Raw genomic sequence first — 60948 nt, forward strand, 5'->3', positions numbered from 1 at the left:
CTTGTCAGATACTATGTGATGATGTCACTGATATACAAATTAGTTCATGATGTCATCTGGCTACATTTATCTACTTTAGGCTTTAGCTACTTTACATTGGAAATAGTTGGCAACACTGGTGTGTATGGTGCTTCCCAGTACTAGGTTGCGGCTGGAAGGGCATCCGCTGCGCAAAACATATGCTGGAATAATTGGCAGTTCAAGTGTGGCAGCCTCTGAAATAGAGACTGAGCCAAAGGAAAATAAATGAATAATAAATTAATAATCCAATTGTGTTAAAGCCCTGTACTATGGAGACCCTAAAGTGATATGTGCAAAAAAATTATGATAATGAAAAATTTGTGTGCGCACATGATACTGTTATATCGCATGCTCACTACTTAACCATTGCATGCACACGACATAAGTGATGCGTGGGTATAACATAGACATACATTTCATGCGCTCATCACAAAAGTATTGTATGCACACAACATAGACATAAATATCGTATGCGCACAACATATCTATCATGTGTGTACGACATAGACATACATATCTTGTGTGCACCACATACACTGTTAGGCGTTTTATTGTATGTTTGCGGTAATTCACTGGCACTAGCTCGGGATACATAACACATGTGCACGACATAAGCATTGCATGTGCACAACATAAGTATTGCGTGCGCACAACAGACATACATATTGTTTGCGCACGACATAAGTATCACATGACACAGACATACAAGCTTTATCAGGTTGGATGGTAAGTGATGGTGTACAGCCATTTTCAGATCTCTCCAGAGATGTTCAATAGGATTTAGGTCTGGGCTCTGGCTGGGCCACTCTAAGACATTCACTGAGTTGTTGTGAAACCACTCCATTGATATTTTGGCTGTGTGCTTTGGGTCATTGTCCAGCTGGAGATGAACCGTCGCCCCAGTCTGAGGTCAAGAGCACTCTGAAGCAGGTTTTGATTCAGGATGTCTCTGTACATTGCTGCATTCATCTTTCCCTCTATCCTGACTAGTCTTACAGTTCCTGCTGCTGAAAAACATCTCCACAGCATGATGCTGCCACCACCATGCTTCACTGTAGGGATGGTATTAGCCTAGTGATAAGCATTGCCTGGTTTTCCTAAATGTATTGCCTGGCATTCACTCCAAAGAGTTCAGAATGAACCGCCAACTTATCCAGCATATGTTTTACACAGCGGATGCCCTTCCAGCTGCAACCCATTACTGGGAAATTCCCATACACTTCTATTCACACACACACTAAGGACAATTTAGCTTACCCAACTCGCATTATTATATTATATTATATTATATTATATTATATTATATTATATTATATTATATTATATTATATTATATTATAAAAATGACATGAACAAAATGAAAACTGAAAATATAAAAATAAAAACTAATTAAATTGTTAATAAAATAAGCATATGAAAGTATATACATTTGCAGTTTCGCTATTTTGGTCTTGGCCTTTGTAAGAAAGAAAATAAATCTTTTTAAAGACCTGGACACATTTCCATTGTGGTCTGCCCTATTTGCAGAATGTTTTTGATTAGACTATGTCTTCACAATTTGTTATCATTTTTCTATTCGCACATGTTTTCTTAACTTGCATTGTGTTTGAGCCCTCTCAGCAACCATAGTTATGAGATTATTTATGACGAAACCAGTCTGCAGTGAAAGGCCACAACAGCACCGCAGCTGTTACCTGACAGATCTCACGCTGGATTCCTGGCCTGTCAAACCTCTATCTCCCTCAAGAGCTTTCCTCTACCAATTGTTTGGGAGAACTATTTTTGGTACCTTGATCTCCAAGTTTGATCTCTTTCACACACACACACACAAAAAGCTTCGGCTCTTTCCTCGCACTCATAAATGCATGCAGCCCAGCGATGAGTCCCCATAGTTATCTGAAGCATTGTTCAGATAAGCCAGGTCTGATGAAGCCAGAGCAAGTGCTTGCATATCGTGGGAAAAAGAACAAATGGCACAAACATCCGAGAGACAGGCATGAGAAACTATTGTGAAACAATGCACAGGGATGAGAAGTGCTGACACATAAGAGTCAAAAAGCCAAGTGCCATAACAAAGCCTGACACCACTTAATATGAATCTAAATTTATGTAGAACTTGTCATAAACAAGTCGTTGGCTGACTATACAATAATAATAACTTCATTTAATCTGTAAATATACATACTTTGCTGTCATTCAGACCTGCAACACATTACAAAAAAAGCTGGGACCCCAGGTAGCAAAGAGTTCTGGCCCAGATTTGGCAAAATGCTGGTTCAGCAGGCATTCATCAGGCACTGGCATACAGCATGTGGGCCAAACATGGCCCGGTTTTGACAGAGGTGGCACTGTGTTAAAGGCGGCGCACAAGACTTGGGCCAGATGCCAAATTTAGTATTTGGCACAGATGTTAAAAACTGATATGTGGGCCAGATACGTTTGGCGTACTGTATCTTGACCCACATTTAAAATAAATGTTAATTATTTTTGAGTAAAGAAAAAAAATTCTACCAATCAGGTCACTTCGAGAAAAAACACACCTATAGCACACCTAAACTGCAATGCTTCATGAATTTATCATTGCAGTCGTGACACACCAACATATCTGGCCCAGTTCAGGCCCAGTTATGGTTTATTAACTTGGCTGAGACTTGGCCCAGAAATGATCCATGTTTGGTCCGCCAGACTTGGTCCAGTCATGTACCGTAATTCACTGCAGCATCTGGGCCAAGCAAAAGCTGATTTTGTGGGCCAGACCTGGGCCAGATAAATTTTGCTATGTGGGACAGGAGCAGGACTAGTAATCTGGTAAATTGGTTAAATAATGATGTGATTTGAAGCAGGTGATGTCAACAGGGGATTGTAATTATGACTTGGTACAAAAGCAGCACCGAAAAAGGTCTATGAGGATCACCAGTTTAACAACAAATATGTGAGAAAATTAAAAATGTTTAAAAACAATGTTCCTCAAAAAAAGATTTCCACCTTCAAAAGTACATAACATAATTAAAAATTCAAGAAATCAGGAGGAATTTCAGTGCGTAAAGGACAAGGGCGCAAGCCTAAGCTGAATTACCATGATCTCCGATCCCTCAGAAGGTACTACTTCAAGAATCATTCATCTATAAGGCATATCACCACATGGGCACAAGACTACCTTGGCAAATCTTTATCAAGTACCACAATACATAGTTTCATCCACAAATGCCAGTGAAAACTAATGTGCCAAAAGGAAGCCCTATGTTAACAGTGTCCAGAAGCAATGTTGACTTCTCAGGGCCGGGAGACATCAAAGATGGACCAATCTGCAGTGCAAACGTGTACTGGGGTTAGATGAATCAGTATTTCAGGCATTTTTTGAGAGAAATGGATGCTGTATGTTCCAAATCAAAAATGAAAAGGATCATCCAGACTGTTAACAGCAACAAGTTCAAAAGCCAGGGTCTGTCATGGTATGGAGTTGTGTTAGTGCCTTTGATGGCAAAGATGATGGAACCATTAATGCTGAAAAGTACATAGAGAATTTGGAGCACAATATGCTGCTATCTTTTCAAGGGCGGCCCATGCATATTTCAACAAGACAATGCAAAACCAAATTCTGCACACATTATAAAGTCCTGGCTGTAGAGGAAGAGGATACAGGTAATTGACTGGCCTGGCTGCAGTTCCGACCTGTCTCCAATAGAGAATGTGTGGTCCATTTTGAAGTGTAAAATGCGACAAAAAAGACCCCGTAGTATTGCCCACCTTAAGACTTGTTTGCAGGAAGAATGGGACCAAATGACACCTGAAACATTTCATCAGTTGGTATCATCACTCCCTAAATGTCTTTTAAGTGTTGTGAAAAGGAATGGCAACATTACAAAGTGGTAAATGCTTAACTGTTCCAACTCTTTTTTTAAATGTGTTGCAAGACCCAAAATTGTACTATGTTTACAAAAAATCCTGAGGAACACATTAAATAATGTTTGTTGTATTGTTTGCCATGAAATACAAGTCAAAGTAAACTAAGAAATCACTTCTTTCTTTTATATTTTCCGTTTCCTCACTGTCCCAACTTTTTCTGATTTGGGGTTTTATAATCTCACAGTCATCAGTTTTGCCTGGAGCTTTTAAAAACATTCTTGGAGTGCTTATGTTGATGTATTTTTAATTAATCTTATTTAATTTAAATCAGTTTTTTTTTTCAATGTTTGTGTCACGGATTGGCCAGGCTCTTCCACCAGCATCACTCAACGATCACCGTCACCTGAGTATTAACCACACACAGCTGCACCCAATCACTCATAGTCACTATATAAGCACACACCTCACTTCACTCAGTGTCCGGTCTCGTTCCTACGAAGCGGACTCTGAGTGAACACCTCCTGGTAATCACTAGCATTTCAACCTCAGTATATTGTACTTATCTGCTCTCTGTCTCTCCTAGTTTGTCCAGTGTTCCCGGTGTCCTGTCTGCCTTGTGTTTGTCATCAGTCTGTCTTCCCCGCAAGCCCTCTGGTGTGTGCATTCGGTCTCCCTCTGTATCAGTCATCCAGCCTGCCACCAAGGATCACCCAAACAACCAGACTCCACTCACTTCTCCTTCGTTCTCCTTGTGTGCTCAGTTGTTATTAAATAAACATCGTTGATAATTCACTCACCTCCTTTGTCCGTCTGCTTCCCATAACAGAAGACCGGACCAACTACAATCAACAGCATGAGCACTCACGATCCCATTCAGGAGTTGGTGGACTCGCTGAAGAGAGTCTTGTCACCATCTGTTCCACTTCCCGAAGCACCACCAGCACCGAGCACTTCTTCACCGTCCACCCACTCATCCAGTCCCATGGCTCGACCAGCGCCCTACTCTGGCGGGGCGGAGGAGTGCAATGGTTTTCTGTTACAATGTTCTCTAATATTCACCATGCAACCTGAATTATATCCCACAGATCGGTCCAAAATCGCTTTCATCATCTCCCTTCTCTCTGGATCGGCTCTTCGGTGGGCAGAAACCATCTGGCAACAGTCTGGGCCGGTAACCAGCTCCATTCAAGCATTCGTCAAGTACTTTAAGGAGGTTTTCGGTCGCGCAGATGCAGAAGTAGCAGCTGGAGAACAGTTATACCATCTCAAACAGGGAGCCATGTCCACTCAGGATTATGCGCTCCGGTTCCGTACTCTGGCTGCTGCTAGCGGATGGAATGAGCGATCTCTCCTCACCACCTACCGGCTCGGACTGGAGCCCAGCCTCCGACTACAGCTAGCAGCCCTCGACGATACCATGGGGTTGGAGAAATTCATCCAACTATCCCTCCGCTGTTCAGATCGTCTGAGGGTCTACCAGCACGATCTTCCATCTGCACCCCAAGCACTCCTCCGTTCGCCAGAGCCAGCAGTCCCTCCAGAACCAGAACCAATGATCGTGGAATCTGGTAGACTCACTATCACTGAGCGACAGAGGAGGCTGACCCGGGGTTTATGTATGTACTGTGGTGCCGAAGGACATGTCAGGCTGGACTGTCCCATTCGTCCAGCACGTCCTTTGGTGAGTGTATTCAGTTCTCCCATTGAAAAAATGCATCCTCTCACCACCAATGTCCAGTTAACTACCCCTTCTGTATCTGTTTCAGTCACGGCCCTCATCGACTCCGGGTCAGCTGGAAATTTCATCTCGTACGCCCTCTGTCGCCAGCTCCATCTTAACACCGAAGCCTCGACGCACGTCTACCAGATCCAACCCATAACCAACGCAATCCATTCCCAGGCACGTATCCATCGCAAATGTGAGCCTATCTATCTCCAAGTGGGATTGCTCCACAAGGAGGAGATCCAATTTCTGGTTCTGGAGGGTGCATCCATGGACATCATTTTAGGGCGTCCGTGGCTGGTGAAGCATGATCCCATCCTCTCTTGGGGCACAGGAGAGATAAGAAAATGGGGTGAAGACTGCAAAACCAGATGTTTTCCCGACCTACCTGTTCAACTTCAGAAACCCCTTACTATCTATGTCACGTCAGTTGAAAGTCCAGTAGATAAACGATCCATTCAAATCCCGAAGATATACTCCGCATATGAAGACGTTTTTTGCCCCAAGAGAGCTTCCCAGCTACCTCCACATCGGCCATGGGACTGCGCCATAGACCTGCTGCCAGACGCTCCTATGCCCAAAGGTAGGATCTACCCGTTGTCCCTTCCGGAAACTAAGGCCATGGAGGAGTATATTCAGGAAGCACTGAGTCAGGGGTATATCCGCCAGTCCACGTCACCCGCTGCCTCAAGCTTTTTCTTTGTGGCCAAGAAGGATGGAGGGCTGCGTCCTTGCATCGACTATCGAGTTCTGAATCAAGGAACAATAAAGTTCCGGTATCCCCTTCCTCTCGTCCCTGCGGCCTTGGAACAACTCCGATCAGCCAAGGTATTCACGAAGTTGGACCTCCGCAGCGCATACAATCTGGTTAGAATACGTGAGGGGGACGAGTGGAAGACGGCGTTTGTGACCCCTACAGGGCACTACGAATACCTGGTCATGCCCTATGGTCTGGTCAACGCCCCCTCCGTATTCCAGAACTTCATTCACGAAGTCCTCCGGGAGTTCCTCCATATCTCCGTCATAGTCTACATTGATGACATCCTGATTTACTCCCGGAGTGAGGCCGAACATCGCCACCACGTTGCGGAGGTCCTACAAACCCTCAGAGACCATCAATTGTACCTCAAGGCTGAAAAATGCTCCTTCCACCTACCGTCTGTTCAGTTCTTGGGGTACATCATTGATCATGAAGGGGTTCGCATGGACGAGGGGAAGGTCACTGCCGTTGTCTCCTGGCCAAAACCAACAACTATTAAAGAACTCCAACGATTTCTAGGGTTTGCCAATTTCTATAGACGTTTCATCCACAACTACAGTCTCATTACCGCTCCGCTTACCAACCTACTCAAAAACCAACCCAAGAAACTCTCCTGGCCTCCCGAAGCCGACGCAGCCTTCCAAGCCCTCAAACAAGCCTTCACTCAAGCTCCACTCCTGACTCACCCAGATCCTGAAATCCCGTTCGTGGTCGAGGTAGATGCCTCGACAACTGGAGTAGGAGCCATCCTATCACAACATCATGGTACACCAGCATTACTCCATCCATGCGCCTATTTCTCCAGGAAGCTCAGCCCGGCGGAGAGAAACTATGACATCGGAAATCGGGAGCTATTGGCTATAAAGCTTGCCCTGGAAGAATGGCGACACTGGCTGGAGGGAGCCAAACATCCTTTCCAGGTGATTACAGACCATAAAAATCTCCAGTACCTCAAAGAAGCCAAAAGACTCTGTCCTCGTCAGGCCCGATGGTCCCTGTTCTTCTCCCGATTCCAATTCTCCATATCTTACCGACCTGGGTCAAAGAACATCCGAGCGGACGCACTGTCCCGAATTTATGATCAGCCAGAAATCATGGAGACCCCAGCCAGAATCCTTCCAGAACAGATCACGGTCTGTCCCATCACCTGGTCCGCTCCTACAGTCGTCGCCACTCCCGAATCCAGGACTCCGCCGGGCTGTCCCCCCAATCGTCGCTTCATTCCTGAAAATCAACGGGTAGATCTGATCCATTCCACCCATACATCTTTGGGCACAGGACATCCCGGGACCAACAACACCCTCTCGCTGCTATCCCAACGCTTTTGGTGGCCGCACATGGCGAGGGATGTGAGGAGATACGTTCAAGGCTGTAGAGAGTGCGCTATGTCGAAGAGTCCTCGCCATCTACCTGCAGGTAAACTCCATCCCTTGCCCATCCCAAACCGCCCCTGGTCACACCTAGGAGTTGACTTCATGACAGATCTCCCATCATCTGAAGGTAATACCTGCATTTTAGTCATTGTCGATCGATTTTCCAAATTCTGCCGTCTGATTCCCTTGAAGGGTCTGCCCACAGCCCTGGAAACCGCCGAAACCCTATTCAACCATGTCTTCCGATGCTTTGGATTACCTGAGGACATAGTCTCGGACAGAGGACCCCAGTTCATCTCCAGACTATGGAAAGCCTTCTTCAGACTCCTAGGTGTGACCGTCAGCCTCTCGTCTGGCTATCATCCACAGACCAACGGCCAGACAGAGAGGAAAATCCAAGAAGTGGGGCGGTTCCTCAGAACATTCTGTCACGGTCATCAAAACTCCTGGAGCCAGTTTCTGGGCTGGGCGGAATACGCCCAGAATTCCCTGCGGCAACCTACCACCGGACTTACGCCATTCCAGTGTATTCTGGGCTTCCAACCTCCACTCTTTCCCTGGGATGGCGAACCTTCTGATGTCCCCGCAGTGGATTACTGGTTCCGGGAGAGCGAGAGGGTCTGGGACGATGCTCATCACCATCTCCAGAGGGCAGTTCGCAGAGCCAAGGAGGTCTCCGACAAGAGGAGGATCCCAGGTCCAAGCTATGCGCCGGGGCAGAAAGTTTGGCTCTCCACCAGAGACATCCGCTTGCGACTGCCCTCCCGAAAACTTAGTCCCAGATTTGTTGGTCCCTTCACCATCCTGGAGCAGGTCAACCCCGTCACATTTAAGTTACAGTTACCACCACAATATAGGATCCACCCCACATTCCATGTTTCACTCCTCAAACCCTTTCACGACCCTCTGATTCCTTCCACAGAGCCTGGCCATGAAGAGGAACCTCCTCCCCCACTGATGTCGGAAGTCGGATCCATTTACAAGATCAAGGACCTTCTACGGTCCCGACGTCGTGGTGGTCAGCTGGAATATCTTGTCGACTGGGAGGGATACGGTCCGGAGGAGAGATCTTGGGTCCCCAGATCAGATATATTAGATCCTGCACTTATGGAAGAGTTCCACTCCAATCACCCCGAGTTTCCAGCACCTCGTGGACGTGGTAGACCACCACGGCGTCGGAGGTATAGGCCCTCAGGAGCGGGCCCTGGGGAGGGGGGTAATGTCACGGATTGGCCAGGCTCTTCCACCAGCATCACTCAACGATCACCGTCACCTGAGTATTAACCACACACAGCTGCACCCAATCACTCATAGTCACTATATAAGCACACACCTCACTTCACTCAGTGTCCGGTCTCGTTCCTACGAAGCGGACTCTGAGTGAACACCTCCTGGTAATCACTAGCATTTCAACCTCAGTATATTGTACTTATCTGCTCTCTGTCTCTCCTAGTTTGTCCAGTGTTCCCGGTGTCCTGTCTGCCTTGTGTTTGTCATCAGTCTGTCTTCCCCGCAAGCCCTCTGGTGTGTGCATTCGGTCTCCCTCTGTATCAGTCATCCAGCCTGCCACCAAGGATCACCCAAACAACCAGACTCCACTCACTTCTCCTTCGTTCTCCTTGTGTGCTCAGTTGTTATTAAATAAACATCGTTGATAATTCACTCACCTCCTTTGTCCGTCTGCTTCCCATAACAGTTTGTTTGTAAAAGTATTTTAACTATTTTATGCATTGCATTGTTATGGCATGAACAGTTCAACAGGAAAAAAAAATTCTATAGACTTGAAGGCGTTGTAGAATGAAAAACTCTATATACTTAGGCATAGCTGAAACTTAAGAGTTTCCTTGTTCTCATGCAAATCCAGTGAGTGTAAAATCCCTGGGAAAAACAGGCCAATACAAACTAAGCACTGACTCTGGCATTACTCAGGAAATCATTAATATGCACGCCCACAGCAGCTTTTGATTGGCCACAACGTTTCCTATTGAGAATATTAAATTTTTTATTAGATTACAATTATATATATATTCCACAATTTTTTTACATTTAACAAAGCTTTGTATGTCGGACTCTTTTTAAAAAACAAACAAACAAACAAACAAACAAACAAAACTGGATAGACATTAGGTTTGGGGTAGGGCAGGGCAATATGGCAAAAGATAATGATCAAAATTTTATTCCAAAAGTTTAATTTATTCCTAATTAATTATTTTTTTCATGTCTACCTAGTCAATAAAAAAATGACAACAACAGGTCTGAAGTAACATTCTTTATTATTAAGTTGAAAACCATCTGGTTGTGGTCTTAGAGGCTGATCACATCAAACGCTCTCCAGAAATGTATATAGTGGTACGTTTTCAGAATGAGCCTGGGTTGGTTTTAAGATTCTGACAATATGATAACCTTAAATAAAAATGATTTCACTGTCTAAAAATAGTTCTTTTAAAATGTTCGGGTAAAAAACAACTACTTATTTTCCCATTTAACAAAATATATTATATTTTAAGAAACATTTTAAATATTTTTAAACAGTAAACATGTCTGGCTAAATAATTGAAATAAATCAGTGACTTCTGCTATCATCATTAGTTTCAAAAACACAGATTTCTTTACAACTTGAAAAGAATCTTTTGATATCTTTATTTTCTTTGAATATACATTTATTTTCAGGCCCACAGCATGCTTGCATGTTAATGCATAAGCGATATCCAATGTAATGGTGCATTCCACGGCACTTAAAAAATAAAAAAGGAATGTCTCCTTTGCAACCAAGTGTTACTTAATCCTTGTTTAATATCTTGCAAATAAACTAGATTAAATCTGCTACGCCCTTTACAAAATACCTGCTGAGTCATTTCATGCCTCAGTAATATGCAAAAAAGACACAATTCATATACCTTACATAGACTTTAATGTCATTCAAATTAATCAGAGAACTGATCATTTGCATTATAAAAGATTTAAAAGAGTTTATGCAGACAATAAAACAAAAATATTCAGAAAGGTGTATTAGTGTTATTTTTCTCCTTTTGAGATTTCACAATCTAAACAAGTTATTCATATTTGGCATCTTACATAACAAAGAGCAATGACATTGAGGGATGGTTAAATAAACAGTAATAGGTGAAAGATCTGAGCTGGTTTTCATTTTATTCCCAGGTAAGAGTGATTTATGAACCAGATTTAGGAAGACATCTAATCCCTGGTTAAACCTAGAAGGCCTGTACTTGAATTGTATTGTAGCTTGCCGTATAGAGAGTGACAAGCAAGTAATACTTCATTATGTTTCAATGTGAACATCAATAAGCCTTGACATCTTCATGAATGAGCTAACATAACCATACCAACATTTATCTGAGATTATCGCTCAGCAACTGTCCTTACGAGTAATTCTAGCTTCAGTCATTCATTAGGCATGTACAGATATTATGTAAGACTAATTATTTGGCTTCCAAGGAAAAAAAAAGATTTATTAACTAAAGGTAGATTTACACAAAAATAAAATTCTACTTATTGTTAAAAACAAACAAAAGCACAAACAATTATGTTATAAAACTTTTTTTATTCTTTCTTGACAGTTTAAACCTATATTTATTATATATTATAGCTGTACATGAAGTCAGTTTGAAGCAAAACAGGTGTAGGACTTTACGGTAATGGATTTGCTGGTTTGCCTGTGATATTCATTCATTCACTCATATTCTTTTTGGCTTAGTCCCTTTGTTAATCAGGGGTCACCACAGTGGAATGAACAGTGAAAGAAATTCTGGTAAGTTTACAGATGTTTAATGGTTTTACTTCTGTACAATACAAGTGCAGTTTTGGAATGGATGTGTGAATGGTGCTTCTACGGAAAAAAATACAGAACGCTGTTGCCTGTGTGAACAGCGCATTGTGTAAATTCACTGGTTAAGTAATTCTTTATGGATTTTATTGATATTTACTGGTTTTACTTTTGTACAATACAAGCATAGCAGTTTAGAAGTAGTCTTTGGTTAACGATGTCAGAATTTTCCAGAACTTTGGAACGAATGTGTAAATGGGTCTTTTCTGAAAAAAATAAAATAAAATTACAGAACGTTGTTGCCTGTGTGAACAGCTCATTTTTCAAATCACTGGTAAAGTAATTCTGGTAATTTTATGGATATTTACTGGTATTACTTTTGTACAACACAAGCCAGGAGTTTAGAAGTTATTTCTGGTTAACAATATTAGAATTTACCCGTATTTTGGATGTTTAAATGGTGCTTCTCAAAAAAAAAATACAGGAAAAAAATACAGGATGTTGTTGCCTGTGTGTTGTTGCCTTTTTTGTAAATTTACTGAAAAAGACATTGCGGTAATTTTTTTGATATTTACTTGTATTACTTTTGTACAATACAAGCTCAGCCGTTTCAAAGTAATTTCTGGTTAACCATGTCAGAATTGACCAGTATTTTGGATTGGATCTGTGAATACTGGCTTTGCAGACTAAATTACGGAACATTGTTGCCTGTGTGAACAGCTCATTTTTTATGTATTAGTAAAGTCGTTTCAGTAGTTTTATGGATATTTACTGGTTTTACTTTTGTACAATACAAGCGCAGCAGTTTAGAATTAATTTCTGGTTAAAACAATGTCGGAATTTACCAGAATGTGTATGGTGTTTTTTTTTTTTTCGGAAAAAGATCGGAAACAGCAATTTTTTTTGTTAAATTACTTGTAAAATCAGTCCGGTAATTTTACAGATATTTATTAGTATTACTTTTGAACAATACAAGCACAGCTATTTCGAGTTAATTTCTGGTTAATGATGTCAGAATTCATCAGTATTTTGAAGTAACTTTGACTGAAGCACGGGATGCGTCGCTTGAAGCCGCGACACGGCACACCAGACACTCTCTGTGGCGAGGCAGAAACATGAAGTGTCCCGAATCGTCGCGCCGTTGTGTGTACCCTGATAGAAACCTATGTTTAGAATTCTAAAACGCATGACGCTATGTCAGGTACAGCAGCACCTAGTTAAGATCACTGGGAGCTTCTGTGATCACGAGAAATGCAAAAGGCTGAAGTATAAGGTAGACTCAATAAGTACACGTTTGCAAACCTACCTAAAGATACAACCAATAATTCCGATTAGAGTGATAATGTGGAGAATATTGATCTTGTGTTGAGCCCAATGAGCCTTGCATCTAAAAATAGAGCTAGGGTGTTCCTTTAGTGATATCGCTTCGACTCACGCTGAAAATGGCGGACGTGAATCAACAAACTGAGGATATGATGACGTACCTGTCAATCAATACTGGTGGGCGGGGGGACCACACTCCTACGTAAAGTTGCGGTCGATCTGAAAACCGCTCCTACCGCTCCAGCTTGAAAAGTAGATTTTTTTACCATAGGTGCCCTTTAATAGTTTGAAGAGATATATTGTCTGGGTTGCTGTTGTATATTATGCTGCAAAAGCCTGGTAATAAGCTGTCAGTTTTTTTTCTGTTATTTTACAAATTTAGTTCTCTATATAATATTTCTTAAACAATATCTTGTCTCAAACTACTAAATTGTCAATAAAAGTCACTTTAGACTGTAGAGTTGAATTTTTAACATCAAAAGTCGACAGAGGAGAGATCAATCTCCCATAATTCACAAATGTAAATAAATAGAAAACACTTAAAAAAATTAACAGATATTATTACAGTGTAGTCAATACACAATAAACTATCATAAACAGTTTCAACGTTGAAGCACGTCGACCCTTCCTCAGCCTGGATGTCCACATTTAATCCCAGGTAATCTTGTACAGCACTGTGCCCCTGGATGGAGACCAAAAATCCCTAAAATAATCAGACAGAAGTTTGTTATGTTCGAAATCTGTGGGAACACACTGTACACAGTAGTAATGTATTTTTACACCCAGTGACGGTAACTGTCAGCAGAGATAAAACAGCGTCACTCGCAGCAGCTGTGTGCGGTAACACAGTGGGATGAAGATTTACATAAACTACCAGACGGAGTCAACATGAAGGACTGCAATATCACTTTCCATAACAAAGATCTTAATAGCACTTTCTGTATTACAGCGCAGCCATTTCCCATTTAATATTAGCACAGTTAGCGATACGGCGCCTTCTTGCATTATCAGACATCTCATGGAACAATACAGCACTTATTTTGGTGCTGCCAATCTGAAAGAGAGAACACAAATCTCTCTGTTAAGCTCTAGAGAGGGATGTTTCCGCTGTGGGACATTAGAAAGCCTCACATAAGAGGGTCTATGGTTCCAGCGAAGAGTGGTCAGGCAAATCAGGCAGCCATAAAAGGCAAGTTTGGCTACAGAGGCAGCTGGGAAGAACGTAAGGCTCTCTGTCAAGTGTGACTTGAAGGAAGGTTTCAGACTTGAAGGTCCTCAGTTTGTGGTGTTAAGCCGCTGAGGACAAACACATAAAACTCAAAGACAAACAAAAGGGTTTGGGGGATTTGAGAATGTGACGTGGTCCGCTTTGAATAAGTAGGGTACAAACTGAAGTTCCATTATAAATTAAAATGAATTTAAAAATACCTATTCAATTTTTACTTTGTACTCTGTAAGACAAGACAAAGGGTTCTCTATAGAAAAATGACATCCACCAAGCAAATAATTTAACTTCAGTTGTCCAAGCTGTTTCCCTGCCATTTCTTGAAAGAAGAATGCAAAATAAAATAAAATAAATTTAATTACATTTAATTTAATTTTATTTTATTAAAACACTCTTATTTTATACATTGTTTTTATATATCTTTTCTGTACGTATTGTTTTTCTCACTTTCTTAGTTGACTGCTTAACTAGGATACCTATTGGTTTTAGGTGTGTTGTGGTGAAAATGATAAAACGTAACCAAAGCTCAATAGATACAGATCAATAGGGGCAGTCTGGTGATTTTTGTTTGTTTTCATATATGGCCTGTTCGGCTTAGTCCCTTTATTAAAAATCAGGGGTCACCACAGCAGAATGAACTTATCCAGCACATGTTTTACGCAGCGGATGCCCTTCCAGCTGCAACCCGACACTGGGAAACACTACTGTAAAAAATAAATTGAGAAAACAAGGAATTTTGATGCACTAAGAACTTTGAGTTGTCTCAACTGTTTTTTTAGTTCTTCTTGGAAACAATATTTTGTTCAGCTATCATAATTTAGTTTATTCATCCAATGTTGATTATTGTATTTTACTAATAAAGATATTCTTGTCACATCAACTGAAGCAACAGTTTCTGCTAATGAGTCAATTCATTTTTTTTCTGTTTAGTGGATTATTTTTGGTTTTCAAATTTGCAAAATAAGTACTAGTTAGCATATCATCCTGATTTGAATCATTTTACTTACAAATGACAAACTTACTACATTATTCAATCTCCTTCAGCTTAGTGATTTTATTCATTCAGGGGTCACCACAGTGGAATGAACCGCCAACTTATCCAGGATATGTTTTACACAGCTGATGCCCTTCCAGCTGCAACCCAGTACTGGGAAACACCCATTCACACTCAGACACCTGTATCGCATGTGGACTGTAGGGAAGCACCCGAAGGAAACCCACATGAACACAGGGATGCCAACTGACCCAGCCGGGGCTCGAATCAGCGACCTACTTGCTGTGAGGCAACTGTGCTACCCACTGCACCACTGTGTCACCCCTCTTTCAAGCAACAAATAAACAAGCTTAGTTTTCGATTGCTGCGTTACGCATGCGGGAAGTTTTTTGAATATCAACATTCCTGTTCAACACAAAAATGTTTGTCCAGAAAACTCTGTTAAACATGTAGACCAGTGGTGCTGTTGCTGGAGATCGACTTTGCTGCAAAGTTCAGCTCCAACCTTGATCAAACACACCTGAACCAATTAATTAGCATCTGAACAGCACTTGATAATTACAGGCAGGTGTGTTTGATTTGGGTTGCAACTGAAATCCACAGGAAGGTCTATCTCCAGGAACAGGGTTGGTCACGCCTGATGTAGACATACCATTGTAGCGAATACTGACATAACATATGTATATTTTTGGAGATCAATAGTTATTCACAATTCTTAGTATATATGACAAAAAAAAATTCAGTGTGCTGAAAAAAACGTGATTTTATTTTTTAGTGTACACACTCATTCACACACATTCACTACGGACATTTTTAGCTTACCCAATTCACCTATACTGCATGTGTTTGGACTGTGGGGGAAACCGAAGCACCTGGTGGAAACCCATGCAAACACGGAAAGAACATGCTGTACACATTGATAAATAACTTAAAAATGTTTAATAGCAATTTTTTTCAAACTCTTATTTTATTCACAATAATTTTTACATAACAATGAAGAGAATAAAACAGGGCTTTAATTAGCCTACTGTATATAACACCATTACATTCAAGCCAGCTACTATATGTATTCATAAAAAAGAATAAAATTCATTAAAAATGGAACATATTTTTTTTGTGTGTTTAAACAAGTAATAATTTAGAATTTTAAAAAAAAATGGATCACATAGTCAATATCTGTTACTTTGTGATGAAGAGGTATCCTCAACTAAACAAAACTATGCTAACCATAAAATATGGGGAACACACATGATTGTTTGGAAACAAGGTTACATTTTGAAAGTTACCAAGTATCTGTTTAGTGTAGTAAATCATGAACCGAATCAAATAAAACAACTAGAAAATGAGACATTCTTCTGATCTAAAAGTGCTTGATGTCTTGAATTTGATTTATAATTACGAAACTTTGTAACTGAGCTTTATCAGCCTTATTGTATGTCCATCTAACTGTATAAAGTGTTATGGAAATAAAGGACACAGTTGCTCCCGAGTTGGGTTGTGGATTTGTGTTAGTATAATTAATCTTAAGAAAATGCAGAAAGAGATGTATTTAGAGTTTAGGTTTTAACCACATATATTAATGTATGAAAACACATGGGGTAGTATGGTGGCTACGTGGCTCACTGTCGCCTTACAAGAAGCTGGTCGCTGGTTCAAGTCCCGGCTGTGTGGAGTTTGCATGTTCTCCCCGTGTTCATGTGGATTTCCTCCAGGTGCTCCGATTCCCCCCACAGTCCAAAGACATGCGCTATAAGTGAATTGGGTAAACAAAATTGCCCGTAGTGTATGTGTGTGTGTGTGAATATGAGTGTGTATGGGTGTTTCCCAGTACTAGGTTGCAGCTGGAAAGGGCATCCATTGCGTAAAACTTATGCTGGAATAGATGGCGGTTCCGCTGAGATGACCTCTGATAAATAAGGGACTAAGCTGAAGGAAAATGAATGAAAACACTTGCAGAAACAATTTGTAAACCTATGTATAAACAGAAGAAATTTTTTTGTCATTAATTTGAGTCTCCCCTCCCCCCCCCCCCTCCCCCCCAAAAGAAAATGAATTAATAAATAAATAGCAGCCACCAAATTATTGTGAATTGATTGGTGCCCCGTTCCTTGTTGACAGCACGCATACACGTTCAATAGACAGCAATGGCAATTCAATATTTACCTACATCAAAAGAAGAAGCTGTATTAATAAAAATAGTTAGTGCTGCCCTATTAATAATATTGTGGCTCAAAAAGGAACATGGATAAATGATATTATTAGAGTCTGTATATTGAGTGTGTGTGTGTATATAGTAATGTCTTTTGATCAATTGGTTTGTTTTATTAATTATTTAAGCTCCATTAATTTTAGATATGGCATGTAGCGTATGCTATACAGTAAAATTATGTGAAAAAATAACTGAAAAGTTATTTATATATATATATATATATAAATATATATATATATATATATATATATATATATATATATATATATATATATATATATATATATATACAGTATATATATATATATATATATATACATATATATATATATATATATACAGTATATATATATATATATATATATATATACATATATATATATATATATATATATATATATATATATATATATATTTTTTTTTTTTTTTTTTTTTTTTTTTTTTTTTTTTTGTGCATGCCACCCCAAAACAGTGTTGCCAGATTGGGCGGTTTTTCACCCAATTGGGCTGTTTTGAATTGTGCGGGTAAAAAATGGCATAGGTGGGTAAAGAAAATTTGGGCGATTTTGCAAATGCCCCACCAGTCTTCACTTATAAACCGGTTATGATCTCCCAAAGAGATGCCATCTTCCAGTTTCCATGCCAGTTTTTGAGCTGGAATCAGTCAGCTACATCTGGCAACACTGCCCCAAGATTTGGTGCGGCCTCTTAAGGCCACCCCTAAGAAAATATTATGGGGCGCCACTGTTCCTCTTCCCCTACCTTTTGTTTTGCACATTTGCACAATTCTCTTTAGCTTGGAGTCTAAGGGGTAATGCAGAGATTTTTTAGGACCACACTACAAATGAAAAAGTTTTCTCTCAATCTACCAGCTGAAGCAACATGGTTGCAAAACATTTCATAATAGCAACGTTTTGAAAAAAAAAAGAGGGAAATGGAGAAGATGACTTGTTCTTTAAAAACTATAAGGACAAATACCTGCAATATTAGGAGAAATGGATTGTACTTATGCCTTTACACAGTGTAAACTAATCTTTATATGTATTTGTTAATGTGACCGGTAATGAAATATGTGACCAGTCAACTGTGCATTTATATTCCAGTGTGTAATTGTATTTATTATTATATAAATTTTTTATTATTTTTTTTTTTTCTTTTTCAATTTCTTTATTTAAAAAAAATAAAAATAAAGCATAAAAAAATTTCATTAAAGACAGTTATAAATAAAAAGACAATATAAAGACAATATTCCACAACATATTTGACATCAGTGCGCAAGCTTTTTATGTTAAAATCTGTATCAACTGTATCTTGGAGTTGTATCTTTCAGATGTCTTGAAGCTGGAATGGATATAACGACGAAAACAAAAGGTTTTGAATTCATTCATACAGAGGATTAGCATCAGCATTCATGTAGGACAATATGTGAATAAACGTTCATGAATAAACATGAATAATGAAATGACTTGAATAAATGTTCATTACACACATATACTCAGCAGTTTACATGCTTTGTTTCCTCATTACGACCATATTTGACAAATTCCATAATATACATGTTAAACTTACAAAATATACATTCAAATGGACCATTTGTCTCTTTGGGGTAGAGCTGAATAAATTTTTCATATGTATAGCCCACATTTTCTGGTCAAGCATGGCTGCCTGCTTCATAAAACAGATCTATTTTAGTCTGCCTGCTTCTCCCGTTTTTAAAATAAGAGTCCCAAATACATAGTATGTTTAATGTAAGTTTAGATACACTTACAAATAAAGGGAAACAATTATAATTTTTGTAATTTCTCTAACAAACAGCCTATTAAACATGCACATTAATGATGCTGTGTGGATTGTTATATATGTGAGTTTTGTTTTCATTGGCTGGGATTTTACAACCATAGGAGAACAAGGCTCACAGTTTGTAATTTCGAAGAACGAGGCTCATGGTTTGTAATTTCCTTGTACTGAACTCTTATTATATTATTGGTTATGTTCAGTAGTATAAGTTTTTTCATTGAAACTAAATTATTAAGCCCTGTTTTATCCCTATTTATAGAACTTAGTCAACACAGTGAAAGTAGCTTTATAATTTGAGAGAACTTGAGAGGGGGAGAAAGAAAGAGTGTTTATATGCATCTTATGGGAGGGAGATGAGACCACAATGGCCATGACATTTGAAACTGTGGGGGAGTCAGAACTTTCTCCAAGCCAACAGACAACACTGAATAAGACATTCTTTGTTCTGTATTCATATGGAGTTTTTCAGTCTATATTAGAAACTCTACAATCTAGAGAACGATTTAGTGTCTTTTGAGTATAAAAATTGGTAACAATTGCCTGTAATGTTTCAGGTCAAATTGCCAACTTCATGTAAACTACAAAAACACATTCTTTTGGTGAAAACTGTAATAAATGCTGGGTTTTACACAATTACTACATGTTGTCCCAACACAAATTGTCATGAGCATCTGCGCTCTGCATCTCATGCTTTTACATGCCACCACGCATTCATTGCATGTCGGCATTGTCTTCTAAAGCGCAAATCATTTATTAAATAAGTAGAAGATTGACACAGCTTCTCCTACCACAGCAAATTTAGTTTTTATGACTTGAAAATTTCCCCAGATGTTGGTAACAACCAAAGAAATCTACATACAGTTGAAGTCAGAATTATCAAATTAGAATTAACAAATCTAATTAGTTTACAAATGAAGTTATGTGTATGAAGCAGGAAAAAAGTATTGAACACATGAAGAAAGAGAGGTGTAAAAAGGCAGTGAAAGCCCAGACAGCAGCTGAAATATCTCAGTAGTTTTACAGCAACCTTTTGCCCTTCATCATTGTAAAATAATATTTGCTGCTTCAGTCCAATATCTATATTAGCAGGATGATGAAGATGAAACCAGGGTGGACATTTCAGCAAGACAGTGACTCAAAACACAGCCAAGGAAACTCTCAAATGCTTTAGAATGGCCCAGCCAATCACCTGACTTGAATCCAATAGAGAATACAAAATAAAGATCAGATTTGATAGACGAGACCCACATAACCATCTAGATTTTTACACTCTGTTGAAGTCTGTGACCTGAGCAATTCATGTGACTTCATTCTCCATATGAGACGCATCTATAACGTCACCAAAAAAGCCTTTTATATAAAACATTTCAGTAGTTCAGTACTTTCTCCCTGTGTAATTTCATTTGTATTACACATAACTCATTATTTCAGATTTATTTTGTTTTGTTTTTCGTTTTTATGTTTGTATTTTTACCAAAATCTGGTTCATTTCCACGTCAACAGCTCCTTTAGAATTGGTATTCTCAGGAAAAATGCATGGCGATACTTATTTTCCTCGCTGTAATTGCTTTCATGCTCTTAAGCATCACCAAACTACAATGCTAATAATGTCATTCCAACCATGCCAAGATGATTAAAAGCACCAGTCAGCCATGCAGACAAAATCTGCCCATACCACTTTAAAGTATAACAAGATTTGAAGATAATTTTGAGCAGCCTCACAAACTGCTGAAGGAAACCAGAGCAAGAGGTGTGGAAGTGGGAATGATACCACACAGAACCGATCCCGCTTTAGCTGGATTACGCACTTGAAAAAGTACTAAGAGAATGCCAAGAAGTATGTCACACAAGTTAGTGTAATCGTGGAGAGCCAGCGTTCAAGACCGCAGTATCAAAACTGTCAGTGTTGAGATTCCTCACATAGCTGAAGGTTTCTGGAATCTGGTTTGGTTGGGGATCAGTTTCCCACTCTAATTTCCTTCTTATTATGCACACAGACTAATTACAGCTTTCCGTGGTCAATTCAAGTGTAACGTTTCTGCAAAATAGGAGCTTGATAAGGTTTAAATATAATAAACTGTATTCCTATTTTCATAGTAACATGTGATCTGTATTTGTCTGAGCAAAACATGGTGTCGGGATCTAAAGGGTTGAATGTGGTTGTCAAAACGATGAAATTTGATTGCTAGGGTACCCATGTCCTGTTTGATTTTAGTCTGCTTGTAGGTCTATACACTCAAAAAATATTTATCAAAATATATAATACATAAATAAATAAAAAACGATGAAGTTTATCATTAACTGTTTGTAACCTTTTGATTTTATTAAATTAGTGAGTTTTTTAATGTTGTCAGATTCCTTAGAATCGATCTAAATTTGTTAAAACTTAATCTGAATGAGATTTAATTAAAGATATGAATATGGTATAAATGTATTTAGCTGTAGAAAAAGCCAGATCCACTTAGCTAAATTCTGTGGTATTGGTTTACTTAATAATCAGGAGCAAAAGCTCAATCCTTCACACAATACATGCATAATAAGAAGCAAGTTTGACACCCAGTGGTTGAACTAGGTATTGCTTTCATGGATCAAAACACATTTTCACTTGGCTCCTCTGACATCTTGAGTCCATGCAAGCACAGGCTACCAGATTGACTTAAGCGTGCCAGACAATTCTGCTTAAAGGCTGATTTGAACAGTTTTCTAGCTAAAAGCAAAAGCACGTGATAGAAGAAATATTTCTCATAATCAAGAGTTTTTGTGCAAACCAACACCTGAAATTTCTATTGTAGAAACAGCTTCTATTTCTCACAGGTGAACAAGAGGATAAACTGATCACCTCAGGAACACCTCATGTGCTTTATTCAGTGCTGATAATGCAAGTTTGAATGCCATTTCACGTGACATTTATTGCCATGCTACTGAAAGCAGCAGCAGATAATTTACCTCAGATCTTGAAAAAAAAAAAACATTTGAAATTGAACTTTCAAACTGTGACTCAGTGCAAGCCCACACATATAAGTGATTCAGCATGTACATTTAAAAATGTTAAAGAGATTTATTATGCATTAATAAGATTATAAACCTTACCATATATTTGGAGTGCAGTAAGTGCACTATTCTGTGCTTCTGAATGTTTGTAATTAAATTTCTGTTTTGTTTCGTTTGGTGCAAACAGCTAAATTGCTTATCACTGCATATCTCATCACGTAGCGTGTTGTTAGGACACAGGGTTACAACGTAACCTGCTCACCTAATGTGTACTTTCGTAATATTTATGTTATTCGCTAATTAAAGACCACCTCAGCCTTCCTGACTGAATAAATGAAATACTGTTTCCCAGCAAGGCAACCCGAGGTGCTGAAATATAACTGGCTAAACTGGCATTGAGCAGGTTAAATGACCAAAATAAAGACAGCAATAAGCATTCACTAAGCATGTTTCTTAAGTATCTGCAAACATATTATTGGTATTTTTATGCTTTAGAAGAGTCAAAAACTTATACAGCACCTTTAATACACATTGAATTTATTGTTCTTATTTTTTATGCTTAAGTAATATTAATCAAAGTTTATTAGTCCAAATATGTTATGCAAATGAATGGAAATTTTATATGCAATCAGAATACGTAGATCTTATTTGTTAGGCCTAAACGCTAGTTTTTCAAGTGTATGTTTAGTGTTTGACATTTTGGTTAAGTTCTTACCATCATGAGAAAATGGTTAAGCAGGATTTTAAGTTTAAGTTAAGACATGCACCACATTTACATTTAGTAGATGCTTTTTTATTTTTGGTTTTACAGGTGGTTTGTCAAGCCCACTCACCTGTGTGAAGCAAACATCATAAATGCAGTTATTTTGTAAGAAAATGTCTGGTGCAAAGGAGTAAAGTGTGAGAGAGATGAAAGTGTTTTCTACAGGGGGTTTGTCAAACCCACTCACATGTGTGAGTCACACTCAGTTTGGGCACTACCCATGCTTAAAAAAATCTATAACTTTGAATCTAATAAAAATAAAGGAGCTTTCTCTTGTAGTGCCATGCTTATGACGTAGTGCCTGTTGTTAATGTCCCAGAGGGAAATCCTCCTGCCGACATAGGACAACAGTTGATCAAACTGGGCTCGGCTCAGTCGGAAGCACCACTGAAAGCTTTCATCATCCAGGTTAAGTTTCTGGAGGAGTTTATGAAGTTTATCTAGTGGACTCAGACACAGCTCAAAACAAATCGACGCTGATTTTCAGCCTTCATAAAGCACAAACACAGAGATTCTCCCAATTAAATCCATGTTAGCCATTTAGCAACGAAGCTACAGTCACCGGGCAGACAGAAGCCCTGCCACAGAACTTCACATTGTGAAGTGAATTTGACACACAAATGAAGCGGATTTGACGAGTGAATGAAGGAGTTAACTCAAAATGTTCACGCATCTATTTACGCGCAAATACTGCGATTTTTCAGAAAATGCTGCATCTGGTGTGAACACAGCATTATATTGATGAAAGTGTTTCTACAAGTGGTTTGTCAAGTCCACTTACCTGTGTGAGGTGCACTCAGTTTGGGAACTACACATGCTTAACAAACATCTATGACCTTTAATCTAATAAAAAATTATAAAAAAGGTTTTGTGGGACGTCCTAAAACATTTAAAAGAGTGTGAGACAGATGAAAGTGTTTTCTACAGGTGGTTTGTCAAGCCCACTCACCTGTGTGAGGAATACTGAACTTGGGCACTATAAATGCACAAAAAAAAAAAAATCTATAACCTGTAAACTAATGAAACAACAAGACTGTATGGCATCATGTCCCACAACATTTAATATAATCTTTTTGTCTCTTTTGTACAAAATGGAAACAATGTTGCATTACAACCCAAAAATGTTCCAGAAAAGGCTAAGGCTTGCACACAATCCAAAATGGAGGAGGATAGACTGGCTGTTAACATTCTTAATACTGTAATAGATGAAACTCTGTGCATGAATTGAGCAACTCGACACGTAATCACATGGCGAAATAAAATATGGTTGAAATCCCGTGTCAACGTGCATGGCATGGATATGCAGTACGTCACATAGGGATTTGGGAATTCAATGACGCCCAACCCTAAAGACAAATCATAAGTATTCTATTACCATAATCCACATAGTTCAGCTTCCAGTGTGCTGGAGGATCCACATCAAAACACTTCTTTTGTAACTATACTGTAAAAGTAAAATTGGAAATTTCAGTTAATGTCAAATTCATGAACACAGCAGGTTCAATTTGTTGGCAAAGAAAAACCCTGAGTGATGCTACACTGGACGCCATTTGGGAGGTCATATCATCTGGGGAGTGTCCAAGAACCTGCTATGTTGCAAAAATGGTAATAATTGCATATGAATGTTCAATACGCAAGTGGCGTCTTTGCTTGACCTCACTCACACACCAGCTCTAGGCAAACATTTTGAATATAGAAACTTCTTCCGAAAGAAAATCATTCCATTACACGTTTTGTCGGCTAAATTTCAGAGTGTGATATCACACGTCTTATGAACAAAAAGACTGAGGTCATCTCTGTAAAAAGTAAACAGTAGAGAAAACATGCATTTTCTAAACAGCGCTTGGTTTCCTATTGCATTAGTGTTGCGAGTCCACGAGGAAATTAGGCTTGCATCCACACCGTCTAATTGGCTGACAGCAGCCGAGTTGTGCCATGGCTGTCTGTTCTCGAATCTTACTGCTGTTTGCACTCTGCAGGAGGAGGGTCTTTCTGGAAGAACAGACAAAGAGCAGATAGTGAAAAGACACAATGAATGTTATTTTATGCACTGGGGAATCATCAGTAATGATAGTCTGGTTCATAATACATGCTTGTTTGGGGAAGGTAAAGTGTGTCATTTCTTAAATCAAATGTTACTACAAAAAAGAGAAAGTAGTCAGAAAGTCTACTTCCAAATCAATCTATTAAAAGGAAAATTTCACCCCCAAAAATTTACTTACCTAATAATTTACTTACTCACAAGCCATCCTTTATGTATATATTTTTCTTTCAGATGAACATAGTTGGCATAATTGAAAACTTTACTTAGCTCTTCCAAGCTGTATAATTGTGTTGGATAGTGGCTTTTATTTTGAAGCTTTCAAAAGCATAAATCTGTCATAAAACGAACCCGAACTTTATTTAAAAAAAATAAGAAATATGTTTATAATAAAATACATTAATCTGCTTTATAAGACATGCGCTAAGCCCTGGCGGTGTATGTTACACTGTTGAAGGTTTCAAAATAAAAGTCACTATGCAACACCATAATATTGCAGGGAAGAGCCAAAGTTACATATAAAACTACCCCGACTGTGTTTATCTGACAGAAAAATAAGTCAAATACTGCAGGAATGGCTTGAGGGTGAGTAAATTATGGGGAAATATAAAATTTTTTAAAGGCCCCATGAAATTAAAATAAGCTTTTTTATTGTTAGTATCAGTATTGTTAGTTTTTAAGATATCCACAACCAGTTGTGATATAAAACTGATACACATGTAAAGCTTCTAGTTTGCCACTTTAGCCTTAATGGATCAATAGCTAATGAATTAATTTTATGCACAAAACTGAATGATCGCACAAAAGACGTGCTAATAAAGCAGCGTTTCCATCCAACAAGTAAAAACGAACAAAATCATCACTTCCTGATTAACTGGCGCCAAATATCAACGGTAAAAACAGAATTTGCTGTAGTAAAAGAAGCTGCGTGAATCTTTTCTTCATTTTATAAACGATTTGAATCTCAAAAGGCAATCCTGACACGCAGTGAACGCGCGATGGCGCTTGAAGCCGTGAGACGTGGATCACAGACGCTCTTGATTCTGGAGGTCATTAATAATATAATAACACTAATACTTAAACGGTAAAGCGTTTTAGAATGACCAAAACAACATTTCAGATGTTTTACAATGTGCTCAGCCTGCTGGAATAAGTTTCGAATAAGTTTCTTCCTCAGTTATACGCATACATTTTTTATGTGCATTTTCAAAATTTATGCGCATCTTGGCGTTTCCATCAACAGTTTTTGTTATGCGCATATACAAAATGCACATAAAAATAGGTGGATTGGAAACGTAGCTAATGATTTTACTCACGTCACCTCATACTTCAATTTCTCATCAAATCATATCAAATCAAATGATCGCTAGTATCTGACATGCCCTGCCCCCTTCAAGACGCTTTGCTTTTGCTTTTCATTTGATGCTGTTGAGCTTAACCACTCTCACTGGCAGAGCAGTCATAAAAACAAAATGCTATTGGCTGTTTTTTTTTTTTTAAAGGGGAGTAGCTACTCCATGTCCCACCCTCTCTGTGTTTCGGTTGAGAAAACGTCAAACATTGAATAAAAAAATGCTGCACCGTAGCATACGTGTGCACTTGACGTAGAAGTATAAATCAGCCTTTACACTGCAGACACAAGGACACAGATCCGATTCATATCAGATACTCGACGAGAAGTTTGGGCTCGGGAGAGCCCACATGTCCTGCGGGGACGTTTGCAGCTGGATACGTGATGGACGGGTGGGAGAAGTGGCGCGTCCTGTGCCTGGCTGCTCTGTCTCTGGAGGATATTGAAGACATTTACCTATTCGGAACTTTGATAACAGGGTTTCTGCTGATGGGCTTATGCGGGGCCCTGGCGTATCGACGAATGATGAAAGCGGTCAGTGCTGCTCAAAACCCCACCAGGCTGGCCGGCTTGATTGAAGCGCTGATGGGCAGGCTTGCTAATAATCAGACTGCAATATTAGATCGCAAACTGGAAAACATCGGGGTGAAGTTAGCAGCTTTGCAACAAAATTTGGCCAGATCTGGAGACATGTGATGGACATTAAATATCTGTGAAATTGGCAGGTATTGACCTAAAGTTGAAGTATCTTTCCACTCTTTCGGCTTCCCTGTGTTTTCTTTTCTCCTGCCAGACGGCCTCGGCTGGAGGAAAACAACTTCTCCCGGATAGCAAGATAAGGAGACGCTCTGAAATTCCTGCTCCCCGTCAAGGACACCTGTTGGACTATACAGGCTTACGCACACACACACACAGATACATAGCACGACACTTCCTGGCCCCAAATCCAACGCCTTCGTATGCTTTCACCCACTGGAGGGGGTGAGCAGGTCTGCGACCAGCGCCTCCATGGCTGCAGGACCTGATGGCTGCCCGCCCTTACCGGACTATTTCCACACCCCCTGTTCCCATCCCCTGTGGCAATGTTATGTCTTGTCGGTGTGTTTTTGTGCTAGATTGCTGGGGCTTTTTCTTATCCCTGATCTCACGGTGCTCTAACTTAAGAGCAAGGTGAGAGGGACTTTTTTTTTGCCTCTTTTTCCTGACTATTTTATTTCCTGTTCCACCTCCCGTGACCTGTCTTCCCTGGAGTTGTGATGTCTGTGCACGGTCGGGGGGTTCCACTTACCTGCATTTCGTTGCCTTGTACTTGTACATGTGTGATGACAATAAATTGAATCTAATCTAAAAAAAAAATACATGTCCACGGATACATATAAACAAGCCTGAATCTGATTTGAGTAAATCAGAATCCAAGTGATTTTTTCCTGCTTTACACGTACACAGCCCAGATCCGATCTGTGCCACATGTACAGTTGAAGTCAGAATTATTATCCCTTTTTGAGTTGTTTTTCTTTTTTAAATATTTCCCAAATGATGTTTAACAGAGCAAGGAAATTTTCACAGTATGTCTGATAATATTTGTTCTTTTGGAGAAAGTCTTATTTGTTTTATTTCTGCTACAATGAAAGCAGTTTTTAATTTTTTTAAAATCCATTTTAAGGTGAAAATTATTAGCCCCTTTTAGCTAATTTTTTTTTTTCGACTGTCTACAGAACAAACTATCATTATACAATAACTTGCCTAATTACTGTAACCTGCCTAGTTAACCTAATTATCCTAGTTAAGCCGTTAAATGTCACTTTAAGCTGTATAGAAGTGTCTTGAAAAATATCTATTATATATCTAATATTATTTACTGTCATTGTGGAAAAGATTAAATAAATCAGTTATTAGAAATGAGTTTTTAAAACTATTATGTTAAAAATATGTTGAAAAAAATCTTCTCTACGTCAAACAGAAATTGGGGAAAAAAAATAAACAGGGGTGCTAATAATTCTGACTTCAAGTGTAGATAAAAAAATTGGATTGGAGTCACTTGAACCATGCACTGTAAATGCAGCCTAAGTGAACCGTTCCTTTTAAGTCCATAACCATTTTTTTCTAAATGATAACAACAAATAAAAACACACTTTTCCTTTAGGGTTAATTTAATGAAAGTGAAGTTTAGCTTTAAAATGTCCAAAAGATACTTCACAAATGTCAGTTTCACATTTGTATTTGGTAAATTCCAAATCTAATGGTTGCGTCTTGCTGGTACCTTTTTAAAATGGTTGCAAATTACTTTTATACAGTCATAGTCCATGTGTCCAGAATACTTACTTTTTATTACCATTTCAATTTGTGAATATAAAAAAAAACACTAATAAATAGTAAATCGCTGAACTAAGTTTTTAAATCTGTTTGAAACATTTAGCGCAAACCACCATCTCATGTGAAATTGACAAGTATGTGTACCAAGAGATTGCAAACACGCTGCAAGATAAGACTTGCAAATAGAAAAAAAACAAACAAATAAACTGAGAAAACATTATCAATTTGACAACACGAGCATGCAAACTCCCAATACATGTAAATAAAGCAGTGTTCAAAGTGAATAAGCCACCAATTGTATATTTTATAGTCAGCAGTATTTTTATAGATCTGAAAGCTGAGTTTTTTTTTTTTTTTTGCTGTTTATCTGCAATAACAATCGCTGACGCCAAACAGGAAGCAACCAAGTTTGCCACGTTTTAGATTTGCAAACCTTTGTAACCTGCGTAATTTGTAGAACGTTCCTGTATTTGAATGTGTTGTGAGAATTTCCTTAAGTTTGTTAGTGATGTTCTCTTTGCATGTTTTCTTAACTTGCAGCATGTTTGAGCTCTCTCAGCCACTGTACATAAGTAGAGGTTTTTGCACACTGAAGACCGAAATTTTCGTATTCAAATCCAAAAAATTCATCACGCACACAAACCTTGCCCACCGAATTCCATGAATGTTAATTATTCCAATCCCAAATATTCGCAAAACAATTCAAAATGAAGTCTTTATGTCTTCTCCCTACTTAAAAGAAAACTAAAGAAGAAATATTGGGTCAATTCCACCCTTAAACCACTTCCTTATCAAAGAGCTGCGGGATTACTGTGCCAGATTTAAAGTTTACTTCAGGATGTCCAAGGCTCAGTCTAACATTGCAAGGTGATACTGGACCCACATATTAAAAGACGACCTCCAATTTATATGAACTAAATGATCCTAAACAAAGACTAGAAGTTTATCTAAGCTATGAAGACACAGACAAAAAGACAAGCAAAGCAAACGCACAAACCAAACAGCGTCAACAAACTAGCATACAAAAAGCAACAGAATATTTGTATTATATTAATTACTAAGATGTCATTTTAGATTTTGCATTTCACTTGTACAGAGGCCCTGAATGGTCAAAAAAAGTAAATAAAATATCAAAATCAATTCTTTTTTTTTTTAAAGACAAACGAAAGCTTTGGAGGTGAAATATGATTGACAACGCGAGGTCGAATTTATTTCTTAACATGCAAAAATTCTAGACAAAAATTTCGGATTCAGTGTGCAAGAATACCCTTGAAAGTAGGAGAAAAAGACTATTATGGTAAAACCGAAGACAAGATAGAAGGGAAGTAGCAGCAAATTCTTTCGGTGTTTCTTACCTAGAAATGCATGAAGTGAGTAACGAATTATGCCTGTAAAAGTGAAAGTGAAGGGACAACATACAGGTTTACACATCAGGCATGCAACTGCTCGTGAAGCACCATACAGGTTAATGCTAATCAGCAGGAAAAATCTATTTACATGCAACCAAGCAATCAACTTATAATCTAATTGATGGCTTAAAGCAGACCTAATATGTGCCATTTTTACAAGATGTAAAATAAGTCTCTGATGTCCCTAGAGTGCGTTCGTGTTAGGTTTCAGCTTAAAATAACCCACAAATAATGTTTTATAACTCTTTGAAAAAGCCCCATTTAGACTTTGATCCTAATTGTGCTGTTTTGGTGACTGTCTCTTTAAATTTAAATGAGCTTGTGCTCTTTTTAAAAGGGGGTGGAGCTACAAATGCCTGTATGTCAGCATATGGGCAGATTCAAAAACAAGACTAACATCCTATGCTAATGAGGGAGAGATAGTCACTAAATGGGTGGGGCTTCTTCCCTCTGATGACAGGTACAGAGAAAGAATGTCAAAGTGTTTTTGCAGACAAAAAAATAAATATAATTTCATTTTGTTGCTAATTATTGTTTAATCTTATTTTAAAACAACTAACAGAGTTGACAAAGACAGCGTTGACATTTTCCACCATTTTGCGCTTTACCTAAAGATGCTAACTTCAAACCTGAGACCAAATGGCACATCTAATACAACATCTTATGCATTTTCATAATTGTTTTTAAAAAGCGTAACAAAATTTTTCAATTGTTTGTAAAAGAAATTTACTGAAATTACACAACAGTTGACAACTAATCTATTATGCTGTAAGTGTATCCTAAACATTTTGTACAAATGAATGAGAGCAAAATAAAAGTGCCTCAACATTTTCCAAAGCTCCTGCTAGTAGTAGCAACTTGGAGTAAGTCGCATGCTTTTCCTATCAGTGCTTTAAAAACTGTTATGCCTTTTTGTAACCGATGTAACAGAATTGACTAGAACATAGGGACAGACAGTATTTTTTGTTACCTAAATTACAAATAATACTGAAAATAGTATAATAATAATAATAATAATAATAATAATAATAATAATAATAATAATAATAATAATAATAGAATATCATGCAAATGTTTTTTAAGTAAAGATTCAGCAGGCAGAGACAGTCAAGGAAAGTGGAACTCTTTACATAAATAATTTTAAAACAAAATGTTTTTTTTCTATATATATATATATATATATATATATATACACAGTACCTGACAAAAGTCTCGTTGCCGATGCAAGTTTTAGAAACAACAAATAATAACTTGACTTCAAGTTGATCATTTGGTATCAGAAGTGGCTTATATGAAAGGCAAAGGCCTCAAGATTATGCTTATTTTACCAAAATAAAATATGATAATGCCTTGATTTTTAGTTATTCAATTAGTAAGATCTGTAAGATCTGACTTCGCTTGGACAAAAGTCTTGTCGCTTAACAGAAATAGAAGTGGAAAAAAAAATTAATATTGTGTATGACTCCCATGAGCTTGGATGACTGCATCCATACATCTCAGCAATGACTCAAAGAACTTACTAATAAAGTCATCTGGAATGGCAAAGAAAGCGTTCTAGCAGGACTCCCAGAGTTCATCAAGATTCCTTGGATTCATCTTCAATGCCTCCTTTATCTTACCCCCAACATGTTCAATAATGTTCATGTTTGGTGACTGGGCTGGGCAGTCCTGGAGCACCTTGACCTTCTTTGCTTTCAGGAACTTTGATGTGGAGGCTGAAGTATGAGAAGAAGCGCTATCCTGCTGAAGAATTTGCCCTCTCCTGTGGTTTGTAATGTAATGGGCAGCACAAATGTCTTGAAAAATCAGGCTGTTGATGTTACCAACTACTCTGCAGATCTCTCGCACACCTCCATACTGAATGTAACCCCAAACCATGATTTTCCTTCACCAAACCTGACTGATTTCTTGAGAATCTTGGATCCATGCGGCCTCCAATAGGTCTTCTGCAGTATTTGTGATGATTGGGATGCAGTTCAGCAAATGATTAATTGGAAAAATCCACCTTCTGCCACTTTTCCAGATGATCAACTAGATTTCAAGTTATTATTTGTTGCTCTTACAACTAGGATCGATGACAAGACTTTTGTTAGGTAGTGTAATAGAAGGTTTATCTTGAAACAAAATGTACCCGCAATTCTAGAATCACATATAATTATGCTTCATGATGCAGTTTATAGCATGATGAAGACTGGAAGTATTTGAACTTCTTAAACGAAACAAATTATTGCTTAAATCACTTGAGATTTTGATTATAAACAGAACATACTGTTATTTACATGCTGCTTTTCATAGAAAAAATATCTCTGCGTGAGTGCACAATGCTCAAACTAGTCCATAGCTTTACATTTCATGACAGCTGAGAGTGCTTTTACATGAAAACAGAATTCTCACCGTGGGGTCAAAATCTCCCTCCTCCTCTTCTTCACCTTCCTCATCCAGGTCCTGAAGGACACACAACATTTCACATTAAAGTGCATATTTTTGAATAATGAAACAAGGGAGTTTATGGAAAAGATTCCCACCTCCTCTTCTCCTTCTTCAAGATCTTCCTCTTCAAACTACAAAACAACACAGAGTTAGGCAAATATCATTGTATTGGGTTTATTTTTAGATATTATTTTACAATATTTTCTATATGACTTTTCCCTCAAAATATAATTAGCAAACACTGCCATTAATTTTTTTTTTTTTGTGGATTATAATTAAAAAAATATATAGAAATCTACAGAATAACATTTGAATAAATAATAATAATAATAATAAAGCAAATAGTTTCCTAGAATTAAACTCTTAATGCTAAATTAAAACTTAATAAAATATAATTATTTTAGTGCTGGGCAAAAATGAATCAAAAATCAAAATAAAAGTTTGTTTTGACAATGTAAATTTGTGTACTGTTTATATTTATTATGTATATATAAATACACACATGCATGCATATATTTGAGGAAATGTTCATTTAATTTTAGATCTAATATATATGATACAAATTATATATAAATATACACATTTTAATATCTATGTAACAAAATAATTTTGTACAGTTTTACTTTAGTAATACGAATTCAAATATTGGGTTCTTTTTTTAACTAGCGCAAAGTCTAAAACGCATGGCACAAAACCATTAAGGGTATGTTTAAATCCACTTTTGCTATTTTAAGGATGGTTTGCGCCCTGGTGCATGGTCTAACAGGGCTGTGCTTATTCTCTTAATATGTTATGAGTGTGTTTTGAGCATAACCTGCATTAAACCAATCAGAGTCTCATCTCCCATTCCTATTCAGGGTTTCTGCAGGTTTCACCAAGTTAAATTTAAGACTTGAAGATATTTTAAAGACCATTATGAAAGAAATTTTAGACTCATATAGGGCTAAAGACTAAGGAATTTTTTCAAATGGCCCAGATGGAAAAGATTTTTATTTGCACTATCAAAAAAAAAGAAGAAGTTATAATTGAATAAATTTAACAATAATAACAAAAATAATATTTTAGATTTGTTAGCAAAATATTTTAAATACTGAGTAAAAATAAGCAAGCTCTACTTGTATCCATATACTTTTTTCCAACATAAACTTTTTTTTTTTAAATAAAAAAAAAATGAACAACTGTTTTAAAAGTTTTAAAAACTATATTAAACTAAATCTATGCACAACAATTTGTCCAGGTCGGAGTACTAAAAAGTTAAAAGTTTTATTGAGATGATTGTTGGTGATTGTTCATCTATTGCTATCCAATCTGGCCAAACAAAGGAAAATTAGGACCGGTTTAAAAAAATATTTACCTACAACACAATATTTCAGTAAATTTAAGACTTTGAGGCCAAAATTTATGATTTTGGGATTTAAGACATTTTAAGACATTAAGACCCTGCTATAAAGAGTCAGTTGTGTTGCGCCATGGCGCATTTGCTATTTACATGATGGACTTTGTAAGAGGAAAAAGTGTAGGCTTTACTAGCGAGAAAACCATTAAACAGACCATCTGCGATCGAATAAAGAACGAGTCTCCTCTATTTGGCCTCTTTACTTTCTCTTTACTTCTTTACTTTCGTGGATAAGGACACCGTGTTGTATGCATTCCACTGAAGACATCTATTAGCCTACATATTTAATTTTGTTTGTTAAGCACAAAGACTTGTTACAAAACTATTTATAAATTCAGTTCTAATTTTCAGCAAATTAATAATAAACAACAATAACCAAGTGTGGTAAAAAAACGGAGTTATATCCATTAACACGTTAATTAAAATAAATATGCATATAATAAATAATATTGCTAATAATAATACCATTTTAATAAAAATGCAAACTGTCATGAATAAAAGTGAAAAAAGCCCCCGCACATCAAGGCATGGAGGTAGTGTTTTTTTATATCTATGTAATGGTAGTGTTCTATGGTAGTGTTTTATATCCATGTAATTTTTGTAACATTTTAATCCTTTATTTTTTTCATATGTAAATTACTTGTGTATTGCTATACATCCTGTGTGTATTAAGCGTTTGAACCTGCATAGGCGCATAACTAATGTGCTCTGCACTGGACTTTAGAGCAGCTTTTACTTGGTCAAGGGTGCAGTCTATTTTAGTTTCTCAGAATAGCAAACAATGAGCCTTAACACACCTCTTTTATAGACCGGCACACCCATGAGTCCACAAAGTAGCGCAAATGGATTTGCCATTTAAACAACGTGGCACAAAATGTGAAAATTAGGGTTGAGCTGGTCTGAAAATAACAACAAATCGCGACAAACACGTCTTGTGCCTAACTGCGCCGAGTGTATGATAGGGCAAATTATGTCAAAAACTTTTATTTTGGATGCGATTAATCTTTGCCCAGCACTTTTATGACCATTTAAGCTAACAGAGAAAATTCATACATCAATATAAACATTTTTAATATAGTTAGATTTTTTTACATACACTTTCGTCATCCTCTAAGGCCTCTCCTGTGAAATAAAGCACTGCTCTGGGAATAACCCTCTCTCGGAAGAAGTGTCCGATCTCGAAATCTGTGGCTAGAGTGAAATCCAAGTCTTCATCCTGTATTTAAGAGAAAGAGTGAGTAAATTACACAACTAAACACTTACTGGCGAAGGGTCAACATTATTAGCCTCCTTAAGCTAATTTTTTTTTCAACTGCCTACAGAACAAACGACTTGCCTAATTAACCTAGTTAAGCCTTTAAATTGCACTTTAAGCTGAATACTACTATATTGAAAAATATCATGTACTGTCATCATGGCAAAGATAAAAGAAATCAGTTATTAGAAATCGTTATTATGTTTATTATTATGTTTAGAAATGTGTTAAAATCTTTCTATTAAACAGCAATAAGGAAAAAATATACAGGAGGCTAATAATTCTAACCTCAGCTATATATGAAATCGTCTCACAGTATAACGTCCTTGACTGCATAAATGTTACCATGTGCTAACTGACAAATCAGTGTGGAATGACTAAACTTTGCTTTTGTCATTTTTAAATCAAACACTTTACTACTAACCGTTACTGACGCATGAAGCCTTTAAATGTTTTTTTTGTCAATGACGTGAATAGAGGAGGGTTGTGCTACAGCACATGTTTGTGTATGCAGCTAAAAGACGTGTAGTGTATTCTGTGACGCTTCAGATGTTTACAAACACAACAAACACAGCAAGACCAGAAGGAAGTGCAACTCACCATTCCATCAGGCGAGGCTATAAAAAAAAAAGAAGAAAAGCAGTATGAATACTGGCACAGAGCAAATTTATTTAGCATAAGCCTGAATCTCACAAAAATAGGTCACATTTGATCACAATAAAGCTAATTATTATGATATAATCATGACAGTGACTGTACAAAAAAATGCAGGGTTCCACACAATTTATTCATGTTGTCCCAACACAAATCAATTAGTTTAACTATTAACAATTAAGTGGATTGAACAAAAACAATTAAGTTGACCCCCCTTCAAATAAAAAAAATACAAAAAAAAAAAATCTCAAGAATTGTGTTGAATTACCTCTTTTTAAACAAGTAATGATACTTTTTTTTGAGTGCAATGCATAATTACTCCTCAGTGCATTTTATTCATTTTTTAGGGGTTTTCACCTTTATCGGTAAAGGGCAGTGGAGATTTTACAGACAAGAAAGTGTGGGGAACAGATATCGGGGAAAGATCAACAAAGGATTAAACTCTGGTCACCGTGAACACCTCTGTTCTTCGTGTCGACACACTAACCACTATTTGGCGCTGACCTCCTTAGTGCATTTTGGTTAATTAATCAAGTTTAAATTAAGAAAATTTATTAAATATAAATTACAGTGAGTACATCTTATTTTGAAAATGAATATTTTGATCCATTTCTCAGTGAATAAAAAAAGTAATACATTTCGGTGCATTTGAAAATATCAGACTTACTGATCATATACATGAAGAGTTCAGATGCAAAACCCTCTAAATTCATCAGACCTCTGTTTTTGTAAATGAGCATTTTCTATCAGGGTCCTATAATTAGGTCAGAAGTTTCATTTTATAGATAATGAAAAGGTTATTAACTGGTAAATAAAATAACTTTTTTTTTTTCATAAAATCACTTTAGACAATTCTTTGGTTTTTAACAAGGTAGGTTTCCTTTTGCGTCAAAACCAGCTAAATCCACTTGTGCTTTTTTTGCAAAAACCTCTAAATCCACCTGTTTAGACAAGACAGTGTAATTAGGAGAAAATCACTAAAGATGCAATAAGAAATTTTACCAAACATAAAACACGTTACACAAACCACTTAAAATTAAAAATGCATAAATCTGTCAAGTAAGTGGCGGTTCATTTTGCTGTGGTAAACCCTGATAAATCAGGGACAAAGCAAAAGGAAAATGAATGAATGAAATCTGTCAAGTAAGTGCATTATGCAATAACATTAAAATGGACATTAATTAAATCTTAACAATCTGTTGTCGTTTCTGATATTTGGGATTTGGATTTAAAAATGTAAACATTGCAAAGCTTGTTAGATTCAAATAATGTAGTGTAAAACATTGTGAAACATTAATATCTGCATATGCATTGTCCATTAATATAAGAAGCTTATCAGACGTACAGGTGGTATGAATAATATAAATAATGTATAGTTTTATACATTATATTCTTTTTAAACAATAGCTTACATTAGCAAAAAAACACAAGGTAGGCTTACTAGGCAAAAAGGAGATGTCTGTCAGACACTTTTAGAAGCTGTCATTCATTCATTCATTCTGACCATACTTAAGGTCTTGGTCTTTTTTGTCTTGTTTATCCTCACAGCATCCATGCGGGATAAAAAATGCATCTTTGTCTTTCTAAAAACAGTGTTGCCGTTTAATGTATAGTAAATCGGACTCATTCAAAGTAGCGTTACCGCGCAAAAAAACGTTATGAATGGATGCTACACTTCTCACTGTACAGTGGGTTTTCTTTTCTTATGAGTTTTGAGGTAAGGGACATTTACGGCTTTTGCTGTCAAAGGCAAGTGGCATTTAGAGGCTTTTGCCAACAAACTGTTATTTCTGAATGCGTTGACGCTGGGTTTTAGATGATTTAAAGCAAAAATATTTGTTGAACGTGTAGTACGTGTCTAAAGCATTCGCTCCGTGTCATTAGCTCATTTTGGCGGAAGTGGCGTTTAGCGCCTTTTGCATCTGAACTCTTCATATTAAAATATTTTTGTCACCAAACATCTTTAGAAATAGAAAGACAATATATTTAAATTCAAGTGAAATAAAAAAAAAATAAATAAAATAAAAACTTTAAAAAAAAGTCACATATTATATTTTTTGTTTACTTGATGTTTTATTTTATTTTACTTTTTTAATAATAAAAAAGTTTGTGTGCACTCATTTTTAGACTGTTAACAATAAAAGAGTTAGATTAGTGCCAGATTTGGCTTCAGTACTGACTATACTAATGTATATGCACATTATACTAATGTATATGCACAACATAATAATGTAAAGCATCTTATTAAACATATTCATTTTAAAGATAGATTTGTGAGGGTTGTGCTCACATGCCGAGCACTGTATATCATAAATTATAATATTATAAAATACACATTGCTGCGACTTTTTAGAAATAAAAATATGCAACCAATTAATTCTAGAATAAAAAATGGTTTCAATAAATATATTAAACAGCGCAAGTATTTTCAATATTGATGATAATTTTCAATTTCAATATTGATGATTTAAGATTGTTTCTAAAGCACCAAATCAGTGTATAAGAAAAATCTCTAAAAGGACAATGTGACAAGACTGAAGTTTTTAACAGAAAATGAAACATTTTTAGATTAATAAAATAGTAAAACTGTAATAATTTTTATCTTGTGTACTTTTTCACAACTTCATCAAACAAATGCAGCCTTTAAAATGATTTAAATCTCTCAATCTTATATAAAACTTCACTGAAATATTCTTTGCATAACAGAAATACTACATTTTAAATTGTGGTTATGAGAATTCTTTTTTTTCATGACAATATGGCTGGCTACCATGTAACACAGCCCAAACAACAGGCCTCATTTTCTATCAATTTTAATGGGAAATATGAGAAACAATATTTTGTGACAGGTTTGTCTGACAGATATTCTGTCTGACTTTCTTGAGACTTGATTAAAGTTAGTCCTGAAGGAGACATCCCTTCAGAGTCTGTTCAGATATTCATTCCAACATAGAAAGCATTACATCATTCAGTTACAGCCTCATTGCTGCCATTTCATTCTAAATGCCACACCTATGACAGGAATGTTGTGGAAATCACCGCGGTAACCAATAAATCACACACATCCGGTGACAAGTTCAGTGACCGTAACTAGCGTCTCTTTCTCACAGTCTGCGGGCAGGTTTGGTTACATTCTTTACCTGACGCTCTGTAAGGCTTGGAGAAAAACGTGCTTAAAATGCAAAGCATTCAATGTTCAGCATTTTTGAGAGGCCGAATGAGGTGAGGGAAACACAACAATGTCATGGCAGTTGAAGATATTAATTCTTGGAATGACAGAAGGGTAAAAAAAGGCAGGACGGCAGGCAAGATGTTTATTTGACTGTGTTTGGCTATTAATAACTGAAGAAGGAACATGCAGTCACTGCGACTGTTATTAAGTGACCCAAATGAAGAAGAACCTTTATAGATACACAGAACAAAATATTTAGGGTTGTATAATGTTTTTTCTACATATTCAAGTCCACTCCAAATAGATGTATTATTTGTCTAAGTATTCTACAATGGCCGAATAAGCTCAAACAAGCTGTGAGTTAAACACACCCCATTTATTTGGGAAAATCGGCTCATTTTACAACTCCCATAGAGTTGAACAGTTTTTTTAGCCCATTCAGCTGATATCCAGGGCTGGCAGGAGAACATTTAGCTTAGCTTAGCATAGATTATTGAATATGATTAGACCATTAGTATCTTGCTCAAAAATGTTCACTAATTTTTTTAAATAATTTTCCTATTTTTGAAGCTTGACACTTAATGGATTAAAAATTGTTAAAACTCGACTGTTTAACTCTAGGGGAGTTAAGCCTTTAAGAAAACAGGGAAAATACTGCAAGTTAAAGGAAAACTCCACTTTTTTGGAAATTAGGCTTATTTTACAACTCCCACATGTATTGAGTTAAACAGCTGAGTTTTAACAATTTTTTTAACCCCTTCATCTGATATCCAGGTCTGGCGCTTTTAGCTTAGCTTAGCATAGATCATTGAATCGGATTAGACCATTAGCATCTCGCTCAAAAATGACCAGTGTTTTTGATAATATTCCTATTTTTGAAGCCTGACGCTTACTCAATTGAAAAATGGTAAAACTCGACTGTTAACCTCTAATGGCGAGTTCAAACTGCATGATTTTAGCCCTGACTTGACTCGCCGACAGGTTTTGAGAAATCGCAGACAAATGCTAAAAATCACAGGCAAATCGCTGTTAACGCGAGTTACAATCACACAGTGTGAACTATCAAAGACGCGATATGAGAGAATTGCAGATGAGTCGCCGACACCCGTCAGATATTTGGCATGTTAAATATCTGGACCTGTCAGCGATTCATGCCGTGTGAAAGAGGTTTTAAGTGAAAATAACATTGGCGATTACCTACAGCCAATGAGAGAGCAGCATCCACTAGTATGGGCATCTGCAGGTCAGCAAAAGGTTAGGGGAGAAGTTAAAATTGCTTATTTTCAGTTTATTTGGACTCAAGAAATTAAGGAAAAACTAGTGGACATTTCAGCCTGATTCTCACAAGAAAAACATAAGTGTTTTACGTTTTGTCAGTTTAGTGGCTAATTCGTACGAATTTGTATGAGTTCAGTCGTACGAAAATGTAAGATTTTAAAAAGGAGGCGTGGCACCCAACCATCTAAATTGTACGAATTAGATTGTACGAATAGATATGAATTAGCCCCTAAATCAAAAAGTAACGAATTACCAAAAGATTGTGCTGGACATTTGTCAGGAGCACCTGTGTCATTTGAGCAATATCACAACCAGATCGAAAAAGAAAAAAAAGTGAGGAGAATTTGCTAATTTCCCTTCAAAGGCCAGGTGAGCAAAATAAATACATATTCTACCCCACTAAAGGGTTCTTCCTCATTATGTAGTTAATAACAAAAGATATACTATGTGACCTTGCGTTGTTTCCAATGTCAATTCTCGCATGTGTTTGGTTGTGAGAAATGTAGTTATGGACCGAGACAATGTTGTCTGCAATTCTCCTATTGTAAAGTCATGCTGTGTGAAACCCTCTGTCGCCGACCCATCCTACAGTATAAACAAAGCAGCGATGAAACGCTAGCCCAAGATAGACATGCAGTGTGAAAACATCTGTGACATGACTACTTTGAAAATCCTGCAGTCTGAACTCGGCATAAGGGAGTTAAGCCTTTAAAAAAACATGGAAAAAGAAACTGCAAGTTAAAGGAACACTCCACTTTTGGGGGGAAAATGGGCTTTTTTTTTTACAACTCTCCTAGAGTTAAACAGTTCAGTTTTAACCATTTTTTAACCGATTCAGCTGATATGCAGGTCTGGTGGGTACACATTTAGCTTAACTTGGCATAGATCATTGAATTGGACTAGACCATTAGCATCTTGCTAAAAAATGACCAAAGTGTTTTTGATACTTTTTTTTTATTATTTAAAGCTTGATGGATTCAAAAATGGTAAGACTCAATTGTTTAACTGTAGGGGAGTTATGCCTTTAAGAAAACATATGCAAATAGAAACTGCAAGTTAAAGAAACACTCCATTTTTTTGAAAAATAGGCTTATTTAACAACTCCCCTAGTACTAAACAGTTGAGTTTTAACCGGTTTTAACCCATTCAGCTGATATCCAGGTCTGCTGGAAGCACTTTTAGCTTAACTTAGCATAGATCATTGAATTGGATTAGACCATTAGCATCTCACTCAAAAATGACCAAAGTGTTTTTGATAGTTTTCCTATTTTTGAAGCCTGGCGCTTACTGGACTAAAGAAAATTACAAAAACTCAACTGTTAACCTCTAAGGGAGTTACGCCTTTTAAGAAAACATACGCAAATAGAAACAGCAAGTTAAAGGAACACTCCACTTTTTTTTTTGGAAAATGCTCATTTTAGTCTGCTATTTTTAAACAGAGTTTTTACTTTTTTTAACCCATTTAGCTGATATTTCGGTCTGTCAGGAGCACTTTTAACTTAGCTTAAAGTTAAACGGTTGAGTTTTAACTTTTTTAACCCATTCAGCTGATATCTGGGTCTGGCGGGAGCACTTTTAGCTTAGATTAAAGTTAAACGGTTAAGTTTTAACTATTTTTTTAACCCATTCAATAGATGATCTGGCGGGAGCAGATTAGATCATTAGCATCTCTCTCAAAAATGAGCAAAGTGTTTTTGATAATTTTCCTATTTTTGAAGCTTGACACTTAATAGATTAAAAAATGTTAAAACTCGACTGTTTACCTCTAGGGGAGTTGTAAAATAAGCCTATTTACAAAACAAAATTCATAATAATCATAAAAAGAGAAAGTTCATCAATGTGACAACACACATACATTTAAATTCTCACAACACATGCTAATACAAATGTGGAAAGGTGTTTATTTTAACATCCTGATCATAGGGTTCCTTGTTGTTCACATACTTTTAGCTCCAATAATATATTGAATTAACTGACCTCTCAAATCTCCAACCAATCTGCTGCCTCTAAACAGAAAGCAGCCATGTTTACTACATTGTGGGCTCCACAAACACATTTTCAATGCTGTCTGCGCTATTTGTAGCATGTTTCTGTGTTAGCATGCGTTTTGTGATTTAACATGCACACGTGTTGTCCAACCGATGAAGATGTTTTCTCAATTTGTTAGTGTAAAATGCAGTGGTCTCTCAGCCTCCGTACATGTAGGGAGTTTCAATCTGGACTCACTCAGAGATTTTAATTGCATTTCTGAGTTTTAGGACATGCACGTCACAATAATGTCGAACTTAAATTCCCACCCAAGTGCGGGAGATTCAAAGCACAAGCCAACAGCACTTCAGAGCCACTTGGGCAGAGCTGATATCCAGCAAGGGGGAGCTTGAGTTCCAGCTCCTCCTTCCTTGCACTTCTTCTACAAGTGATGTCACTGGGGGTTGAGGTTAGGGGTGGGGTGGGTGTACGCATTAAAACAGCTTACAGGAGGAGGAGCGAGAGCTCAAACTCCCCCTCGCAGGAGCTCAAATGGCTCTGCAGCGAGCAGTGTCTCTGTCTGTGTGCTCTGAAAAGCTATAAAATCAAGTGTTTAAGCTGACAGATTCGAGTTTGTTGCTGCAGGAGTAATTGAAGCAAGATCTGTAAAGGCACAGCCCTCCCCAGGAAAAAACGGTGGGAAGATGTAGATCATTTGAGTTCAAAGAAGCACACACAAAAACAGCATATGTTTGCATTTGCACAAAAGAAAAGAAAGAAAAAAAAGATATTTAGAGCATGCTATAATAAATAAATGAGGGTATTTTGTGGTATTTTGAACTTCACAAACACATTCTTAAGAGTACCAAGTGATCTGTTTTTGATAATGAGATGCTGCTGAAAATTGAAAAATGACATCTTGTAAAATAATATATATTAAAATGTACTTTTAATTTTGACTTCAAATATATGAAGTCAAAATTATTTGCCTAATTATTCATATTTAAACAATAGTTATAATGACAAATTTCTAATAACCATTTTGTTTGTCTTTATGATGGTGCAAAATATTTTACTAGATATTTTGCAAGATACTAGTATTCAGCTTAAGTGCAATGTAAAGGGGCTTAATTAGGGTAACTAGGCAAATTACAGTAATAAGGCAAGTCATTGGAAAATTTATTTGTTCTATAGCCGGGCTAATAATATTGATCTTAAAAATGTTTAAACTGCTTTTTTGCAGCCAAACTAAAAGCCTAACTAAAAGACTTGCTCTGATTTAAATCATTTATTAAAAATATATATATATATTTTTGCCTTCAAATGTGTGTATTAATGTATACTTTACGTTTATTTACATTAAAAATCAAAATTCGAGTACAAACTACAGCATTATAAAGTCATTTGAAACTATCCTAAAGGGCGTTTTTTAAACATATTCCATGATTAAATATCTGCAAAAGCACTATATACACTCACCAGCCACTTTATTAGGTTCACCTTACTAGTACTGTGTTGGACTCTCTTTTGCCTTCAGAACTGCGTTTATCCTTCGTGGCAAAGATTCAACAATGTACTGGAAATATTCCTCAGAGATTTTGGTCCATATTGACATGACAGCATCCCACAGTTGCTGTAGATTTGTTGGCCGCACATCTATGATGCGAATCTCCCGTCCACCACATCCTAAAGGTGCTGTATTGGATTGAGTTCTGGTGACTGTGGAGGCCATTTGAGTACAGCGATCTCATTATCATTTTAAAGAAACCAGTCTGAGATGATTTGCACTTTGTGACATGGTGCGTTATCCTACTGAAGGTAGCCATCAGAAGATGAGTACACTGTGGTCATAAAGGAATGGACATGGTCAGCAACAATACTCAGGTAGGCTGTGGCGTTGACACAATGCTCAATTGGTACTAATGAGCCCAAAGTGTGCAAAGAAAATATCCTCCACACCACTACACCACCACCACCAACCTGAACTGTTGATACAAGGCAGGATGGACCCATACTTTCATGTTGTTGATGCCAATTCTGACCCTACCATTCGAATGTTGCAGTAGAAATCAAGACTCATCAGACCAGGCAACATTTCTCCAATCTTCTATTGTCCAATTTTGGTGAGCCTGTGCGAATTGTAGACTCAGTTTCCTGTTCTTAGCTCACAGGAGTGTCACCTAGTGTGGTCTTCTGCTGCTGGAACAAATCAGCCTCAAGGTTGGAAGTGTTGTGCGTTCAGAGATGCTCTTTTGCATACCTCAGCTGTAACGAGTGGTTATTTGAGTTACTGTTGACTTTCTATTAGCTCAAACCAGTCTGGCCATACTCCTCTGACCTCAACAAGGCATTTGCGCTGCAGAACTGCCACTCACTGGATATTTTCTGGTTTTTGGACCATTCTCTGTAAACCCTATAGATGGTTGTGTGTGAAAATCCAAGTAGATCAACAATTTCTAAAATACTCAGACCAGCCCGTCTGGCACCAACAACCATGCCACATTCAAAGTCACTTAAATCACTTTTCTTCCCCATTCTGATGCTCGGTTTGAACTGCAGCGGATCGTCTTGACCATGTCTACATGCCTAAATGCATTGAGTTGCTGCCATGTGATTGGCTAAATAGAAATTTACGTTAACGAGCAGTTGGACGGTAAAAAATAAAGTGGCCGGTTAGTGTATATGGGCCTGGTATATATTCATTCAAGTAATTTACCCAACAATGATCACTACATAATACCTCTTACTTTCTTAGCAGAGATAAAGATGAAGCAATTGTGATAATAAATCACATTTAAAATAAGAATAATGATAACAATAACTTACTATAAATACAACATACAGATTGTATTTGAATGTACAGAAACAAATCAATAAATAAATCCTTTTATAGACATTGCTCAGGTGGACTTTCATTTATTTATCAGATTGTACTATTTAGTGTTCAAATGTTTTTAATTAAGGATCTGAATGGAGCTCAATGAGTAATTAAGCAGTTGTCAAGCACCCTCTGGAGGAAGAACAGTTTGTATTCTAAAAGAATGATGTTCCATTTGTTTGTGTAAATTTATTTTGTGATGCCCTCTGCTGTCCAGACAACACAAAAGCAGCCAAAAAATTTGCAACACACATTATATTCCAGCAAAACTGTGTTGTATATTATACATAGAGTATAATGCAAAAACTGATTTTTGAGACCCTTTAAAAAGTCTATATTTCTGTCAAAAAATAGCTCATACACTTAGTCAGTTGTGTCAAAAACTTTGTATTCATTCTTTACCATGTCAGCCCTCAATCAATATTTGCTAATAAAAAATTTTTAAATAAAGAAATAAACTAAAATTAAACTAAAATTCGAGAAAAAACTGATAAATCATCATGAGAGTTCATAAAAAAAATAAAAACCTTTGAAAATACAATATCTTAATATCTTAATTTAAGGATTTCAGTCTTTTGTCATACCAAAAGAATCACTTTAGTCAGTCTGTGTCACATTTGCATAATTGTATATAATTAAAATGCTTATTCACTTTTTTATTAATCAATTATTAAATCACCAGGTAAATAGTTCCCTCTGTTATTCTGCCTATACGAGCCACACTCCTAAACGAATACAAATTCAATCAAAATACTGATGAAGCATAACTCACTTTTAACTGGATTGAAGAAGTTGAAGAATGAATCTTGTGGGATCTCTTTGCTAACGGTCCTAATGGTCCCTCTTCCTTTGTGTTTCTGCTTCTTCTTAACAATTTTGACTGTCACATCTTTGCCTTTTTGCCAGTCAATCTTACAGCTGAAAAACAATGGATGAGAAGCAAAATTTAGAAACACTCGCAGTCTAGATTTATGCTAAGAATCAAATAAATTTCTACCAAAACAAGTCACACAACACGTTTTGTGGATAGTCACTATAAGCAGCCAGATTTGTTGATTTAGTATAATTGAGTCTCTGTAACTCACCAAAGCTGCATATATTTTATCAAAAACAGTAATACTGTGTATTATTGCGGTGTGATGTAGGAGTGAATTTGAAGCAGCCATTTCCTCAGTGAAGTCACATGATTCTTCAAAAATTATTGGATATCAATTATTACTCGTAACTGCCATTAAATATTATTATTATTACCAATGCTGAATGAAGGTTCAAGTTACACTAAAGACTGAATTAATGACCGCTTAACGACTACTTAATTTAGTTTTGCTATCATAGAAATTAACGACAACATTTACTAATAGGTACATGCTTTAAAGGTTTGTACTTGACATCACATCTAGCTACTTCTCCATCTTACCCTTCACAGTCCACGATCTCTGGCCCCTCAAAAGAGAACGGATCGGCTGTGTCCGGCTCTGATTTCATCTTGTAAACTTTAGTGAGGACTGTGTTACTGAAGTAGCTGTTGGGCTCAAAGTGGAACTCTAACGTGAAACTCTGGAATTTGACAAACAATATTAATAACAATTATACCTGTGTCTACTGGTTTAAAAATTAAAACAGAAGCTTGTTTAGCATGTTTGACAAACCATTGGCTGTCCGGGCTCAGAAAACTTAACAGTGACGTCCTGCAAGTGCTTCAGGATTGGCTCATCATGTTCCTACAGAAAAACAAAAGGATCCGTTAACCATTATATGCACAGCTAGTGTTTTTCAGCCGACGGTACACTTCTGGTGAAAGGTTAATGTGACTATTTTCGGTTTCATTTTACAGCATTGATGTTTTGTTGTAATTAAAATACATTCAGTTAAATAAACTTTAGCATTCACTTCATTGTTCAAGTGTAAAACAAGATGAAACACTGCCGTCGATAGCAGCAGGCTAGAGCAGAAACTCCATTGAAAATACTGGGTAAAATAAATGTTTATATTTTAAACATATGACAGGGAAAAATTGAAATTAATGCAGAGCTTCTTGTCCGGTTTGAGACCAACTTCAGGCAGTGAAGATAACTGATCTTTCAAGAAATCAGATCTTAAACGTGCCGATTTTGTAATGGAGTTAATCGACAGTTCACCAGAAGCGCTTGGGCTGCAGAGTGAAAATTAAAATTCCCTGTGCATATACCCCATTGAGATGGAATTGGCAGAATGTGTTAAAGCTACGTCAAGGTTAGTATAATTAATAAAAAAAAAAAATATCAAAATTAAATAAATATTAACTGAATAAAAAAAAATAAATAAATAAAATAAATAAAATAAATAAATAAAATAAATAAATAAATAAATAAATATATATATATATATATATATATATATATATATATATATATATATATATATATATATATATATATATATATATATATATATATATATATATATATATATATATTTATATATTAAAATTCAATTAGTTAAACTTAAAGAACTTAAAACTAAAATGACTAATATAAATATGATTGAAAAATAAGACATTGTGTCAATAATAAAAAAATTCAGAGGAGAATGTTTAAAAGAATTTTCAAAAAGAAAAAGTGCTTGGCAAAACATATATACAGTTGAAGTCAGAATTATTAGCCCCCCTTAGAATTTTTTATTCTTTTTTAAATATTTCTGAAATGATGTTTAACAGAGCAAGGACATTTTCACAGTATGTCTGATACTCTATTTTTTATTCTGGAGAAAGTCTTGTTTTATGTCGACTAGAATAAAAGCAGTTTTTAATTTTTTAAACACCATTTTAAGGTCAAAAGTATTAGCCCCTTTAGGCTATTTTTTCTTTTTTTTCAGTAGTGTACAGAACAAACCATCTTTATACAATAACTTGCCTAGTTAACCTAATTAACCTAGTTAAGCTTTTAAATGTCACTTTAAGCTGTATAGACGTGTCTTAAAACATATCTAGTAAAATATTATTTACTGTCATCATGGCAAAGATAAAAGAAATCAGTTATTAGAAATGAGTTATTAAAACTATTATGTTTAGAAATGTGTTGAAAAATCTTCTCTACGTTAAACAGAAATTGGGAAAAAAATAAACAGTGGGGGCTAATAATTCTGACTTCAACTGTACATGCATATATCTGTAAACAATTTTATTTACATAATACAAATTAACAGCACTTCTACAGCCTCTTCACCCTTCACAGATTGACAGCAGTTCAATAGACTCACTACAGTTTGACAAAAATACGCTTATTTCACGTGGCCGCCATTTTAAAACATGAAAGCGAGGCTGCGAAAGTATAGGATCAGCACGTATGCAGATATGGTGTAAACATAACTTTAATATCATTCAGTTCAGTTTAATTTAAACAATTAAAAGCATATTAGGCATCAAACAACATTACAATCTCTTTCAGAGTAATACGTCCAAGTGTCCTCCAAGGTTTCAGTTCATGAAAGCAGGTAAACACTGTGACGACGCTTCCCTGCTTAAGTCTATGTAACCCGCCGAGCGATAAAACACTGCAGTCCTCTGTAGCACACCCTCGTGTTGTCTGTAATAATGTTGTCCCGGATCTCCCGATTGCAACAGAGAAATACTGGGAAATCTCTGTAGACTGATGGCATTTCATGCTGTTCAGCCTTTTAATCAAAATAACCTGTTTTGTCATCACTTTAGATATTACACAAGATCATTCAAACACTAGCTCTAAAGTGCAATGGTGTATTAGCAATAGTTTCTGCTGTTCTGATGTCAGCTATTCATGATTATATTGTATAAAATTTAATATCACACTCGTAGCAGTGCGATGTGGCTGTTTATTGACAATGGTGCCTCACTCTGCCTGCGGCCTCTAGCCAATGCATGCCTCCTACCAGTATCGATATACAGCTATAAATCGCACTGCTACAGTTGAGGTCAGATTTATTAACCCTCCTGAATTAAAAGCCCCCCTGCATATTAAACATTGACCTAGAAATGGTTTTAAAAAAAAATATGAAAATCCATTTATGAAATCTATTACTATTGATCAGCACAGATTTTTGGATCAAATCAAAGCTGTAAGATATACACAGAAAAATGATAGAAAACTGAAGATGTAGTGTTAAAAAAATATATATAAATAAAGGAGAAAAATCTACCGAAATAAAATGAAATATCAACGTATTTCGGCTTACAAGCCTTTGTCAAGGCACACATATCACATATAAACATTTCAAAAGGCTTAAAATATACATCTCCATCTTAGAACAGAACCTGTACATACATACATAAGCGGGCTATGTAATGATAACATATGAATTAAAAACAGATTTCATTAAAAATCAGTATAAACGTAATGCATCGATACAAACTTGCATATACTCTAAGTGCTTCCTGCCAAAAGCACCACATCCTCTGCACACCACATCAACTTTATGCAACAGGTCAAAGCATTAACTTTATATAAATCATTTCTGCAATGTGTAACCCATTTATAAACTACTATAAATGACTTTTACCTTATTAAGTATATAATAATTTGATTAAAACTAACAATTTTAATTCTATTTAAAATTCAAATTATTATTACTGTACCTAATTTATTATTATTACTTTTTATTATTATTAGTGGCATTATTAACAGTATTATTATAATTGTTAACATTATTATTATTATTATTATTATCATTAATATTAGTATAAACTATTGTTATTGTTAATAAATAATAATAATAAATAATAATAAATAATACTATTATTATTAATCTATCATTATTATTAATAGTAATAAATAAAAATGTGTTAATATTAATGACAGTAATAATAGTAATAATTATAATAAGTTTAAATTGTATTTAAAATTAAATTATTATTAATATTAATATTACCATTATTATTATTATTATTATTATTATTGTTTTTGGTGTTATTGTTGTCATTATTATTAATCTATTATTATTATTATTATTATTATTATTCTTTTATTAACAATGGTAATTTATTATTTTATTATTAATAATAATAATAATAATAATAGTAATGTTTAAATTCTATTTAACATTTAATTATTATTATTATTATTATTATTATTGTTGTTGTTGTTGTTGTTGTTGTTAATTTATTAGTAATTTTATCATTTTTGTTGTTATTGTTGTCGTTATTAATATTTATTATTATTATCATTATATTATTATTATTAATAGTAATAATAGTAATAATAATAGTAATAATAGTAATTATAACAAATAATAATAATAATGTTTCCCAGTGATGGGTTGCAGCTGGAATGGCCTCCGCTGCGTAAAACATATGTTGGATAAGTTGGCGGTCCGAAAAGAAAATGAATAAATAATAGGGGTGTCAAAATTAATTGTTTCTTCGGTGCAACGTTATGTAGACGCAGACAATTCGGTCTCGATTCAGTAATAATCATAATCAGTTATTATGTACTGACATCATTTATCTCATATGTGCTATGTCACCGTAGCTTACTATGGAAAGGGAGGCGAGCGCGAGTATTTACAACGCTCCAACTACTTAAAAATGCAGAAACTCTGCACAATTTCACTCCATGTGTGTTTGCTGGACAGTCTTTCACTGACACTTACAGTAGCCCCTATTTCACTGCGATTAAGAGAAAGAAAGTAAACTCCATTTCTCTCTCTCTCACTGTGGCGTGACCTTTCCTCTCCTCTCGGCTGTTACAGCGATACTTCTGGATACAGACACGAGCGCGTGTCTGCACAGTTTTCTCCACTGTGTCTATCATGGATCAGCTGTGATCACGATCACCGCTGCCGTTTATCAGTGTTACTCATCTGTGAAGAGCGCAAGCGCGTAATAGCCAATCGCAGCCCTTTCTGTTGAGCGCCTGACTAATCAAAGGGGTGTTAAGAAAGAACTTGCTAGACAAGGCTCAGAAAGCGAGCGGGATATTTTGATTTGTTTATTAAGAGAATGGTGCATCCGTTTACCTGCAGCATTTCTCCCAGCATATCCACATGTTTAAAGATGGTGAGCCAGAACTCGGGGATTCCTTTCGGATCAACGGCACTGGCCGAATCTGCCTGCTTCTCCTCCAGAGCAGCTTTTTTTTGCAAATCGCCCTGTGGAACAAAATCCCTTATCAGAAATCACCTGTCAATGCCATCTCCAAAAGAGGCCTTCAGCAGTTCAGAGCTTCCTTCCACTATTGATATAGTGTGCTTTCAGTATTCTCGGAAGTATCCACTTACAGCAAGCTCATCTTCCTCTTTGTCGCTGTGCCATTCACATTCCTCATCTGTGGGTTCGACAGCACCAGTCACAATCTCCCGTCTCTGAACACAGAAGCATTGTGTTATTATGTGACATCACAAATATATACAGTTGAAGTCAGAATTATTAAACCTCCTGAATTATTATCCCCGTTTATATTTTTTAAGAAATAAAACTGTTTTTATTCTAGCCAAGATAAAACAAGAAAGACTTTTCCAGAAGAAAATATATTATAGAGAAATATTTTTGTAAATAATTTTGCATGACATCATTATTTTAAGTGCAGAACACTGACAGTATTCATTTCCAAACAATTTCGAATTGGATGCTAGTTCTGAATTTATTTGCTTTACACTGAAGTATGACAGAAAGGTTACTAGATTGTCTCCAGCCAAGGAAACAGCCAGGCTTGAATGGGAGCAATTGGCCATTCGTTCTGGTGGATTTGACTATAGCATTCATATTGTGACCCAACAGGCCATCGCAAAAGGTCGGAGGTCCAATTCCATGCTCATGAATGCTTTTTAATATGGTGTTCCAGGATTCAAAAATTAAAATTCTCTGTTTTGTTTTTGCGACATTGGACATAGAAAAAGATATTCGGAAGAATGTTGGAAACCGGTAACCATTGACTTACATGGTAGGTTTGTAACATTCTTTAAAATGTCTTCTCAAACTGGTTTGTAACAAGTGAAGGGTGAGTAAAATGATGACAATTAAAATTTTTGGGTGAACTACCCCTTTAAATTGTTCAGAAAATCTGATGATCTACCATGCTAGTCAATGGTTACTAGTTCCCAACATTCTTCAAAATTTATTTTGCGTTCAACCGAACAAAAAACTCAAAATAGTTGGTAAAAATCAAGGGTGAGTAGAAGATCTACATTTTCATTTTTGGGTGAACTATCCTTTTCAATAGTTCAGAAAATCTGATGATCTACCATGCTAGTCAATAGTTACCAGTTTCCAACATTCTTCAAAATATCTTCTTTTGTGTTAAACAGAATAAGAAAACTCAAACTAGTAACAAGTCAAAGATGAATAAATGACGACAATTTTTATTTTTAGTTGAACTATCCCTTTAAATACTTCACATAACTAGCACCAACCGACCTCAGACATGCCAAGCGTGTTTAAACAGAACGCTTGGGTTTAAAAAGATTTCATTTTCATACCTTGACTAAGATCGGCTGGTAGAGGCCAGCATACTTTCTCTCTAGCTCATGAACTTCTTCGTAAAACTTAGCCTCAATGTTGCCACTCTGAAGCTGGAGTCTCTTGAGGGCATACACTCTTCTCTTTACATTCTTGGGAAGGAGATTGAAATTAGGTACTCTAGAAAGACAAAAAAAAAACAGTTTTACACACTATTGGTAAACATTTTCAAAACATTACCCGGTTACAGAACTTACAGTCTGTGTAATATCAAAATTGACAAGATTTATTTTGCTAGAGCACAATAGCTATGTTTCCATCCAAAGATGTGAATTTGTGTGCAAAACTGTAATATCACATAAAAGACGTGCGAATGAAGTAGCGCTTCCATCCAACTAGTTAAAGCAAACTAAATCGTCACTTCCTGATTAACTGACACCAAATATCTAAAGTAAAAAGGAAATTTACTGTGGTAGAAGAAGCTGCGTGAAACTTTTCATTCTTTTCTAATGACTTGCACCTCAGACGAAAATGCCGACTCGAAATGAATGAGTGGTGCCATTTAAAGGCATGAGACTCAGAGCGCAGTCTCTTAACCATTTCTGAAGGTAATTATTAAAATAATAACACTAATACTGAAATGTTTAAGGCGTTTTAGAATGACCAATACAACAATGTGTTTTACAATGCGGTCAGTCTGCTGGTTTATCTATTCACACACATTTTTATCATTACATGTTACTTTTTTAATGCTTCTACTGGAATTTGTTCAGTAAAAGTGCTTCCATCTTTTCCTATCAAAAAAAAGTTTAGACTACTCAGTTATGCTCATTCTTAAAATTGATGCGCATTTTGGTGTTTCCATCAACCGTTTTTTATGTGTATATCCAAAATGCGCAAAAAAATAGTTGGATGGAAACATCGCGTTATTCTGTAGGTGAGCAATTAATCCGTGCAAGTTAAAAAAGTTTGTTTTGACGATCTTTAATCAAAGTCAGACATTCTTAACCACAACCCTCTTATCAATAATTTGCTATTAGAAAATTTAGCGCAAAAAGAAAGCCCCGCCCCTACTCAATATTCCCTTTTAATTGGAAGTACATCAACATACTGAAAAAAAAAGTGAACTTCTGGTTCACACGGACTAACGTTTGCCTTTTTACAGATGTAAACAAAACACAAGTATGCTAATTCTGACAAATGTTTACGAAAGAAGTTATGAAAATTTGCAGCAGTTTATTTAAACACATTACGCAACTTACAGCAAAACAAAAACTAAGATTATTAACGTTTTTTTAAGGTTAACGATACAGGTTTACAAAACTTTACATATGTTTACCAAAAAAGGATAAATGCAATTTTATGGATATTTACAAAATACAAGTTTGCTAAATTGGATGTTTTGATGCTAACAAACGTTTACGAATTTTTACAAATGTTTACTTTAAGGTCCCATGAAATATGCATTTTTTTATTCAATGGGTTCATTCGACTTCATGCAGCGCTGCGCAGACCGATCGAAATCTTTCTTAAAGCAGTGCATGCAGGTTAGAAATTTTGTCTAGCTTGACGCTTCGCCGACGCCACGTGACTGTCACATGTGACATCAAAGTACCGTGACAACGCTCCGAGATCAGACGATTGATTCAGCTAGTGCAGCATCTGAAGAACGACTGCAGGAGCTGCGATGACAACACCGATATTACACGATTGGCTGGATTCCCCACATGACAACAACCACGTGTGTTTCAGGTTTATTATTGGACAACTTTAGTCTGCAAATTTCCAAAACAATTAACTTTTTATGCCATCTCCATCTTGTACACATCATGCTTATTTAAAGACTTCAACTATTTTACTACAGTAATTGTCTTTTTTGTTAAATAATTTGTTTATAAACGCAAGATTGTTTGCATAGGTTTATTTTCGACCACTTTTATACAGACTATTTACTGTAGGCCAGGGCTATTCAATTGGTGGCCTGCAGGCCGAACCCGGCCCCCGAGGCAATTTGTTCCGGCCCTCCAAATAGTGTGACCAAGACATCCGAAATAAATTTCGTTCAGTCGAAAAACGGTCGCTATATTTATGAAGTGACATGCGTCTGTTAAATACAGCACGAGCTGCAGTTGAAGCCTGTGCAGAGCGTGAGTCACCTGACATTAAGCAAGTGGCGTGAGCAGCCAAAAACATTTGGATATGTTTATAGAAAAGGCCTTATGTACAATGCACTGATATCGCTAATAGGCTGAAATTCATCAACGCCATGTTTCTGTTGCACGGAACAAAACTGCTGCAACTAAGTTATGCCAACTGTGTGCTAGTTTAAAGTTCTGAGCTTATACCGAGGCTAATACACACACACACTGGATTAACTATCGCAGCAGACCGTTCACATATCACGTCTTTTCTGCGCACAAGTTTATTATTTCCAGTGGAGACGTGAGCATATTGGGAGCGGTTTTATATTTTCAAAACATAAATTGTCATCATTTGAGCACACTAGCTAATAGATATCCTTACAACTAACATCAAAAATGTTTTATTTAAATTTCACAGGTCCATTAAACAACACATTACAGAAATCAATTAGAAATATGTGACTTTATTGTCTGTTATTTTTTTAATTATGCAGATAAAATGTTTCATACCTCTCTACTTGTAAAAAGGCCTCGGGTTTGTCGGGTTTATTTCCGCCTTTACCTTTGGAAAAAATATTAAGAAACAATTACCTGTGGAAAACTCAATATTTTAAATTACATTATCCACAAAAGTCAGTTTCTGAATCTAAAGCATTCATTGAAATGTATAATATATGGGTTTTAAAACTTATAAACAAATCACTGTAGTATTTATGCAAAAAAAATAAATAAATAAATAAAATTCACAAATAAAAGCATGTAATGCACAGTGCTCAGCATATACAAGTACACCCCTCACAAATCTCTCTTTTAAATTCATATTTTTAATAGGAAGCTATACAATATTTTATTTGTGCATATACATTAGATTAGTCAGTACTGAAGCCAAATCTGGAGCTTATCTAACTAAATAAGTTACGATAACGGTCCAAAAACTAGTACACCCAAATTTATATGTATAGAAAATTATTAAATATAAATTTTAAAAATAGAAAGAAAAAAAAACAAGAGAAGCTAAAAAAAAAAATGTTGAAATTTTGTAGGCTGTAATTTTTTTTGCAACATTTTGCTTGTAATTTATTTGTATTATATTTCGATTTCTAAATATGTTTGGAGACTAAAATATTATTTTAATAAATATATCTGTTTAATAAATCTGTGTACCAAAACACATTGCCTATATTCACTGAGAAATGTATAAAAATATTTATTTTCAAAATGGGGTGTACTCATTTATGCTAAGCACTATACATAACAATACACTTCCCTCTGAGAAACAAAGAGGTTAAATGCTAATATATTTTGCTGAGAAATACTGAAAGGACTCAACATACCTCTGGCTTCGCCCTTTTCATTTTTTTTTTCCATTTTCACTCTTCAGCTATTTCGCAAAGACAAAATTAAGACATGTTAAAGGTCACGTTCACACAGAAAGGCATACGTGTCATAGCATCTCTTGATAATTAAATATTAATCCCAAAAATTTGACTTTTGTGTATTTATAAGACTTCAAAGTGTGACTTGTTCTAGTATGGCCTGATTGAGGTAAATTTGGTTTTATATTCACACATTTAGACTTTCTCCTTAATGATACAATTTCATAAAAGTATTCACTGCAAACTCTAAATAGTGAATTCATATTAGCAGCCAATGACTATAGGGCTGTCACGATATCTGTTTTTTGTTGTGCGATATATTGCACCAAAATATATTGCGATAACTGATATTAAGACCATTTTATGCCATTCATTATATAATGCCAGAATGACAATATAATACAGGGTAATACACATACTACTAAAATTCCATGACTTTTCCAAGACTTTCAAGTAAATCTTCATGACCTAATGTTTCATGCAATGTCTACATATGTGTAATAAAAGAAAAACAATGCATGTTCAAATTTATTACAGCATCTTGTAAAACCCGCAACAATCTATTTAGTTTCAATTTATATACATGTAAAATTAGATAATGCTTACACCGCACCAATAATGTGATGGCCAAAGACACCCACATGAAAAGAGTGTTTTTAATCATACTGACACTGACACCTCCAATAGAGATAAAGAGGTTGTATAATAAGCTAAATTGTTGCGATATACAGTTGAAGGCAGAATTATTAGCCCCCCTGTTTATTTTTTCCCCAATTTCTGTTTAACGGAGAGAAGATTCATTTAACACATTTCTAAACACAATAGTTTTAATATCTCATTTCTAATAACTGATTTATTTTATCTTTACCATGATGACAGTAAATGATATTTTACTAGATATTTTTCAAGACACTTCTATACAGCTTAAAGTGACATTTAAAGGATTAACTAGGTTGATTTGGTTAACTATGCAGGTTAGGGTAATTAGGCAAGTTATTGTATAACTATGGTTTGTTCTGTAGACTATTGAAAAAAAAAATTAGCTTAAAGGGGCTAATATTTTTTACCTTAAAATGGATTTTAAAAAAATTTAAATCTTTTATTCTAGCCGAAATAAAACAAATAACGCTTTCTCCAGAAGAATAAAATATTATCAGACATACTGTGAAAATGTCCTTGGTTTGTTAAACATAATTTGGGAAATATTTAAAAAAGAAAAAAAAATTAAAAGGGGGGCTAATAATTCTGATTTCAACTGTATATTGCATCACCAAAAATTACTGAGACCATGTCAATATATTGTGCGATATGTCGATATATTGATTATTGCGACAGGCCTAAATGACTATCAAAAGTACAAAACTGTTTACAGTCAATTAAATAGTGCTAATGTTGTTTTCAAATCATACTTGCATGTAATTTCAGTCCAAATACTTAAAGTACCATGGTAAACAATATAGGGAGCATGTCACAAGTGGTCACTGAATGAATGTGCAAATATAAAACCAATTATGGCTTGAATTACTAAAGCAGGCCATGATTTTTTTCCCCTTTATTAACAATATTAACAAACCGAATCGCAATTTGAAACGCTCCTATTACCTAAATCACAAGAGGCTGCGATTTAAAATATGTATTATTTAATTTCCCCCGCCCAGAGCAAATGCGTGCATGTCGTTTGTGTGTGTGTGACAGTCTTACTAGCCAATTGAGTGAGCACACTTACGTTCTGCTCAATCAGAATTGCGCAACCGAACTATGTAGAACACCCACAAAAAAAAAAAACACAAAAAAAAAAAACCCAAACAAATAGGAGTGCGCAGACAAATGGGATGATGCCATCTGCCACTTCAGAAGCATTAATAGACGAATATCAAAGAAAAACCGGACATTGGTAATATGGGAATATTTTGGTTTCAAAGTCACAAAAAAATTGTTTAATATTTGATAACTTCATGTGTATTTTGTGTGTATTCACGGCTCGAGATGCAGGTGTGTGCGTAATCTGTAGTAACTGACTGTAATGTACTGTACAAATATAATTTGTCGTTTTATCATCATAGGACAGTTATACTGTATATAGATGCATTAGTTGCTAAATTTTAAAGCAGTTTAATGATTTAAATGCTTCTTATTGGATATTACATCATTCAACGCGACTTTACGGAGAGCTTACGACCTACTAACTACAGATTGCTTTAAGAACATGTTAACAAATTTAGTTACAAACTAGCTAGTGGTTACAAAGCCCCTAGTGTGGACTTTACCTTCCAGTTTAAGAACTTACAAACAGCTGGTGCAACCCTACCCAGGAGATAACTAATGACGTAACGCACTACCTCGCTAAAGACATGATGACTTTTAACGCAGTGAGCAGGGATTTAAAAAAAAAACGTATCTAAATGTAGGATAGGACATATACACTTCCGTCTCGCACCTATTTGAGCTATTTTGGAGTACCACAGCTGTATGTTAAACATCATGATATTTTGTGTAGCGTCTGGGATAATTATTTTGTTTTAGACAATACAAGTTACAGAAAGGCTCTTATCAGCCATATTAGTTTGCTAAGTGTTCTGTATTTTTTATTATTATTATTTTTTGTTTGTATAATAAGCTACACTATCTCCCTAATTTGAGTTTAAATTGTTAACAGACAGGTAAGGTCATTTTTTTTGTTTTGTTTACTGTTTGCTCTAAAGAAAATAAGTGTTTAATTTCTGAATATTTAATACTAATTTGAATAAATGTTTAAGTAAGTCAATTTCTTTTCAGTTCCTTTTTTTAACTGTGTGATTTTTTTTTTTTTTTTTATAATCTTGAATGATTGTAGCATGTCAGACTGCACGAACATACCTCCCATGTCATACTGTAAGAGATCTCAGCTGTCATAAAGTCAGACTAAACGACAATGAAAATGCACCAAACACGGAAGAAAATGCACCCGGAGTTTGACGTCATCCACGTGTGACACTTTCACTATCCCGTGTTCTGAAATAATTCCTCACATGTAAACAATCTGTAGCAATTATGCACATGGCGTGTCTCAATAAAAAACCAGGAAGAAAAAAAAACAGTTTTGACATTTCCCCGCAGTAATTATTGTGGAACAAACATCAGTACTTGCTACACACTTTTATACACATATACACTTATTTATCAACACACTTTACATGCCAATTTGCACATAACAGCTGCACATATAACGTTGTATATAGTAATAAACACATACATACACTTGTCAATTTGTATATTTGCATTCACTACTTCCTTGTATTTTTTAAAAATATTTTTATTATCTGTTTTTTGTCCTGTCTCTGTAATTCTGTTGCACTGTAGAAGCTCTGTCACGAAAACAAATTCCTCGTTTGTGTGAACATACCTGGCAATAAAGCTCTTTCTGATTTTAATTTGAATTGTCGCATGGATCAAAATTCAGAGCTCCTATTGGTTCTTGGATTGACGCTCATTGCGGCTGTTGTCACACTGCAGGAAAGTGTCTGAAATCTTCTGACACTGCCAGAACTTCATCAGAAAAAACTGATCGCAACAGGCAATAATCGGCTGTCTGTGAACTGTCTGTGATTTCCCAAATTTGTCTCAGATGACAAAATCATGGTTGAAATCTCCCAGTGTTAGCAGGGCTTAACACTCACTGCATTTTAGCAGTGAGAAGCTACGATTCAGATTACTGAGCTTGACTATAAAATTAAATTGCAAATTAAAAAAAAAAAAAAAAAAAAAAAAACAATTCGATATTTTCGGACAGCCCTAATTTTTTTATTAATCAACAAAATCACTTCACATCCCTTAACAAGAAGGATTAAATGAGAAAAGGAGAAACTAAATAAATAAAAAATAAATTAGAGGAGAGGGTATATAATTATCAAATTACATTTATCTATTCATTCATTTTCATTCAGCTTAGTCCCTTTATTAATCAGAGGTTGTCACAGCAGAAAGAACCATCAACTTTTCCAGCACATGTTTTACGCAGTGGATGCCCTTCCAGGTGCAACCCATCACTGAGAAACACCCATACACATATTACAATTTTAGTTATTTTCAAGAGTTATTAAATGCACTTTTACTATACAAACATTCATATGGAAAAAATATATATATTAAAGGAGGAGCATGTATTAACCATTTTAATAGCTTTTCTATTTTTAAACTTAGAAATCACTTTTAAATACATTTTAATCTCTTTTTCTAGTACCATAAATATAGGTTTGCTTTTGGCAAACTTGGATTTGTGTATATGAGATTTACATAATGATAAAATAAAGTTTATAATTAGACCAGCATCTTTTATAAATATGATGATACGAGTAGTAGCAAATGGACCTGTCAATCAAAGCTGCCAATCATCTGCAAAATGAATTCTATTTCTATCAAGTAACTTACCTATTTGTTACTTCTGTGAGTTGAGAACATAAGTTTGTCTTTATTATGTTTATGTTATAATTATTTTGCTAAAAGAAAAAGTGTAATTAACTGTAATTTAAAATATCAGCTGTTTCCCAAATTGCTGTCACTGCGCTGTCATGCTTGTGCATAGGACATTTAACTGCCATGGACACATGTGCAGCATGGATATCTGTCAACACCTCAACTATTTCAGTTCTCAGCCGTATAAACTATAATAATGAAACCTATAAACGTACTTAAATCATTTCCCAAGTACAACACATGAGGTTCTTCCTCTAATCGCGGTAAAAGTGTTTTCTTTGACTTACCCCTCACGTTACGCTCCAGACTGTCCTCACGCTTCTAGCAGTCGGAGAAGTGCGATAGCAGGTCGCATCATTCTCATTTCTCATTGGACGACGGTCTGTCACGGGTCACCTGGGTTGGCCAATCGGAGACGCACCTCTGTATTGCGAAAGCTTATTGGTGAGACACTCTCAAGTCGTCAGAAGAGCGCTTGTTGCAGTGCACACTCTTTTTTGTTGTTGTTTGTTTGGTGCGTACTTGTACTTTACGCATTTGAGTACATTAGTTCTCCACACATATTTTACTAAAGCTTAGGGCTGTTAATGTTCAAGTTTTAACATGACATTGCGTCCTAT

The 60948-nt window shown here is 36.0% G+C and overlaps 1 protein-coding gene across 2 annotated transcripts; it reads right to left on the bottom strand.

Moving 5' to 3' along the window:
* Positions 1-23852: 23852 nt before the first annotated feature.
* nap1l4a (nucleosome assembly protein 1-like 4a) lies at positions 23853-60675 on the bottom strand. 2 transcript variants are annotated; one of them, XM_056451499.1, is made up of 15 exons: positions 60616-60675; positions 55835-55881; positions 55011-55062; positions 52380-52539; positions 51183-51266; positions 50922-51053; positions 46604-46675; positions 46372-46511; positions 45727-45872; positions 35605-35621; positions 34846-34965; positions 32449-32484; positions 32318-32368; positions 29870-29902; positions 23853-24801 (listed from the first exon to the last, which is right to left on the bottom strand). In XM_056451499.1, exons 2-14 carry the CDS (start codon positions 55866-55868, stop codon positions 29897-29899), a joined length of 1050 nt encoding a protein of 349 aa, XP_056307474.1. In that variant the 5' UTR covers positions 55869-55881; positions 60616-60675; the 3' UTR covers positions 23853-24801; positions 29870-29896. The 2 variants fall into 2 exon arrangements, with proteins under 2 accessions (XP_056307474.1, XP_056307472.1); XM_056451497.1 differs by lacking the exon at positions 29870-29902.
* Positions 60676-60948: the final 273 nt, after the last annotated feature.

Source organism: Danio aesculapii, chromosome 25 (genome assembly GCF_903798145.1).
Source record: "Danio aesculapii chromosome 25, fDanAes4.1, whole genome shotgun sequence".
Taxonomy (NCBI): domain Eukaryota; kingdom Metazoa; phylum Chordata; class Actinopteri; order Cypriniformes; family Danionidae; genus Danio; species Danio aesculapii.

What these genes read in the sequence shown, in the direction of transcription:
- nap1l4a (XM_056451497.1), bottom strand. Translation starts at nt 55,868, where the DNA reads ATGGAAAAAAAAAATGAAAAGGGCGAAGCCAGAG. An exon ending in CTGAGCCCGGACAGCCAATG is followed by an intron (nt 46,512 to 46,603) that starts GTTTGTCAAACA and finishes GTCAAATTCCAG; the next exon opens with AGTTTCACGTTAGAGTTCCA. An exon ending in GAGATCGTGGACTGTGAAGG is followed by an intron (nt 45,873 to 46,371) that starts GTAAGATGGAGA and finishes ATTGTTTTTCAG; the next exon opens with CTGTAAGATTGACTGGCAAA.